The following is a 72,089-nucleotide window of genomic DNA, read 5'->3' as shown; positions in this document are numbered from 1 at the left end:
GATCCTCCACGTAGCTAACGGCGAGCGTTATATACACACCATTTAGCGCTGGACGGACTCAGAGACAGCAGGCGATAATAAGCGTTTCTTCAATACTAGCGAGGTGGCGCTAGGAGCCCGCGGGCGCATTTAAAAGTCATCGGCGAGCTCGCTCGCTTCTTCTTATATTTGCGCATGGGAGAAGCTTGCCCTTCCGCTGTCTGCTCGCGCGGTTTTCTCGTGGCGAGGGGTAGAGGAATGTTTCACGCTTTCACCGTGATGTCCGCGCTCATGTTACGGCGCGTACGAATGTCACTCGAGCTCAGGGACGCCGCTAAACGAACAAACAGAAGATGAGCGCGAACTATCAAGTGTCACAGCTCGACACTTGAAGCACGCTAGTTTCCTTCGCTGCTTCGGCCGCCTGCTGCAAGGCGGCCGCCTTCGGCCGCCTTGCAACAGAAGCGCTGTTCAAACTGAGAGTATCCATTGGCGAGCCTCACTTCGTATAGCATTAGTTCCTTGCTATCGCATTCATTGCATCGCCCTTGCGGCGAAACTGTGACTTTTTTGTTCATTTGCCTATATATTATCCGCCTTTCCAATAAAGAAATCAGTTGATGGTCAGCGCTGTGTCCTGTATGTTCTTCGTCCCGTTGTCTGCGCTGTTTTGCCACAATGTTCATGAACCAACTAGCCCACTTCAGAACCCTTGAACCATTTTATGTTTGTTTGGTTCATCTCGGCCCCGCCAGACGGCACTACCTCTCCAGCCGCTCGGGGGCTTTAGGCCTCTCACGTTTACGGCTTCGGTGTTCTAGGTCACTCTAGCATCGGTAATCCGGCTCAAACAACGTTGTTTGACTCGGCGGCTGGAGTCTCCGTAAATCGGACATGGCGAGTAGCCAAGAACGAAGGTGAATTCGCGAGATGTGGCCGCAAACGTAAAGCGTAGCGCACGAGTAGTTTACGCATTTACGTTCCGTGAAGGCAAGTCTGCGTTCCATGCGCGGATTCCATCCGGTATTCCCGGGGTGAGACGGCTGAAATCGATTTGGGAGCAGTTTTGGGAGCAGCAAAATTTCAATTAGGAGCAGGAGAACCTTGTTTGGGAGCAGTTAGCGGCATTTATTATGTCGTTTTTGGAGCTTGAAAAAACAAATTTGTAGTAACTTGTAGGAACAAGCACATATTTTAATCGGCTTAGAATACACATAACATTCAAAGAGCCTTTGTAGAAAGCTTTTTTTAACAGATTATTGCCAGGTATGAACTACACTACCTTTTTACAAACCACGCAATTTATATAACCCTGGTAACAACATATGAAATAGATAAAAAAAAGTTTTTCCAAGTAGGTTCACTTTACATTTGAAAATAAGAAAAGAAAAAACATCACACTTCTCAATAATAAAAAAAAAATCCCGCTGTAATGGCTTTCGAGATAGCGCGCGCGCGCGCGCCAGTGATCGCGACCGCGCAAAGTTCAAAGTTGCTCCTCGCGCGACACTCCACCCCCCCCCCCACCCCCCTCGCGTCTTCGTGTCTTTTAAGGCTTGTTAAAAACGGGTGATGTGGTGATGTTATCGCATGCAGCCTCCGAGCGACGGCAATGGGCCGGCTCGTTTGCTTCGGCCGCGTACGTCGCCTCTGCTCGCGTGCTTTTACCCGCTGTATAACATACAATTCGCGGGGGGATCTTATCAATTTGGACTTCATACCGGAAGGACATGAAGGCGACGGCAAGAACCCCTCGAGACTGTCCATATAATTGCTATCGCAATAAAAACTGATTGCACAAGAATTGTATAGTGCACATAGCAGTACGTCTTTGAACGGTCAATGAATGATTCCGACTAGCACGCGATTGCGGCGACGCCTTCGCGCGTAACATCAGGAAAGAACAAAAGCAGTATGGCCACCGACGAACGCGCCAGTATGACCACCCCCATAGGCGTGCGCACGAAGGGGGGGGGGGGGGGGCAAAGTCGATACCGCCCATACTTTGACTTAATCGGAAGAAGGGGCGCTGCGATTAATATTTGCCCTCCCTGAAGGGCGAACCTCAGGAAGCTTTCGAATAGCGTACGCAAAGCTTTGCGTTGGCTTTTCGCACAACTGCGCATGCGTCGTACGCTAACCGCTTTCGGGCTCCCGTTAAGTGACGGAAATAGCGGGCCGCAAACGCTAACACTAACTTAGCGTACGCTATTCGAAAACTGCCTAAATAAAGCGCCTTCAGCTATCTGCTCGGCTGCGCGGGTGGCGTAGCGTCAAGTGTACCGCACGCTTTTAATAGGGGATAATAAAAGCGCGCTGCGCCACCGTTTGCTGCCACCTCGTGAGGGACCGCCTTCAAAAATGCGTCGCGAGCGCCGAGAAACCTTACCCCTCGGACACTACGTCGTTACCGCTCGGACACTACACATATTTACAACCGCTCAGAGGCGATTATCACAGCACTATGGAAGCCTCTATTACAAAGGCGCGTAGAAGGACACGCTTGGGCGCGTTAACGTGTTCTGCGAACGTATCCCTGGCGCTGCTTCTAAAGTTACGTTTTCCCACGCTGAAAGTGACGCGGGCTTGAAAATTCTTGATTGTGGGGCCGTTTCGGCGCAGTTCGGCGCAATTTTTGCATTTTTTATGCTTTTGGAGCAGCTTGGCGCAGGAAAACGGAATCGTATCAAAAATGCGCAATATGCGCAGCTGTCTCACCCCTGTATTCCGGTAATACGTTAACGTGAAAAGTATACGGACAAGCTAAACCTCTAATAGGCAGTTTCAGAATAGCGTACGCAAAGATAGCGGTCGTTGCGGTCGCCCGCTATTTCCGTCACCTGACGGGGGCCCGCAAGAGGATATCGTACGAGGCATGCGCAGTGGCGACAAATGCCAGCGCAAAGCTTTGCGTACGCTATTCTAATCTCCCTAATAATTTTTATTGTAAAGAAGGCTTTCCTCAGGCGAGGGTCCGAACGTTAGCTCTAGAAACCATGTTTTCACATTTGTGGGCGTCTGTTTTCTGTTGGCGTAATTTTACCTGACCGCGTGAGATTTCGTCAGACGAGACTGAGAGAGAGGTACATGATCGAGCTTGAAACTTTTGGTTGTAAGCAACGAGGTACAAAAAATATAAAAATAGAATAAAACTCGACCGAGCCAACCTTTCTTTTCTTTTTTCTGCTTGTAGTTTAACGACATAGTTATGTTAGAAAAGAGACTATATATCGAACTCGGCTAAATCGAATTATGCTTTATATCGAACCATTTTCGAACACAACGATGCTTTAACGTCAGTGCATAGTATTGAACAAAAATAGTCGGAATACTTGACATGTCGAACATCGGGCACTGTAGAGTTACTGTATACATAACTTGCAACTACGTCACACCGCGGAACTCTGGGATACGATTTCGCGGCATGCGCCGCCATTACCGAGCACATGGCAGCAGACGACACCGACTCAAGCTGTGCGGCTCTCGCATTTCCCGTCAACGCTGCACATCGCAACGGCGATTTGTGCGATATTTGGCTGCTGCACGAGAAGTGTTAATCAATAATAATATAAAAAAATACCAGGCGCGGGGACATACTATTTGCCAAACGCGATCACAAACCCGTGCGACCGCACGAAAGAGCTGTCCGAGAAGCGGAGCACAGGGCTTATGCGCGCGTAAACAGGAGGGACCTCAGACGTTGCACAACATTTGTGTGTGCGAGTGTCACTTCATAACAGGCAAGTTATGCTTCCAAATCTCCTCACCTTTAACCGAGTGTATCACCACGAGTTATGCGCGTGGTCAATTTTTGTCGAAACGTGAAGCACCGAATTGAACCCAGCGATCGCGCCTTGGTTTTCGGGACGCCCTCTTAGCTCTTCGGTGAAACGAACCCCGACTGGGCGCCAAATATGTTATTGGGTCATGGTTTTGTGCAGCAATCAGCGACGAAATCTGTGCAGTTTGAGCGCCGCAAAATGCAGGCGGAGAAGAGCGCCGTTGTAGATCGATGACTCGTGCGAAGCTGTTTCAACCATTACGTGCGACACCGCTGCAGGCTGCATAATGTCCTGAATGACTCTCGTTCGTCATACGCGCAAGGCAAACGATCAAAACACGCGCACTACGCCGAACGATCCGCGCACGAACGTATACACACAGCGCGGTCACTGAGACGTATGTGCTCGGTGATGGCGGACGGAAGACAGGAAGTGACGTCACTTGCAAGTTATGTATATGCTTAAAGGAGGACTCCGGTGCATTTTCGACCATATTGAGATAATGCCGTTTTCAAATAGTGTTAACAGTCATGTAACAGCAAGGGTGGTTCATTTTGCTGAGAGACAACCGAAACAGTGAGCTCAGCTACTCTACCACCGTGCTGGGTATGCGATGACGTCACGAAGTGCGCTACACGCTACCACGGCTGGCCAGGGTGTAAACATAGCACACGCGCTTCTTCAATCACGCGAAAAGCAAGCTGGCGATGTCATCCGACGCGGAATCAAGCTGTGCGAGCCCGTCTCAACTTACCAGTGACGAGTGCAGCGATGATTGCAGTTACTATAGGGAGTATGCACTGAAACTGAGCCGCAATGTGGCGCTGCGGTGTCCCGAGCTGGGCGCCATTTTTGCGGTTCTCGTGCAGCAGCCGACCCACGCTTGCTACTGTGTTTGCTGTGTGTACGCGCTAGGTGTTGTGTGGTGTTTCCTTGACTTCCGTGTACTCGCGTGTTTCATTAACGATAGTACGGCGTTGGAACTGTCCCCTACCACTGCGTGTTGCATGGACTTCTAAAAGTGCCCAAGCCGCAGGACGTTGTTGCGCGTCGAGCTGCGTCAATCGGCTATGGTGCGCTGTTGCTCCAACCGCACAAGAAACAGCCCCAACGACGAGAACTTTCAACGGGTAGGGTTCTATGTCGTGCCGAAAGTTATATCAGGACAGTGTGCGAAGACAACGGAGCTGTCGTCAAAGCGGAGAGCTCTATGCGGTGGCAGCCATGCATTCTGTCCATCCATGCATGATCGACCATCCCGGCGTGTCACTGCTGCCTCCAAGTAAAAGAGCACTGCTCCAACGTGTGAGCACGTCTCGCCAAGGCCAGCCATGCATGTGCAGTGCGCGCACAGAACTTCACCATCAGGCTTGATTAGTAGCCACGGCAGCAGCGGCTTTTCTTTAAACGCTTGTGAGTGGCGGGCCTGCGCAGATAGTAAGATAAATCAGTGTTCAGCGCGCGCGATTAGATTTTTAGAGCACTACTTCAAGCCAGGGGAGCCGCCGGGGGGGGGGGGGTGCTAGAGCTGCCCCTAAATTTCTGCCTGCCCCCTCGAGCAAACATGGTCAAAACACAACGCATATGTTCCCTGCCCCCCTGAAGGAACTCGCTTGTCTTCGGTGCCCCCCTCCATTAGCATCAAAATCCTGGCGCCGCCCCTGCTCCAAGCGCTAAAAACACGCGAAACACAGCGACAACTTGGCTGCCCATCTAGTGATAGCGGCAAGAAAGTGCGATGGGCTTGACGCCATATCAGCGACTGATAGCAAGCTTTACCACTTTAGCAACCGATCACTAACTTTACGGATACCTAGAACAAGCCGTTAAGTCGGGAACATGCGGTACAATAAGCCTACCTTTGAAACGACGACGATGTTGCCATCACGAAGGGTTTTCACCCTTGGTGGCTCCACGAGGCCACTTGTGACATAATTGCGAGCCTCCAAGGATTTGTAGCTCTTAAGCTGCTCCCGCGTCACGAAACTTGTCCCGTGAACAAGATAATCGTTGATATCCGCACGGTCTACGCTGGGATAGCAGCCAACATCGTTCGTGAACTGGTCATCGGAAAGCGCCAAGGGGTCGTCGCTACCGCATTTTGCGACTTTGATGTGGTATCTCCTGCGCTCGGGATCAGACAGCGACTTGGCGTAGTCGCTGAGCAGCATCTTTTCACTGCAGCAACACGGCGATCGCTTGCACAGCCAGGCAAATGACTAGATCCGTGCAACACGCAGTGGTAGGGGACAGTTCCAACGCCGTACTATCGTTAATGAAACACGCGAGTACACGGAAGTCAAGGAAACACCACACAACACCTAGCGCGTACACACAGCAAACACAGTAGCAAGCGTGGGTCGGCTGCTGCACGAGAACCGCAAAAATGGCGCTCAGGATGGATGGATGGATGCTATGAGCGTCCCCTTTATAACGGGGCGGTGACATGTCTGCCACCATGCTCGAAGAAAAAAGAAAAACTTCCTTGTTTCATGCTGGCCTAATACCTTGTCTACATTGATTAAATCTATCTTATTATACCAAAAATATTATAAATTCACGGTCTATCTCTCTGCCTCTTAAGGCAGAATGACCTTATTTCCCCCCCCCCCCCATTATTTATTTTTGTACTTTATCTCTACTCTTCTGCCACCAATACTCTAACCGTCTCTTACTTATTTCTATCGCGGACGTGTTCAGCTTTCCATTGTTGTCCCTAAAACCCAAGGCTTCCTGTAGACTCGTGCCCACAAGTATACCTGGGTGAATATAGCCACATTCAATCAGTACATGTTCCATCGTTTCCTTAGTTCCCCCGCAGCATGTACAGTGTTCGTCTTCGTTACTGAATCTCGCTTTATAACTTCGCGTTCTAAGGCAGCCCGACCTTGCTTCAAACAGTAAAGCGCTTCCTCTTGAATTATCATAAAACCTTTCCCTCCTTATTTCGTTTTTTCCCTTTCTGTAGTTACTCAGAGCCGGCTTCTTTTCCATCGCTGTCATCCAATAAGTCCTCTCCGCCTCCCTGACCTTCCGCTTAATGCTCCCTGTTGCCATATCGCCCGCACTGCTAGCCGTATATTTACTGGTGAGCCTCCTAGTTCTCTTTCTCCACTGCGTGTCAACGCTTTTTCTATACAAATACCTGAAAACCTTCTCTGCCCATCTACTCTTCTTCATTTTCCTCAGCCTCTCTTCGAATCTCATTTTGCTCTGAGCTTCCCTCACTTCAAAGCCTGTCCATCCCATATCACCCTTTACAGCCTCAATTGTCGTCTTCCCGTGAGCGCCCAACGCGAGGCGGCCCACCGTCCTTTGATTTACATCCAATCCTGATTGTACCTCTGACTTCATGCAGACCACTGAGTTCCCAAATGTAAGCCCCGGGACCATCACACCCTTCCACAGCCCTCGAAGCACCTCGTACCTATTGTATCCCCATAAAGCTCTGTGCTTCATAATTGCAGCATTCCTCTTTCCCTTTGCTACCGCTGCTTTCTCTTGTACCTCCATATATCTATCCCCCTCATTTACCCATACTCCGAGGTACTTGTACTCGCTTACCCTCGGTATTTTATCCTCGGTAGCTCGGGGCACCGCAGCGCCACATTGCGGCTCAGTTTCAGTGCATACTCCCTATATGAGCGTAGGGGCCTTTTGATTTCTACCCACCGGCGCGCGAAGTAGCTCAAGTGCCCCGCATCGATCTCCTCGTTGCTCAATATTGTGCGTGCTTACTGTAAGACTCGATGTCAATGACGACTAAGACGCTGTGCAGCTAGCAAAGCCGAACTTTGCTCGCGTCGCCGCCGCCTGCAACCGTCTGCTGGGAGAGGCGGGGTCGGAAAAAAAGAGTAGGCACATTACGTCACATACACAGGGTGGCCCGCGTTAACAGGCGTGATTCCGGAATTGGCAACCAATTTTAAAATTTGTTTTCTAAAAAAACTAAATGACTTACGGTTGTATAATTTGCCACATATCATCAGGGTACCGAAGAGAACATATGTTGAAAGTTTAATTGAAATCGGTGAATATCGAAAAATCCCCGGAGTTCCCCTTTAAAGGTAGCATGTACAGCAATTCTAGGACATTGCGGTACGCCCGAAAAAGTTGGCTTTTCCTCACAGAAGGGGATAATAATAATAATAATAATAATAATAATAATAATAATAATAATAATAATAATAATAATAATAATAATAATAATAATAATAATAAAATAGCCCTCGCGTGACGTGCGAGGCTATACAGAAAGGAAATTCCTTTGCGCGCGTGCGTCTGCTAGCCCGTCACCGGAGGGCAAAATTTTCCCGCATGCATTTAGGAGAGTGAGCGGTGTGATTACGAGGGCCGTCTCGATACCAATTTTCTCGCCCACAACCCGACCCCGCATATAACCCCCGCTGCAAGCAAAAAACCGCGCAAAAATTAAAAAAAAAAATCCGCGTTTCACTGTGTTGCCCTAAGCCGCCTTGCATTTTCGTGAAGCAGTACCGTGAAGCCAACTTGCGCACCAAAATTCGCATCAAAAATACGGAAAATTCTTTAAAAGTTTTACATTGAATTATACGATATATCGAACTAATTCCCGTTTTTTAGCGAGTTCGATATATGTGGGCTCGACTGCATTATCTTCAAGTGAAATGTTTGCTATCAAAAGGCATCAGTTTTAGCAACATTCTTGTACAAGAATTTCTTGGAAAGACATTCGACATGTCAAGGTTATCAGGCCGAAGAAATCATCAAGGCTTAAAAATTTATCTCTGTTGCCCCTCTTTCCCGTTTAACCACTACAACTAATCTGAAATGCCACTTAGATACCGCGACGGGCCATGCGTCGATTATCGCACGGTTGTGCTTTTCACGTGCCTGTAGTGTCACTGTAGCGCTCCATTCCTAACAAAATAATGCTCCCTTATTCAAGCCCACAGCTAAACTCATCAACGTCTTTACGCGGTTATCCGAAAGTGTCATTGTATTACGCGTTGACAGGAGGTAACAACGCAGTCATTTGGTTACCGTATTAACTATACGGGGACCAAATGCAATTCATGCCCTTCGGTTTCTGGCCCATTTCTCTGCCCCGTTATCCCAATTACCTACACGTTTCCTTCCCCACTCGTTTGTTGTTCACGTCCCGTAATAATGCGAGATTCGATTGAAATCCGGATTTGTGGTCTCCGCCTGACAACACAGGCCTTCATTTTAGGCGTGTGCGTGCTTCCCAGGCTGAGCCATAGGCGTGCGCAGGGTTCCCCTTCATGGGGGGCGAAGGATTGTCGCAGCGCCCCCCTCCCTATTATGTCAAAGTATGGCGCTGGCATTGCGCCGCCCCTCCTATTATGTAAATGTGTGGAGCTGACTGTGCCCCCCCCCCCTCTTAAGAGAATAGGGTGGGCGCCCCCCCCCCCCCCCCCCCGTGCGCACGCCTATATTCCCGGCATATCAGCTCGACACTTAGTTACAGGTTGTTTCCAAAGGCGAGTCGCCTTTCTTACCAACTCCCTTGTTAACCTTTCGCGCTTACAAGCAACTTCTTCGCGACTCACTCTCTTGCCCTTCAAATGCAGTTCAACAGTTTCACCTTGTGCGTGTGTGTGTGTGTCAGGCCCGTAGCCAGGAATTTTTTTTCGGAGGGGCCCCACTTGCTGAAAACCTTGACTATTTGAGAAAAACGCCTATTTTTATGATTTATTTTCGATAAAACACCATGTGTCATCAAAATTTCGGGGGGGGGGGGCCCTGGCCCCTCCCCCCTGGCTACGGGCTGAAACTTCAGAAATCGCGAAATTGGCGGAAAAGTGTTTTTTGCGGCCGAAATTTGTATATTTTTTTTTCAGGCGAACAAAATCTTTTTTCGCAAAACTAACTTCGAAACGATTGTTCTGGGTGTAATGTCTAGACCTACAGCAAGTTTCATCAAAATCGGGAATGGTGACCGGGACCTCGTGTTCGATCTTATATGGACACACCCTCCTTTTCTTTCCGCTGCTCCTCGCGAATCTTTTCTTGCTTTTCGAGAGCTTCTCGTATGCTCTTCGGTGGCTCGCCATGCTTGCGCCAATGTGTCTGGTGCATCAGCATGTCTAGGTACAACTTCGGTTTCCCATTCTCTGGCTCGAATACGGAGTTGACAACACGAGACAAGTGCCTCCGATGCCGATCACGACCAGACCTCTGATGCCAGTCGAACCACGAAATCTCGGGTACTCGGACGGGCTGCCGTCGACGGCTCAGCTGCCAACCGCACAATCTACGCAATCATAGGCGTGCGCACGGAGGGGGGGGGGCACCCCCACTATTCAGCATAAGAGGGGGGGGGGGCAATTAACATAAACGGAAGGGGGGGGGGCGCTGCGACTCGAGGGGGGGGGGGCACAATGTCATCGCCATACATTGCATAATTGGGAGGGGGGGCGCTGCGACGAACCTTTGCCACCCCCCCCCCCTCCTGAAGGAGACTAGTTGCGACGAAGCTGCACGAATTTACATGGGCTCACGAGAAATCAACTATAGACGTCAGACTCTGCCCAGGCGGCGCTGCGAAAAACACCGCCACCAGCGCCCTCATCTTAGCCCTGGCACTAACTGGGTAGTGCAAGGAGAGCCGCCCGCAAGCGAATCTGCATAGGCCGCAATATAACCCTCCTCTTTCGTTGGTGTCGAGGCGCTTTCCTGAAAATCAAGGACCTGGAAAGCTGCTTCCGCCAATCCACGCTTCAGAAACAAAGGAAGCTGATCAAAGCGAACTGCGAGTACAATGCAAAATAAGTTTTAGTTATTCCCGCGCGCTGCAACTCGCAAGTACAAGTGAGCATCACACGACACCGAGTTCGAGGCAAGCCCTCCGATATCCGTTCTCTAGAGCCTAAATGCGTTAAAATAGGGTATATACGTATGCCACAGCGATAAAGTACCTACATACACGATCAAGTTACTTAGCTATGCATCTTACGATCAGTGCTACAAAACTCGGTTCATCAGGGGCGAATGGCTCCGGGGATTTTCGCTTTTCAGTTGCATTCTCCCTTAATCTCTCGCTTCCTGTGCATTGGAGTGTTTTATTACGCATCCTCAAATGGTCTCTTGATGGTCGTCTTCCGTTTGTATGTACTACAAATGGGGATACGTGCGTGTCCACTTTCGCGGGGTACAACCAAAGGCAAAACCGTGGCCTCCGAGATAGCTACGGCAACCGCGGAGGACACGGGCGAAACAAACCTGAAGGGGGTTCACGACCAACATTCTGCGATTTACTTGTGTGACGCACGTGGTGTTAGCTAGTTAGAACCAGAACTCTGAGCCTTCAAAACGTACATACGTCCGCAATGCTGTGTTGTGACGAACAACTCGTCGCGGTGTGCGTATCACGCGTCTCCAGTCTGCCTCTAGCTGCTCACTTCGTGTTACACGACAAGCACCTCTGCTGACCTTCATAGTCAAGGTTACCACGGTTTTGCATCAGGGCTACGCAGAACAACAGCAGAGCCACACATTCATGCCACCGGCTGTGGAGAACGCGGACACTACGCTACCCAACACGCTCGCAACGGCCCGTATCCAGCGCTCTCGCCTTTCTTCTTTGTACGACAACTATGGAAATCGGTAAAACTGAACGTTGTTATTCAGTCTTTTACGTCCGTGGCAATTCACAACGCAACAGTGCGTCTTTTGCGGAGTTTCTTCGTAGCGTGCGGAGGGCTCTCGTCTGCTGCTGTTTCCGCCGTCGTTCAGGCGAGTGATCCAGCAAGCACTTCACGACAGTTCGGTGGCGCGTCCGACTAGCGGAGAGCAATTCACAGCTCTCGTTCTGAGTGCTAAATGCGCAAACACACGCGATATTAAGCTCAATCGTTGTTTCGCACTCGCTAGTTGCACCTGGTCCCATAGCAAACTGTGCGAGAGGGTCGGTCTATGCACTACTCAATACTTCTCCAACAGGTGGCGCCACACATATTGGAAACTCCAGAGTCTGACGTCTATACTACGGCAAGCCGTCGAGGCATGGATATGCATGCATGGGTCGGGTGTCTACAGCCGAACTGTATCGCGTTTCAACTGGCGCTGAAAAGCCTAAGCTACGAAAAACGAAATGCACATTACCATCACATGCCATCACACATGGAGTTTTTCCTTCCTCCATGCCATCACATCACAAAGTGCCATTGATCAGGACATGGATCACGAGCTCCATTTGGATTGGCTTAACTTCGATTAGCGATAAAAAGGTATGCAAAGAAATCTGGATTTAAAAGTCTAATGTGGGTGCTATTAAAAGAAACTGCCGCAGCAAAACTACGGTGCTCTTTTAGTTTAAAACGTCTCACACTGTCACACAACGGTCGCAATGAGACCATTTTAATGCCACATTGAAATTACCGAATATAAAGTGAAGTTGAGGCTAATGGTATATAAAAAAAGAATAAACCTTAGAAACATTATATTATTAATTTGTTGGTTATACGTAATCAGAAATCACTGAAAAATTCTGCTGTACAAAAAAAAAAATGTCGCGATGACATTAAAGTCAAACAACACTGTCCAGCAAATAAGCAGTAAATGTCAAAAACACTGAGTCGTAAATAAAATATTAAACGAAACGTAAATTTGAATATTTTGGAAACATTTTGTTTTGCAAATAACAAACAAAAGTAAGACGATCTTTCAGTAAAGAAAGTTAATAAAATTTTGTTAAAGGCATTGCAAGTCTGGCAACCGCAAACGTTATGAAAGTCAGGCAACCACAAACTCAGAAATTATAAGTGCTTTGAATTTTCTTTATCAGTTTTAGTCTTTAAATATAAAGCTAGTTAGTTTAAAATAGCTTTAACTTGGATACGCATGCTCTCTGGCATAACCGGCGCTTGTGGCGTTCTCGGCAGTTCTCGGCGCTCTCCGTGGCTCGCTGCCGTTTACGCGTATTTATCGGTGTTCGTGAGCTGTCCCAAGGCGAAGCTTGATCATCTCGCTTGTGTCCTTTCAAATCTACTTCGTAAACCAGACAAACCTTGGGTTGTGGATACGGACGCCACGTGTGACGCTTGTTTTTTCACATTTCTTTCGGACGAGTGCAGCATTGCATCAAGTATAAATAGGGGCATACGTTTTCGCCGCTTCCATGCGAGGCGCTGTGGTGCACGTTGGACTGTGGTGTTACAATCATCGATCACCGGCGATTTTGTAGTACACTTGGCACTGCGGGACGGCAGACAAGGCGCGACATTTGAACAGCGTTGTCAAGGGTGCACATGCTGCTTTAGAAGTTGGTGCATAGACCTGGCCAATTATGCCTTCAAACTTTTTTTTTTTAATTTAAATATTCGTACGTGAGGCTCCTGCAGCATGAGCTACATTTCTTGCAGCTACATTTCTCTACATTTTACACCCGCGCTTCGTCAGTTATCAAACTGACGAAGCGCCAGATGTATGCTCAAGTGCTTGGAAACACATGCATGGTGTGTCGTCTCAATAACGCCGCAAATGCCGTATGTTCGATCCCAGAGCAGGCCGGTACTTTCATTCTTGCGTCTTCACCGAGTCTCTCGATTGGATTGAGGGGCGCTGCCGGGACTTCATCCTTGGAGGTTGCAGCGATCTAGTTTTCCTACTTCCGCAACGTCCACGATTCCCGCCCACCCCGCCGTTATCAAGACGAATTTTTGTTTCGAGGCTGACGGAAATCTTTGAAAGTCCAACCATTGCTTTCTTGATACTAATACTGTATGTCGATGCGTCTCTTTTGTAGGGCGACCACCTCCATGTATTAATTGACGTCGTTGATTTCTGTTCACCGGTTGTCGTACTCTTTCTTCCGTTTAGAAAAGACTACCGCTTTCTTCCTTTAAAGGGATACTGAACAAAAATTTGAAAAAGCTACGAAAACACTTACATTCGACTCGGACGACACGACTGTTCCTGTACGCAGCGTTTATTTCACGTAATTTCGAGCAGTTGGCCGTATTTTTAGTGGATTGTGAGAGCGCGGCGGCTGCATGCCACTGCGCTTGTCGGCGGACGTGACGTCAAGTGCTCCAGCAAGAGGGGGGCAACCGGCACGCTCTCTCCTGCCCTGCCACTTCCCTTTCTCCACCTCTCCTCTCAAGAACCGAGGGTGGCTGGAGTGGCGCTGAGCAAGCGCTGAGCCTTGTCCTCTTTTCCCCACATAGGAAACAAAATAGCGCTTATTCCTCAAAACCGCTACAACTACCGAGCGTGTCGCGAGAGCGCAAAGATGCAAGGTGCGAGTGACAGTGGTTCCACGAGCGGTCATGGCGACTTCGAGTTCGACAGGCCTCCAAAACGGATGCGCCAAATACAACCATATGCGTGTGACCGTTCTGCTGTGTCAAGCGACAGCAAGGACGACGAGCCAGACGAGCCGCCGTAGCCAACGTGGGTCGGCAGCCGGGACCAGCAATTTACACAGTAACTCATAGTCACTATCCTCGAAGTGTTCGGAGCACAAAAAGTCACGCTTTGAAGGCACCCACGTTGGCTGCGATGGGCGCGCAGCGCGAATCCATATCCTTCGAAGCTTCGGCTCTGTTAGAAAGGTATGACAGGGGACACCCTAGCGCAGAACTGCGTTGAGGCATTCTGCGTTGTGTCAGGTGCTTCACCGTTCACATTACGTAGCAGCACACAACACAGACGGCAAATTCGTAGCGCAAGCTCCGCTTGAGAAAACAAATATACGGCCGAGAGCGCGGCAATGGCGTCGTTGGCTGCCGGTTGAGAACACGCACGGAGAACACCTTCCCGACCTTCCCGACCGTGAAAAACACGTTTTGAGAGAGACGCGCGGCAGCGGGTGGCGGCTTACGATGTCGATTGGTAAGCGATTTGCTGCGAGCACGGTTGGCGAGTCACTATCCGCGGAGTTTCGCGTCACTTCCTCTCTAGTTCGCGGCGCGGCCGCCAGACGCGCCAATTCGCGAAAAAATGCATTAAATTCATTATTTTCTGCTAGTCTCTGGCTCAAATGAAGGTTGTTTTCAACAAATTTCAGCACCCAATCTTTCAATTGAGTCATTTATCTCGGCGGCGAAAATTTTGTTCAGTATCCCTTTAATGCTTCCTGGTTGCAGTCATAGGCGTGCGCAGGGGGGGCGCAAAGTCAGCCCTATACATTGCAGGGGGGGGGGGCGAGAAGAGGGGCGCAAAGGCAGCCGCATACATTGACATAATAGGGAGGGGGGCGCTGCGACGAACCTTCGCTCCCCCTAAAGGGGAACCCTGCGCACGCTTATGGTTGCAGTGGTAGTGTCGTCTGTATGTCGTAAGTTCGCTTTCCCATTTTCCCTTCCTTCTGAGTACATATTCTGTCGTTAAGTTAAGAAAACTGACAGGGCCCCTAAACTCACGGCGCCCCTATGCGAAGGCCGTCCAGTGTGGCTGTTTTATACCGTGCACTTAATACCACGCGAACACCGCTTTTTATATTTTTGACTGTACTATAGTTTTAATAAAGTTTTGTTTCTCTCACGCCAACGCCGCAAAGAAGCGAAGGTGCAGCACGCGCGCGTCTGGTCATGTGAATTTTTGTACGACTACATTTTGGATGTGTATATATGCGTGGACACATGCAAGCACACACACGAACATACATAAATGGGGTACCAAACTCGGCACCAAAATGGGCTGTTGGTGTGAGCTCATAACAGCTTACGCTGTGAAAAATTTCTGGCTACGCTCCTTGGGTGTACACTGTGTAGCCCATCTTTCGCATATTAAATTTTTGCTTCTAAATATTAATCGAAGTAAGACAACGCTGCTGATTTCTTGTGTATGACTTGCATTAAAAACTCAGGAGCCCTTTTCTTATCGGGAAAATTGGGGCAAGCGAAGCTTGACGTGTGCGTACATGACCAACTTTCTTTTTCTTTCTTTCTTTCTTTCTCATTGCGCAATGCTTCCTCTTAACATTTTCCTTCCTCCATGCCTGGCGTAGTGCGGAAGCTTGGGCGTGTTGGTTAAACATTGGAAGGAACAACACGTAACAACATAGCTTATCCTTCCTGCCCTGGTCCCTGTTTTCTATTGCGCTGTGTTCCTTCCAATGTTCCATGCCTAGAATTGGGCCTTCACCCTGCTTCACCCACGTGCTTAGCAGCGAAACACTTCTGTTGCTACAGACAACAACGACGGTCATGCGTGAAACAGTGAAATGCAACAATAAAAGTCAACTGTGAAATGTGGCAATTACGTGAAATGAGAAATGACTTCGATAAAAGATCAGATTGCGCAATTAGAAACGGCTTATCGCTGTCAAGCCCACGATCGAGAGAGCACCAGCTATTGGCAAACGATGCATACAAACACGCATATGACCGGCACTCCTTCGAGGGTCGCATTTCTGGGCACCCGCCTTTCTGGCTGGGCACCCGCAGGCGCCGGCTTTTTCGCGTACGACGACGGCACCGCGGAAATCTGTATCTCATAGAACGTTTAAGAAGGCATAAATGTAAACAAGAAACAGAATAATATAATGTAATGTAGCAGCGCAGCAGACGACCGAGCGAGCGGCGAAACTTGCGTCTCCTACCCGAACATCTTCTGTGTCATGATGTCATAATACCGATGCCAGAAATGAAAGCGAAACTGACTGTTCACTCTGAGACTGGGCAATATTTTCTCTATAGTTCTCAGGTCGCAGGCCTTCATTTAAAAACATGTCAGCATTCCATTAACGCTCGAGCGCTTGTTCTTGCTAAAGCAGCCTATCGCTTTCATTGTCGCTCTTTTTTTTTTAACTGCTGAGCTGTTTAAGCTTGAGTTCCAGCAGTGGCCGGCGACCGCTCAAAACTCGGCGCAGCTGTGCAAAGCGAAGTGGAAGCATTGTATAGCCATGTAAAAAAAAGGAACGTGAGGGTGAGGAGGAGGAAAATGAGGAGGGGAGAGGGTAAAGCATAGCATAGCCTTGTATAGTATTGCGTAGCAAAGGGGTGGGAAAGGGAAGTGAGGGTGAGGAGGGAAAGGTTACCAGCCCCGCTATTTCCTCAGTCTTCGCACCTCAGTCCCCATTTTTTTCAGTTGCTTACATTGAAAACTGTACGTATATTACAAAATCGTACATGCGTTTTTGGAGTTTACCGCTGCAAGTCTAAACAACTCCGAAGGTGGCATCATCGTCGCGCCATGAAAGAAGATTTTTCCTTTTTTTTTTTTTAAAGCGACAATAAAGGGGTGTAGACACCAATGACCTGTAAACTAACTACAGGATGAACATTGCGTGCCTGCAAGAAACGCTGTGACGAATGTTGACAGATGACAGAAGCCCTCAAGAACCTAGAAAAGGTAGCGCTAAGCGCGAGTGCATCCTGAAAAAGTACATTGAAACCTCGGTGATACGATCACGGCTCATACGAATTTCGGGGTGATACAATTTTTTTTTTTTTTTTTTGGTCCCGGCCAAGGTCCATTGGCCTGCATTGTAATGGAGTACGGTTGTTTCGAACAGATTTTCACCCCGCGACTCTACCGCGCAGGTACGAAAAGGTGCTGTCTGCACTGTCGCGGAAGGCGCGCCAAGCTCGTGCGGGCGCAGAAAGCAAGCGCGGGCATGCGCGCTGCTCCGCCAATTCGTCGGAATCACGGTGTAAGAAAAATACTTTTCTTACACAGTGATCAGAATAAACCTTCAGTGACGCGTCGTAGCCTCCAAGATTGTGTGCGGGAACCTTAGAAGCCCTGAAGTGCCTCCGTGTGTTTTCGCGTTTAGATTGAGTCTTGCCCTCCATGCAAGCGATGTCCTCGTGCATCCGACATCCTATGAAAGGCGGATGAGTACCGAAAGGAGGATCTCGCGAAAAACATCCGAAAACCTTTTGAGGATCTCTCGAAAAACATCCCCAACACCACCGCGATAAGAAAATAATAACACAGGACCGCAGTTCTGAAATTTTCTGGCCTTCATCCATCGCGTCAAAGCGCTCCTTAAGTCACTTTCGCCGCAGTACTCTTGTTTAGTGAAAACTTGAAAAGCACGAACGACGAAGACGAAACACATACAACAGGACTTGCACTTAACTTGTAACTGGCGTTTATTGGAAACGAACATCGTGATATACCCCCGCATCAAGCTCATGCATATGCACTCGTCATCCCACAAAAGGTAGCGTGGGTACCTATGTAAGAATAATGTATTATGAATAATTTTAAAATGATTCTAAAAATTCTATCAATTTTTTCCTTTTTTCTTTTTAAATTTTACTGCGTATCAAAAATTTCCCTATTTTATTTTTAAAAATGAAATCACGTTTCCTTTTACTCTGCATAGGCCTTAATTTTTCATTTACAATAACCGCCGGCTTCTTGGCCATTCCCCCGTAGTGGGTAAGAGCCAGTACAGAGGTACAAGCAAGCAAGCAAGCAAGCAAGCAAGCAAGCAAGCAAGCAAGCAAACCGCCACCACCACCATCATCATCGTCACAATGCGCCTTTGTCCGTAACCTTTGGCCAAGCCACGACAATGACTACCACATTGATGACGTGCAATTAGGGCTACGTGCTGACAGCTAGGCCTGTGGACGACACTTTTTGATCGCTCCATAGGCATTCGTTTGTTGAGGACGGATGTCTGCAAGACCCAAGACTCGCGCGCGTAAGCTTCAGAGGCCACGTCCTTCGGCCCGTTCAACAGAGCGTTCATCATTGGATCCAGACAAGTCCCGACCGTCCTTGTTCAATTCTGTCAAAGGCGTGTGTGCTCTGTGCGAGTCAGCAGAGCTGATCGGTCAGCTGGAAGCCCTGTGTGCATCTCTGGGCATTTCTCTCGCCAATGGAAGCTACGGCACTGCAGTGCGGTCGCGGATCGGCAATGTCTGCAGTCTTTTGAAGCTTCATGGCGCCACACTCGAAGCTCGCTATAAGGATAAACTTGACGTCTTGTTCGTAACCCTTCACAATGCCTCCCGGGACGACGCACTCGATGCTCTCGGTCGTTGGAGACTTCTGGAGGTTCTTAAACTGCGTATCATGGGCTGGCAGATCGACGAAGACATCGCAGCCTTCTTTTCTCGCAAGTATAAAGAGCTCGAAGCCGAATCCGCCGCGCTTGAGTATTCATCGGCAGTGCAACCGGCCTGCACTTGCAAACAGGGACAGCAACAGGAGACCAAGACTACTGGGAGTATCTTGAAGCTACCAAAAGGTGAGGGTACCTTGAAGAACAAGAATACGTGGCAAGAAAACCTTCGTATGCAGGAGACACAAATGTCGAAGATTTCAGAAAGACCAGACATCTCAGGCATGAAACAATATGCTTGTGCAGGTGCAGGCGGCCTGCAGACTGAAAGGGCCGGAAAAATGTCTGAAAAGGCAGTCGCCGAACAAATGAATCGGAACATTCAGCCTCGAATGCCGGATGGAAAGCGGACCAGTGGGACAGCCACTGATCTTGGTGGAAAACAGAAGGCTCCGCCGGCTATTCCTCATATCAAACCTGGCGAATCTCTGAGGACCGTCACCATTGGCTCGGAGGTCGTCTATGTCACGGGAGTGAACGAGGCTGTTGTGGATAGGATCGCATCGGTACTGCAGTCCTTATTTTCCAACATGCCGGTAGACAAGTTCAGGCCACCCAAGTGAGGCATACAACGAACCCGCAGTGCAGTGCATGTGCCCATTTTGTTGGACCGATTGTTTTTCAAAAGAACCAGGAGCGCCATACCAGGAGGGAACCTGATGCTTACACCGATAGACCGGGACTCGCGGGAGATTTTCTGCCTCGGCCATTGAGTGACACCTCGCACTCTGGCAATGCAACGGACAGTTTCTGCCTCTGCCGTTGAATGTCACCTCGCACTCTGGCAATGCAACGGACCAGACCTGGCAAAACCGGCGGACCTGAGCATAACGTAGGAAGTTCTGAAGAAAAAATGAAGGTTTGGGGAAGCTTTGAATAAATTCTCATCAAGCTGATGCTGCTGTGGTAATTTTTGATTAAATAAATGCATAATTCAGGGCTCCCGCTCGCAAGCTTGCGAAGGGAGCGTTACAATATGATACTAATGTAGCCTTATATACGCATGGCATTTTTTTAGACAATATATTTTTAATAAAAATGCTATGACATTCAGGCCCCTGTCGTATTCGCAAACGAACTCCACGCCGAGGTGGCGTAGAGTTTGTTTTCTTTGTCTGTGAAACAAAACTAATCAGCAGCCAGCCACTGTGGCGCGTCATCTTGCAGACATGCGAAATAGTTTTTCGCGCCTGTTTTTAGTTTATGAAGAAACATAAGCACCACAGATTGCACCCAAAGAATAAGCTGTCTACTTGTGTATTTCAGAATGACTTCCGACTTTCCTGAGAGACAATTAACGCATCCATTTCAAACGCACGGCTAAATCGGAGACCAACTGTTCTTCACGGATTGCTGACGCTAGGAATTAGTTTTTGTTTTATGATCAGAGCAAACAATTCCAAACTGTATCCGCGTCAGCATAACTTACTGCTACCACATCTCTCTTGCAGTATGGATTCCTCTGCACAGACCATGCTAGCCAGACTACGTCTGAACGTATTAGGCCAAGTCGTCGAAGTAGCAGCAGGCTGTGCTCTGTTTGTGTCCTTCTTTGTGGCTGTGTTGAAAGTGTTTTCGGTAATAACGTTGAACTCCTTCTCTCCCTGTTGCATCCTTTGGCATGTGTGACCACCAGCTCTCTGCAATGAGAAAGGCTATGAGTTGTATCAGCTGGGGATTCTGGCGTTACCGTTTCTGCAGATGCCCATTGGTCAATCAGAGATGAAAAAGTACAGAGGGTTCCATATCACTTGATGACACAGTCCCTGTGTTCGTGTTAAGGCGAATGAACAAAGTAAAGCCGATATAAGGTGTGAGTCAAAGCGTTTGTTACTCCTAGCGAAATCTGCATGACTAATTGCGCGCTAATTTCCGGAGTGCGGCGCCATATATCTTGTGCTCAAGATTATTTATTTATTTATTTATTTCCTTATTCATTTATTTAAATTTACAGATACTGCTATCTTGATAGACGATCGAGACATAACAGGAGTGGGTACATCTAGCTGAAATCATTGACTTCCTTGCGAAGCAACAAAGGTAATGGTATGGTGGGTCTGTGAACGAAATAATTTAGTAGGCGCGACGGATATTTAAACAATTAATACCACCCACTTTGTCACTGTGCGCCGCAGCGATGGAAAATATGTAGTGAAAATGTACGGTTCACCTCAGCTGTTGAATACATTGGAAATAAGCATTTAACAAAAATAATGACAGTCAAAACTGTTGCTGCCGATGGGAGCCGAACCCAGAGCCTCCGCACAGGACCTGTGTGGGGAAAAAAAATGATGCCAATAATCCTAATGTAACGTGCGAGTTGCTTTCCAAGAAATTTAAGCGAATGTGTTTAACAGGTAATTTAAATTACTCTTTCAATGATCTCTTTTAATGGATGATTTTTTTTTTTTATCCTTACAGATTGCAACGCCGGTCATCGAGCATGTGAGTCATGTTTACTTACTTGGGGTATATCTGTAGAAGGACATTTCCTGGAAATAACGGCGCAGCCTCTTGACGTGGTGCGAGCGAATGCGCGCCCTGATTCAAATTTCGTAACTTCCTTGTAACGTGTAGTTCCGGTCTTCGGTACCCGAAAGGCCACGTTTCCTTCGCGCCGGGCGCCGCCAGTCAGGTATCGCCCTTAAAAGTCGTTGATGAATATCTCGAATTACGTGCAACTTTCTAGAAAATGGGTGTGCAATTAATTAGCACGCACTACAACTTTCTGATATAAACGACCGTGCTCAAGTCAATAATTGAAAACTTAATTAACTACTTTTTTGCTAATTAGGCTCAGCAGTGACATTTATCTGTATTGTCTGTATCTGTGTTGTCTAAAAAAACACCCCCCCCCCCCCCCACACACGCACGCACGCACGCACGCCCGCCCGCCCGCCCGCCAGCGCGCGCGCACACACACACACACACACACACACGCACGCACGCACGCACGCACACGCACACACGCACGCACGCACACACACACACACGCACACACGCACACACGCACACACACACACACACACACACACACACACACACACACACACACACACACACACACACACACACACACACACACACACACACACACACACAGGGTGTCCCAGCTTATATCGCGCAGCAGGATTTAAAAAAAGAGGAACGGCGTTACGCGAAGCGAAGCTGCATATTGTTCCTAGTACACTGGAGTAGCCACTGCTGTTTTTCTTCGTTAATGAGGTTTAATTAATTAGTCATTACTATATTTGTAACTCGACAGGTACTCACCTAATTGTCAAAATGTCAATGAGGCGTATGTATAGGCATGTTCAAAGGACATCTAACTGCGCAATTTTTGACAACGTACTAATTACGCGCTCATTTTTTCGGGCTGATAAAGACAGCCCGCGAAATAGACAGCCCTGCGTCGTCTGCCATTCTAAAATCTGCTCCTGCCGCTACTGTCGCTCTTTCGTATGTTCTGAAAGTTCTGAAGTTCATAAGTGTGTTTCTTTGCCCGCGAACGTGCCGACGGTGTCCGAAAAACTCAGGAAAAAACACAATGCGTGCTCAGCGGTTGTGTAGTGCGAGACCACGGGGAGGAACAGCAATGCGAAATTTTTCCACTTCCCAGCGGACGACAGGTAAGCACACTTTTTCTTTACTCGTTACGAAGAAGCAAGCATTATCCTTATCAGAACTGTATATAGGATGGAACGAAATATCTTCTGCGCTTACTTTCTAGTGAATATCGTTTTTCGGTTTGGCGTGGAGCCTGTCTGAGTAGTCTTGTTGACAGCCGATTGAACACGCAGACGGAAACCGCTTCGATAAGGGTTATCGGTCGTTCATTTTTCCCACGAAAGCAAATGCACTTAAATGTTTGTCCACAAAGTGGCTTAGCTGGACAGCATTCTGCTGACCAGTTTTTGGTGTCAATTAGAGTACTTAATATTCATGAACAGGGCAGCAAAAAATATAAATAAAGAATTAGGTGCATTCACCGTTTGCTTTTTAAATTTCAACAAGTTCGCCCGCCGCGTTGGACTGGTTGTGGTGCTTGACTGCTGACCCTAAGGTCGCGGGATCGAATCCCGGTTGCGGCGGTCGCAGTTTCGACGGAGGCGAAAATGCTAGTGTACTCGATGTGCTGGCTCGTTGTAGAGATCTCTTACAAGGTGAAGTTACAAATATATCATGTTCTTTTTTCTTTCACACATAAATTACTGTAGCTTGGTGTGGGAGACCACGACAAAAACTAACATAATGAAACTTCAGATCTTACAGAAAAAAATTATTAGACATGTAGTTAATCAAGATTATTTGTCATCAGCACAACCCGTGCGTCGTGACTTAGGTGTTATTAATGTTGAATATATATATATATATATATATATATATATATATATATATATATATATATATATATATATATATATATATATATATATATATCTTTCGCATTCTGCGATCCTGCTATTTCTCTTCCGTTTCTTTTAAACAATTCATTAAAGATGCCGCATGTCTAACTGCAAAAGATGTTACGTTAATAAGCAGAAGTACTGATGATTGGCTTCTTCCGAGGTTTCGCAATAACTACAAATCTCAAACACTGCAATACAATCTACCAACGATTCTCAATAAATAGTCACATGAACAGCTTCTCATTAAAAGAACTGCGATCCTTCTTTGTAAATATAAGCTAACTTTTTGACTTGCGAAATGTGTTTTTTGTAAGATTTCATTTTCCTTTCAATGTGTGCTCATAATTTACCAGATAGATTATATGATGGCAAACATATAACAAGAATCTTAGTGTTTGTATAGCTTTGTTACTGACATCTTATGTATGTACAGTGTTGTCCACTCTTGGTACGAACGCGGCGCCGCGTGGCTGCGCTCCGCGGGGCGCCAGCGCTAGCGGTTGCGGCCGCGCATCGAAGCTAATCGGCACAGGCGCACAAGAGCTTGGAGGCGGGGCTTCGTTTCGATTGAAAAGCGCGAGGGCGCGCCCTGCGTGTTTTGCCGTGAAGCAAACTTAAAGCGCCCGAGAAACCACGAAGCGTTGCAGGAAAGCGTGCTTCGCTCAGCGCAACGTGTTGTGTAGTTACGGTATTTGAGAATTGAGTGGTCCCTCGTTTTTCAGTACCATAATAACATTTTAATGTATACATCGACGCACGGATGGACAGATGGACGCACGGACGGGCGGACAGACGGACGGACGGATGGATGGACAGACGGACAGATTCGCGGACGGTCGGACGGACAGATGGACGGACATAGTACGGTCTATTTTTAAACCATATGCGCGCTATGAACGCTCTATGTACGGTATATGTAACACCTGTGTTTCGGACGACGGGGACCTACGCCGACGACGGCGACAACGTGCATCGTTAGAGCCTACGGAGCTTCGCTCCTAAAAAGGGGGACCGTTCAATTCTCAAGTACAAAACACGTTGCGCTGAGCGAAGCGCGCTTTCCTGTAACGCTTCGTGGTTTCTCAGGCGCTTTAAGTTTGCTTCACGGCAAAACACGCACGGCGCGCTCCCGCGCTTTTCACTCGGAATGAAGCCCCGCCTCGAAGCTCTTGTGCGACTGTGCCGATCAGCTTCGATGCGCGGCCGCACCTTAGCGCTGGCGCCCCGCGGAGCGCAGCCACGCGGCGCCGCGTTCGTACCAAGAGTGGACGACACTGTACATTGTATGATGCAAGTCACACACAAGCAAAAAATCTGTATATGGCTTCCCTGCATGGGCGTCCGGAGGGGGGTGCAAGGGGGGGCAGCTGCCCCCCCCCCCCTTGGATTTTAGGATAATAATTTTCTATGCAGTAGCACTAAGCTACACTGCTTGATTAGCACACTCCAGTCCCGCATATCCGCGTGAAACATCATTCAGGATTACCAGCCAACTTTGCACGTTACATACTGCTATGGACTAATCTTGCCGGTCATGTCACGACAATGAAACAAAAGCTACCTATGCTGTATGCCCCCCTCCCCCACCCTCTGCTGATGCACCCTCCTGGAAAAAGTTCTGCGGACGCCCTTGCTTCCCTGATATTTTTTTTTCCAGTTATGATTCAATCGTATTTTTCCTTTTTTTCTCTTGCGTCCATGTAGCTTTTTTCTATGGTATTTTTGGCATCGGGATGTTTTGTAGTAATTTTTATGTATGCAGTTTTTTTACACTGTAATTTGGTATTACAGTGTTAGTTTATATATGTTATCATTATTTTATCATGTCTTAGACATCTTGTAGACAATGTCATTGTCCCATATGGGCCTTGTAAAGGGTTCACTGGCCTCGTCAAGCTGTCCATAAACAGCTTTTAGCCAGTGAACCTCTGCAGAACCTGTTTCTTTCTGGGAAATCAAAATGATTTGATTTGATTTGACTGTGTGCTTAGATTTAGGTGCGCTTTAAAGAACCCCAAGAGGTCGAAATTTCAGGAGCCCTCCAGTATGACGTCTTTGGTAATCATATCGTGGTTTTGGGACGCAAAACCCAACAATTATATTTAATTTCAACAAGTTCGAGCTACCTGGGTGACGATCGATGTGTGCCTCGAATGACAGGATTTTTTCGTTGCTTCTTCGTACTCTCACCTTTAGTTCCGCTTTTGCTTGTTATTTCTTCATGTTCCCTGTGGTACTTCACCCATTTTCCAGGTGTCATATAGTGGAACTCTAAACGAGGATACTTGCGAAGCGGACATGGGAACAAATGCTTCTGCTCACATCGTTTCACAAAAAGCCTTGCGCCGACCTGACGAAGACAGGGCTGTTGTGGCTGGTTTTTCCGACCGTTGGCAATTGAGTGGTCCCTGATTGTCGAAGATTAGAGGGACAAGTTATTTGTGGTTCGGACACACTGCGCTGCTGTAGATCATTATTTTCATACACCTTGTCGTCTCGTTTAATTCATGTGCCGTATTTAGTATATTAAACTTCATGAATTCAAAGCATGTCATTGACGTTGGTTATTGGGCCACCGTCTTAACACGCAAATGCTTATCTTTGCTATGTTCTTAAACGTGATCTAAATCTTGCCTATTTCAATTATTCTCGCAACAGATACCACTGCTGCTGCAGCTCACAACTGTACTCGGCCAAAAAAGCCCTATATTTGCCCTATGCTTCAAACAGAGTGCACGAAACTGAGGATAGGAAATAGAAAATTCATAACATACTGTCAGCATATTAGATCAGTCTTGAAAACCGCTCAGAAGAACATCGTTTCGAGCATCGCTGACCTGATGCATTGAATACAGTTGCCTTGAGTTTCTTTTAAAAATACTTGTCCAGGTCTTCAAACCACACATTCCTTGATAGCTTTGTACGTCACTCTCTCCTAGGTCAATCTCAAATGATGACAGATCATTAACTGACACCTCCTTCTCCAACGTTTAATGTTTTAAAAAAAAAAGACGAAAGAAATAATAAAACCATACGGTCTGCTATTTGTTGGATGCATTAGAAATGTGTCATTAGTGCCTAGATGATGACAGAACAAAATATCTACATTACAATTTTTTTAAAACTGCTTAAATATGCTACAGTGAAATTTCTTAATACCCTGTTAGCATTGTTACAGCCCTGAATGATGGTGTATATAGCGAAACAAAGCCAAGTATATGGAAGTCATTTTTAATATAAGTTGCTAAATATGTACCGGCACATTATCATAACATGATCTCTGCAGTAAATTTGCATGCTGTTTGCATGGAATAAAAATGCAGTTTTACTGATGTCAAATTGTAAATCTGCTGCTCTTCACAATCATTTTATTGATCACAAAATAAGCGTTGTAATAAGAAATTGCTTCAGTATGTTTGCAGTGTACACGGCAGATCAACATGGCTTTTGTACCAATTTTCTGTATATAGAAGAAACTAGAAAGTTGCATTATCTTTGTGAAGCCGCAATACAGAATGCATCCATTTGTACCAAATACGCGAGATAATCAACTGTACGTTATTGTGTCTTTGTAATGAATGTTATCTTTGCAATGCTTTGCGAATAAAAGCAGCAAATAAACCACATTTTTCTGACTACACATGTTTCTGCCAAAACAAAATTGCCACATGCTGTGAAATGCTGGATCGTGTTTATTGAGCACACAGTTTTCAAACAAATATTTTGTGCACCTGTTGTGAGAATGAGAGGATTACCAACCAGAAGCTGATGAAAACGTGTGCAAGTGCAATAGAATCTGAAAAAAAAATGCAAGTGGTGTTAGACAGTAGTGCGATCATGCAGCACATATAGCACCAGATGACAAGAGGAATGGCGTTTCCCCCTCGCACATTGACAAAAGCCTTTCCATGGCAGCATCACTGATTTTTTGTATTTTTTTCTTTTCGCTTGGAAATTTGGCCTTCCAAGTGCCAGGGGAGAACTTGGCACTAGTGACACAATCCCTGCTTACCTGGAGGGTATACCAGCAGACATCGGCGTGCCCCAACCACGCAGCACCTGCGGTCATTTGCTCGCCCTGTGTCAAGATGTTTCCGCAGGCATGGGCTCTGTGCAGCGCAGAAAAATATTGGCAAAAGTGCGTTGATTGAGAAATAGCCATATCTCTGCACTGTAGATCCAAGTGACGTGCTTGCATCAGATAGTCTGTAAAAAAGGTGAGGCTTTAACTTTGGCATGCAAGAACATTGATAAATACATCATGAAATTATACGCACATATTTCCTAGGGGACATCTGTATGTGGCGCCATTTCTTGCCGAAAGACCCGGCCATAACTAAAGTTAATGTCAAAAAAAAAGCTAGTAATTAAAATTGACCTCTGGTTCTTCTCAGCAGACACTCAATGCAACATTTCAAGAGATCTGTTTCTTGGGCTAGTTGTAATAGCATACTGGTTTTCGAATGCACTTTTGTGAAGGCAATAGGTCCATACGATTCACCTGCACCAAACGGAACCGGTTCACGGCAACGTTCGAGGAGTTCAGGGATTGTTCAGCAGGAGTTCAGTGTTGCAGGCACGGTGCTTCACTAGAAATGAAGAGGTGCCGACATGGTGCAGACCTTATTTTTGTTCACTTAATTTACGTCGTCCACGTAACGTTGACAGGTGGCGAACCGTACGTGGACAGTCTATGAGGCGCAAACACTTTGGCAAAACACGGCTCACGTTAATAGAGGTGGGTACAGCGCCTATGCCTGAATGCTGCATCGTCTGCTCAGCTGCTAGTGCGCACGCGCAAGACTGCACCAAGCCGGCGCTGTCAGCATAGAGGGTGCAGGAAAATCGTGAACCAGTGTTGCACCTGTCTTGCATCTTTTGAAATGAATGGTGTGCTTCAGAGGCCGCCATTGCTGCACTGCTGAAACGAATGGAAAGGTACAGCACCTCGTGAACTGGAGGAGTGGCAAAAGGCGGGCTAGTTGGTACATCACTTAAAACTTGAAAAACAGCGCAAAGACGGGACGAAGGAAAGTGACACATGGACGGGTGCTGTTTGCCAACTGAAATTTTTATTGACGAAACGAAGAATAAGTAGTTAGACGAAAGAGTGAAAAATACGATAAGGTTACAAGATTTTACAAAACCTTGTGAACTGGTTCAGGTGGTGCAGGCGAATCGAACGGACCTATTAAATCATGGAAGTGCAGCGCCATGAGCGCCTTAGATTAGATTTAAATCCACCAAATATACTTTCTTTGGGAGCTTTGGCCCTTGAATACAGCGACGGAAATGTTGCCGATGCCCTGTGGTTCTTTCTTTAAGGTTCAAAGAGATTTAGGCTACAGAATCAATCTTTACTCTTGGTTTCCTGCTTTTCGAAATTGCTTTATTTTTTGGTTCAAGTTCTCTGCTTCATTACTTATATCCATATTTTTCTATTTATCTATTCTTAATATATTCAATTTCTGTTTAGTTTTTATTTCTTTCATCTTTAATAGACATAATCTAACTGATAATTTAATTCAGAATTTTCTTTAAAACTACCCGGCTCTTGGCCAATCTCCCAGTGTGGGTGTGTGCCACAGATACGAGAGTCTACTCTAGTGTACTCTACTCTAAAAGCCCACTCTCCGAAGTGGCCTTCATGCCTCATGCGTCTGCTGCAGCACCTATTTTCACAGCTGTCGTTGGCCACGTGATTTGGCTTTAAATTTTTTGAGAAACCTCAACTGCTTCAAAAAGCTAAATTTTTACAACCATTGCTCCACGAACCATAAAACATCGTCAAATTTTAGCTACAATAACAGTGTCAATTTCAGAAGTCTGGCCACCCAACCAAATGCTCGAACGAATATTCACATGCCGCTAGCTTTAGTATTCGCTTCAGTAATTCTGGGCTGTTGCATGATGAGCGAATTGTATTGATGAAAATACTTACGAACTTGCCTAATCTCTAAGAAAAAATCAAGTATTTAGGGTATTTCTGCAGCACAATAATCGTCTTCTACCTCGCGTGATTTCCCTGCGTTATAGCTGTGTGACTCGCAGTTCCCGGCTGTGAACAGCCTGTGGCTATGCACCATCAGCGTGCCCACTGGAGCAACCAGGCCCCCCCCACCCCCCTGAAATCTTAAATATTTGCATGTGTGTGTATACACGTTCACATACAAACACATACTCGAACTTACATAAAGAGTGGTCGAACCCTCCCTAAAAAAAATAATTCCTGGCTGCACTTGTTCAGGATTTGTCAGTCTGGTAACATGCAGTTTTACAGCTGTTATGAGATTACAACAACAGATGATTTTTGTGGCATAGTTATATGCCGCCACCACCACCTCTGGTGTTCATAAGCAATGCAATAAGCAAATTGATTGCAACATGATTATTGGGGGAATTGTGGCACCTAAGCCAATGGCATTTTTATATTTTTACCTTTGTTTGTTATCACCTTGATATGTAATAAACAATATAAAGTACTAACAAAAGGAACTGAAAACAATGTGCTATGAATACACTACCTCTTTTTTATGCAGCAAATTCAGTTGGTCTGCATCACCCTCACAGCAAAATAATGCAATGGTGGGACTAAATTTTAAAAATTTTTCTCACCTAAAACAAAAACTATTTTGATTAAACTTTCTCTGGACGAAGTTGTTATGATTCTCAGCCGCATGCGTTTTTCCGTTTATTTTTTTCTTGGGTCATTTTAGGGTGCTACAGACGTCTCAACATAGGCCAGTGTAGCGTTTTTGCCAAATTTAGGATTTTATTTTAGAGCCTATGTGCCGTACACAGGCAAAACAAAATTTTAGGTGATAGTGACTTTCATGGAGAGTTTCATAAAAATAATTTCTGCATTTGATCCATAATTGTCTTTTGTAAAAGAATTCCTGAAAACACGACAATTTACTCAACTTTACCTATGTGCTAAAGGGTAAAAAATATATCTACTACAAGGAACTGTACGTCCTATAATGAAATCATGATGCTCGAAAAACGCAAAAAAAGCAAGTGTTGAAAGAATGCCTGGAATGGTCGATTTATAGCGAATTTTATTTTCGTACATGCTTTTCCAACATTTTGTGATGTTGAAATGGTGCTCACGTGCCCAAAAAATTTTTGCCGCTCAAATTATTTTGGGAAAATACTGTAGAATAATGTCTATATGTGTGTAATTTTCTCAGATTTTTTTAGAGAAACTGATTTTTGTCGAGCGCCCTGATTGGGACAGTTGGCATGGAATGACCAAAGGAAGTTAGCAGCAGTTGCAGAGCATTGGTTTTACAGCGGAGCTGTTAAGCCTTTCGTTATGCCGTGTGACGACAGTGGAAAACTATCATCATCATGAACTGGCACGCGTTCTCTTCGTCCTCATCTTCTGCTTCATTCCCAGAACACATGTGCTGATTTGTCTGGCGTGCGATGCAATAACTCTGGTGGGCGAGAGAACGAGTACAGAGAGAGAGAGAGAAAGAAAAAAAAAGGGAAGGAAGAGAGAAAAAGAAATAGAGAGATGAAGACCGAAAGAAAGGCACACAAAAAAAAAAAGAGATAGAAAAAAGAGAAAGCAAGCATAGCCTGTATAGCAAGGGATGGGAAAGGGAAGTGAGGGTAAGGAGGGAAGGGAGGAAGGTGACACGATCAACCCCGCTGCTTCCTCAGTCTATGCATCACTAGTGCATAGCTGCCCCAATCTTTTTTCTAGTTAAGTCTCAGAGAAACTCTTTGGCAACTAGAGCCTGTAAGTGATTGTGCTATCTTGTACATTACTATAAATCTGCCATGGATCACTGATCTTACACTATTGAGACATTTTTTCCATTCAAATCTACTTCATTGCTTCATGTAACAGCAAGTTGTTTTTTGTTATGGTTTATATATTGCATTTATTGCTCAGCACATGGTGCTATGCAAATTTTATGAACACCATTATTGTGCGTTTCTTATTCTTACTTTTGATGCTAACACTGTTCAATAAGCTTGTGTTATTGCTGACACTAGACGATCTATTTCATTATCAACACTGCACACCGACTGAAATGCAAAATCAAAAGTTCAACTATGACAACTGGTAGGCGCTATTGCTCGAGATAACCGAGTCATGTTGCTACGAATCCGGCTATTAAGGGTGATGTTGGCTCTGACGTAGTTTTACGACTGCCAGTGGTATGAACTGAAAGCAGTTCATTCAGAAGTGTGTGCATTGCATTACTTAGCTCTAAATTGGCGCGCTTCATTCCGCGAGCACTTGTTTCATCCATGCATATATCGAGCTTTCAGTATATACTTTATATTATTACTATTATTACATACCATTATTAACTGTTACTTGTATAGTACATGTCAATAAGAGGCAGCTGCTCCAAGTGTTGAAGATGTGTTTCTGTAAAGGCGTACATACATATTAACAGCTTTGTCAACTGGTGAGCCAAAATCCAGGGAGCATTTCACTGAAAGTATTAATGAAATCAGTACAATTATCATATCAAGAAGAATTCAGTGAAAACTGAATTGTTCTAATAGCCATGGCTAGTCAAGGGTACAGGCGCATGTTGTCCAGATGGCAGATGTGCGTTAGTAAAGAAGTTAGCAGCAGTTACAGAGCATTGGTTTTTCTAGTAGAACTTCAGAGACACTCTCTTTGGCTCAGCTAAAGCCTGCAAGTGGATTGTGCTATTTGAATGGCTATAATTTACAGCCTAGTTTATTTTACTGCTTTTATGTATTTCTGTACCACGCACATCTTCACCTGTCTGACATACAAGCCCTGAAGTGGCTTCAGCAAGCCTGAACGTATTGGAGCGAAAGGGTGTGGAATAAATATTACGTTATTTCCTGGGTTCTCCTATACTAAAGCTGAGGCACTGCGTTACATTCATGCTATGAATTCGCACCCCCTTTTTAAACACAACACATTTATGTCCCTCGCATGAAGCACATTCCTGCTTGTGACAGGTTTTGTGTCTGCAGTATTTGATAAGAATTAAAATGAATAGAATGATTACGCAAGCTTGCTATGAACATGAAAAAGGTATGCCTGCACAGTTTATAAACACAATCAACACATTCTGATCTACATGCCATGCTTGCACTTGTTGATTGCCCCGCCACGGTGGTCTAGTGGTTATGGCGCTCGACTGCTGACCCGAAGGTCGCGGGATCGAATCCCGGCCGCGGCAGCTGCATTTTCGATGGAGACGAAAATGTTTGAGGCCCGTGTACTTAGATTTGGGTGCACGTTAAAGAACTCCAGGTGGTCGAAATTTCTGGAGCCCTCCACTACGGCGTCTATCATAATCATATCGTGGTTTTGGGACGTTAAACGCCAGATATTATTATTATGCACTTGTTGATTTCAATATTATGGTGCGATCGAAGTAGGCCTCAATTTCTTGAAAATGGCAGAAATATTTTATTACAGCACCTTTTTGAATTACCTGGCCAAAACTCGCATGGCTTTGACATGAAAAAAGAACTTGCCATGTCGCCAAAAACAGAGGTGATTGTACATCGCATGCCTGTGAGTGGAACTAGCATAACTTGCCATGGGCATATGACCGTGCATCTGTAACACTGGCTGGCCAGTACGGAGGTAGGGTTAATGGCCCCCTCTCTAAATGAACTCCTGGCTACACCTTCGGCTATCAGTATATCTGGCGCCACAAGGGTGCCACATTAATTTTTGACGTGCTCTTTTTCAGGTAGAAAACAGTGGTGTGATGGCATTCATGTGGAAATGGCCAGGTAAAAGAAGCTAACATTTTCGGCACTCTTGGAGAAATGAGGCTCCAGAGCTCAATTTCTAGACTAACCGTGTTGTCAAACACCCCTATCAAAACAAGCCAAAAGTTTTCTATGAGAACTCTCCTGCAAGCATGCTCATGCTGTCGTCCAATGATGCTTTGCTCAGAAGAGGTCAGGAGGCTGCATTCGGGCACAGTATATATATATAGTTTACTTACATCTTTACATGAGCATGATCAAACAAGACACACGATTTTAAAAATCTCTGCTTTTAAAAGCAGAGATCTTCAAGGTTATCAGATGCTCACTCATAAGACACAAGATCCATGCACCAGAGAAACCTATGATGTCTGGTGCTTCCAGTTGGTGGCTCAGGTGTTGCCATTGACTATACTTTCATAGTGATCACAGTTAAGTTGCACACATACCATCGTTCTTGAACACAAAGTAGAAACAAGCACACATTGCTGAGGTTTACAGAGGAACAGATGATTATCACAACACCATCGCCAAGTCTCCAGTAACACACGTTTGCTCACTGAATGCGATGATTTGATGATGATGGCTGTGGTCATACTTTTTTTATTGGGTGTGCATACAAGACCCGGGCCAATATCCAACTAATCACATGATGACCAACATCGGTCCTCCCTTATGGTTGAGCTGTTTGTAGATTATCCAGGGGTGGAACAGCTGCACCATTTGCGCCATTGTGCACCAAACACGTTTCCCTGCGCCATCCTGTGCCGAACTACCCCTGTTGCACCAAACTCATTTATCAGCGCCGTAGTGTGCCGCAGCACCCGAATTTAGCTGCGAGGTGCGACAGCCATCAAGCCCCGTGCCCGAAAACGTGACTGAAACATCGCGTTTTCGGTTTCGGTTTCATCAAGGCTGTGATTGGCTATGGAGGTTGGCTCAACAGGCGCTACGTACCACGAAAGAAAAAGAAAGAAGAAAAGGATGGAGGTTTCACAGGTGTTGAGACCAAGCTCTGTCTTTTTTTTTGGGGTGTGTTTTTAAGCTCATTACACCAAAGTGTCTTGCATGAAAAACTAAACTTCAATTGTGAGGAATGGTCTTTTGTGTCCAATATTGCATAGCACCAAAATAACAAAACGCCAAAATTATTTTGCTGTTCTGAAGAAGTTTAACCTACAAGAAAATTTCCAGGATACAAGCATATTCCCCCAGACATTGTACTAGTACCTAGCATGACTGTGGCCATTGGGAGGCGACCTATATAAACAGAATGAAAAGGACAACACGAACGTGTGTACATAGCTAAATAAGGCTATTGCACAATTTAGCTTAATGTTTGCCAAATGTAGCATATTGGACAAATGCCGCTTCACAATTGCTGTGAAACGGGGCTACATTTGCTCTCAACGGTCTTCCTGACTGCTCCAAACTTGCTCGAAAAGGTCTTTTTGGCTGCTCCAGGCCTGCTCCAAAACGTCTTTCTGGATGCTCCAAGCCTGCTACAAAAGGCAGTTTTGCATGCTCCTAAGACTGCTCCCAAACGCATATACCCTGTTCCACCACTGATTATCCGACATGCATTTCTGTGAAATCTGCTGCCAAGTCAGGAGAATTGCGTCGTATGCTTCTGTGCTGCTAGTCTCTTAATAGAGGTTAATCATTTTTGCACTACAAGATACAGGTCTTTAGTTACGTACAGTTAGCAGAAATGATCTTGATCCTCATGCAATGTACACGCACCCTTCTGGAGGAATGTCCTGCCAGTGTTTTGTGTGCTTTTTGTTGGCTAGGTGCTTTTGTGCCATGCCGTTTTGTCAGATTGAAAGTGACAACAAAAATGTGCTTCGCTGTAGTCATAACTGCCTTGACAAAGCTTATCTGGCACCATAGCTAATGTGCCTTCTTATATGACACATTGTGAGGAGAACATTGCAAATGAAATTCCACATTTTGAGAATTCAGAGTTGAGAGTGCCATGCTTGATGATGCTTCGGCAGTGAAAATGACCTGTACGTTCCTGTGAGGCAGCAACGGGGGTACAATTCACAACTGAAACATATAAACCAGACAACAAAGTCAAAAGGACTTCTGACAGAGTTCAGAGCCTTCCAAAACATCCAAAATTGATAGATATTTTGTGAACAAAAAGACGATAGTTTCTCATATGGAGACTCTCTAAAGGGCGAGGTTACATTTTAAAATTGGGACATTTGAAAGGATCACAAGTGTGCTCAACAATATACAAGTCCTTATGAACTTACATAATGCAGTCACTTGATCAGTTTCGCCTAAAGTGTTTAAAGAACCCCTGACAGCGATTTTTTTGTTTGTGACATTTTTTACTGAAATTTGTAGCCTTGTGTCTCGTAATGCCGAAATTGGATGAAAAATGCTCTCACGTATTGTATAATGATGCTAGCAATGTTAATTGCGACCAATTTTATTGTTACTTCGAAAAACCTGCCTAAAATCGTAAGAAACGAGCGTCCCACGGCGGGGGAACAACGTGCACTCAATTTTTGGTGACACTGACAGCGCAGTTTTCAAATCGGGGGCCCCGCACGCGGTAAAGAATGAAACTATGTGGATGCTTCGGTATGATTTAAGCCTGTTAAGAGCTTGTCCCCTCAGGAAAAAGAAGAGCATTCTTGGTGTAAGCAGCCAGAACTACCTTGAGAGCAGTCTAACAAGAGAAAGAGAGCGAGAGGTGCGAGGAAGAATAGCCCTCATCTGGTGCCAGTCGTGGTTTTGTGTGCGCCCCGCGAATCTTCTGTGACGTCTACAATACTTGCTTTTATTGTGGAATGTCACAAGGGGCCTTCACCTACATCACATAAGTGGCGATGTCGCGAGGTGCTGCCAACTCAGATGAGCACTCACGCTTTCTTTAAAACCAAATTAAAATGTCTAAGAGGCAACATTTGCCACTAATAATCGGCCAGAGGTACCCACATATACAGGACAATCAAACAACACAAGCATCTTGAGGTTTCGGTTTTGGTGTCAGGGGTCCTTTAAGCTTAGCACATTCATGTCAACAGCACTGATTCTGCCAAAAATCAGTTTACTGTGCTGAAGCAGTTTGTGAAACGGTTTATTGTTGCATACTGGTTTGCAAACAATTATATATTTTGATATCCTGCTGGTTCATTTCGTAACTAGAAATGAACCTGAGAAATATGAAGCGCATTGAACCTGAGCCAAACGCACATTTATTTTCAGTTTGACGCTCTGCCTCTCATGATGAATAGAGTTTTGCACCAGGATTTTTCTGTTGATTCTTAATGAACTTAATGGAGTAAAGAGGGTGGGGGAGGAGGTAGATGCAAATCTGAAGGTGTGGCTGTCTCCCTTTGCCCCTCCCTGAAGAGGGGCCCCTGGCAGAAAGGAAAGGCCGATAGTACAATCACCAACAATTTTGGTGCACGTATGGAGACTTCTTCAGTCATGGCTAATTGCGCTGCAAGTATATTGCCACTGTAGCATTCAATCTTGTTGCAGAGCAAGCCATTATTACGAATATATGTCGATATCTAATGTTTTATTTCCTTCTTGGAAACACAAGGACTTGAATGCACACTGGGCCAGGAGACCAATTCAACACATCCCAGTGAACCACAAATATTGCATAGACATCTATGGTACGTTTCTCATGGACACTGTGAACTTATCTTAGATATCCATAGAAATCCAAATTACGAATACCTGATGTACCCGGAAGTATAAAAAGCTCCGCCGTGTTAGGTTGCAGGTACGTTGCACATGGACATCGTGTGGACATATAATAGTCGTACATAGGCATTGTCATTTAGTAAATGAAAACTTTTTTCCGTGCACTTTACAGACTTGCTGCATTTAGTTGCTATGTTAGACCTACGGTCCCACTGCACTCTTGCTCATTTCCGCTGTGCTATACTTTATAGAAAGCATCAAAGGTGTGAGACTGGCCTGATTGCTGTCATCACTCTGTTATGACTACAGCAATCAGGCCAGCCCCACGCCTTTGATGCTTTCTATAAAGTATAGCACAGTGGCAATGAGCAAGACTGCAGCGGGACCGCAGGTCTGTATCTAACGCACTAACTACATGCAGCTAGTCTGAAAAATGCATGGGAAAAAGTTGTAATTCACAAAATTTTAGCAATGTTTGGAATGGGAGCCCTAAACAGCCTGGCATTACCATCAAGCACAAGCTGCCATCCAACCTGTATGCTTATGCAGAGTTCTTAAGACCTGCAAGATTGATTGTAGAAGATAGCACATTCATTTCAAACACATTTATTGAACATAAAATTCAATCAGTCTTTGAATGTTAGGGTAACGTAACTGAATGGAAATTACTGAACAGAAGTCTTCAATGAAGTTGCCAGCTAAGCTTGAAGGCTTCAACCTGCAGTATGGCTACACGGCCACTTGCCCCTTAGAATACTACAACAAAAACAAGGGTGTCAGTATAAGCTATACAGAAACAGCCAAAAGAAACGCTAGTAAGACTACCCGATTATGAATGTACTAGTTTACTATGCGAAAAAAAAATGCTTAGCTTGGGTTATAATACTCCACTCCTCAACATAGAAGAAGAAATCGAGAAAGATGATGATGCATACTTCAGAAACACAGCAAATGCAGATGACTAATGCATGCTTGAGCAATAACAAAGTTACTAATTTCAGCATACCTAATTATGACTATTCCCACAAGCTAAAAAGCACTGTGGAAAGCGAATCAGATCAAATATAAAAGCAGGAATGTTTATTCGCATGTCTAAAAGAAGAAAATGCATTTATAATGTTTCGGCATACTGAGTAAGCAAAGAAACATTTAGCCAGGGGTCAATAAAGAATTTTACTCGTACTATTAGTAATTTGCTCTGTCATGCCCTTGGGCCTTGAGAGTATCAATAAATAAATAGATAAACTATTCATCAATTTGTGCTTTGCTGTAAATTTTAGTTTCGGAAAATAACACTACAAAAAGTGATGATTTCATGCTTGAAAGTGCAGCAGACAAATGGGCTCAACCAGCTGCACTGGACAAACATATGTTTTCAGTCTATGCCTAATTGTCTGCCACATTGTGTCCTAAAGTTATGGGATACCAATTAATTTGCTGAGCATTGCTCAGAGGTGACTTAACGTTCAAGTATCATCCCAGTCAAAAAAAACCATTGACTCCAATTGGAATATTTCCAATTGGAACCAATTGGAAAATTTCCAATCGTAAATTAGTACACAGTTGGACCAATTGGACCTATTGGAACGCGACCAATTGGTTTTTGTAGGACTGGCCAATTGGGTACCCAATGGGTACCAATTGGCTGGAGTGACCTATTGCACCAATAGGTGTGAATTGGTTGGAGTGACCAATTGCACCAATTGGCAAAAGTAATTGGCAACAAAACACAAAATTTAAGATACACAAAAAAGGACTTTATTAAGACTGATTAATGCTGTAAGTTCTCCGGGAAGTTCTGCAAACATCACGGCAGCTCCTTGGTTGCTCTGATAGAAGAGTGAAGGGATAAAAGGCAAAATGAGTGCATGCACAGTAATTTGTAGAACATAGCAAAAGCTCTAAAATGACAAAAGTGCAGACAATTTCATAACAGCTGGTCTATAAAATACTGGAAAGGTAATTGCAGACAATTTCTGTGGGCTGTTGCACATGAGTAATGTAGGGCATGCACTGGAAACTGCACGCACAGGCAAAATGATTAGAATTTCTCTGCAAATTTATCTCTCCAGCCTGAAATGTTAGAATGCAATTAGCTAGCTAGCAAACCTTTTGGTCATTCTTTCAATATCGCTCAGCTTTTCCACCATGAATCTATTCATTTGCTTTAATGCCCCTGGCATCATCTCGGGCACCAGCCCCTTCTTTTCCAATCGCTGCTTGTAGCATTCTGTCAAACAAAAGCAAAAATATACACACAATAAGCAGATAACTTAATGTTTCATAGGCAAAACCCAGTAAATAAGTATTAGACATAATGAATAATCTTCACTCACCACGTATCGCTGACACTTTCCAGGGCGACAGTGGTTCCTTCCTTGGACGGTCAGGGAAGCGTGGACAATGCTTCCCTACAATGCGGACAATAAAGAAAGAATGCAAAGGTGCTTAGAGACCAGATTAAAACAAGCCATAAAAGATTTCTTAACTGGCAGTTACCTTGCAGAGACCGTCCAAGTAACTCGGTGGGGCTCCACACTGCCGTCATGAGGTCTTTTACAAATAGAGAGTCTTTTGGATTGGTTTGAATACGCTGCCATGCTGATGTTGTGATCCTCAATCCGTTCCCAATGTCAGCCTGTAAAAGAATGCAAATCACAAACTTCAATACAACCAACCATGCTTATGCCAGCTTATGGGTTCAACGGAAACTCATGCAGCGCAAGTTGCATACTGTGTCGGGGACCTCCAGCTTTTGCGGCAATGGTTCAGCGATATGTGGCGGTGACAACGCTGCTGGCAAGGCAGGTGGCAGTGCCTGTGATGAATTGGCTGCACCCAAGAGAAATATAAAACACATCAGAACACTGGTGATCTTTTATTAATTGTATATAATTCTAACAAAAACCTAATCGCTGCTATTTCTACTGTGTTCTTTATGCTCATAAAAGATTGCTTACCTTGCCTGGAATCCAATGAGTCTATAAGCTTTCGTTGCAGATCCCTATTGAGAGCTCTCAGCTCTTTCAGCTCCACTTCCTGCTGCCTCACTGTAGCGCTGAGGCGGGCCACTTCTTCCTGGGCTGCAGTCAGTTGGCTATTTTGCTGCTCATGCCCTTTTTGCATGAGCTTCCTTTTTTTGGATGCCAGTAAGTCCAGCAGCGCGTTGTTGGGCTCTTCCCGCTTTTTCTTTTTTTTTTTTTGGTGTCTGTATGAGAAGGAAATGTCATCAAATACATATCACGTCACTTGCCATTAAGAAGTGCAAAAGAGACATCACTGCTATAAGAAAACTATGTTTACCTGAACGCTTTCGTCGCTGTCCTCACTGTTGCTTCCGTCAACGATTTTTGGAATTCGCACTCGCCCTTGCCTCATTTTTATTTCGAGGTCATCTTCAGACTCTGAAAAATACAAAAAAAGTTATGCTGATACTGTGCCAGCAGCCTGCTGTGGTACACAGAACATGGAGCATTATTTCACTATGAGTTCTAGATTCAAATCCCATTTTTGGCTTTTCAGCACAAAATTAGACAAGCATTGTATTACGGCCGAATAAAATTTCGTAATGGGAAAGATATCCATAGCTCAACCGCACAAAGTACAGCTAACGAGATGCCATGCAAATGCAATACCCCAACAATTAAAGGAATCCTTGTTTTGTTAACAAAACAAGGATGCACCAACATGCACCATTATTTATTCTCGGCGACTATGTAGGCGCCATCGTTTTTTTTTTTTCACTGATAGCGTGCGATATAGAATTGCGAAATATTAAGCAAGACAGCGTTTCGAGTTTCTTTGAAACGCTGACTATCTGCGACCGATCACCGAACAAGGAACATGTAGGCATGACGACCGCCGGGGTGCAGTCTATCGCACACGTGCTCTATAATATCCCTCACTCACGCACACACAAACGTACACACACACAAACACACACACATAAATAAAAGGTTGCGGCTAATTTGAAGCAAGCTTACTTCCGACGAGAAGAATCCTGGCGCGATAGAAGTGAGCTTCGCCATGTTTGTCCGTCCATTTGACGCTGTAGAAGGTTGTCTTGAAGTCGTCGTCAGGCTTGAAGCCTTTAACATCCCCAATGTTCACAACAGCACATCTTCTGTCATCTTCATAACGCACATAAGCATGCGTAATCATCATGTGCTTCACGCGGTACCACAAGACAAAAAAAACGAAGCAGAGTGAGTGACACTGACTACCGCGTGACAGCCTCGTGGACTTCGGCCACAAACCGGCTTTGGCTACGGCACTCACTCCGACTAAACGCGAAACACGGTTGCCAAAAAAATTATTTTTTATGCTTTTGCTTGACAATAACAAAAGTTAGGCGACGTTAGGCGACAGCTACGATTAAAAAAATAAATAACAATAAAAAGCGTTTATTACTACTTTGTTTTATTAGCATATTTGGGCTCGCTGCGTTTTTGAGATGCTTTGAGCTGATGACGTCAGCTCACAATGTGAAGGAAAAATAGCGGCGTAGCCGAGGCCGAGGGTATCCGAGGGTTACGTGTTACGCCTCGTGGAGTGGAGTGGTGCTCCCTACGACGCAGCTGGTGATAGAAGCGTGGTACGACCTGCCATACAGTCATGGAACCGCTGAAAAAACGCAAGAAGCGCGGACGTTACAAGGAATACTTACATCCTGGAGCAACGTTTTCCGTACCCAGGTCTACAGATGCATCCGCGCGGCTTCGAACGGCATCTGCAGCAGCGGTAATTCAATTTTTTTCTGGTTACTACTGTGTCGTGCGAATCAAGTGCGGAAAAGTAACCAATTATGGCTCGCTGTTTCCAGACATCCCAGCCGGTCAGCGCTTCCTGCGATATTAACCAGGATGACAGCGTAGCGATGGGCCAAGAATGCAGCGCCGAGGCATCTGCTACGCCAGTCGGGGCACATGGCATGGAATCGCAGGATCTCACAGATGATGAATTCAACAGTACCGATGTGCGCGAATGTGACCTTAACGGAAATGTTGACTTGGTAAGCATACGCGATGTACCCACTCAATTCTTTCTACAATTGGTCAAATAGGGGTGTTATTTATTTTTTTTTTTGCGATAGCAATTACACGGACACTTTCAGCTGATTTTTGCCGTTGCCTTCATGTCCCGAATATGTATAGAGGGCTTGCACAGATGTTACTGAAACTGCCATGTTGGAACACCAGCATGCGGAGACGCAATTTTCGCGATGTCACATTAATGTTATCAAAACATCACTTAGGTTCTTTCAATGTTTACGCACAGAGACGTTCCTGCCATGTCGTATGTACACATTAACGCAACTTGTTTGTCATCAAAGTCGCCATCGTGGAGTACCAGTTCATTCACAAGCTGCACCCATGATGTCGCGTGCAAGCTATCTGTATGTATATGTACAAATAAATAAAAGCCATAAAGAAAATAAATAAATCGAAAGAAAGGGTTTCTGAAGCGTGCTACCAGGATTCAAATCTGTGACAGCCAAACAACTCACTTGTGAGATTGCTAGAAGACTGCGCAATTTAAAGCAACGCTCCTAGATTTTCCTTCAAACTGTCCTTGAGACGCACACTAAAGAGTGGCCCACTCCTGTACCCACTTGCGATGTGGCATGCTGGGTTAACATGGAGCTCCTCTACCCTTACACACGAAGCTCCTCTACTTTAGGTAAACAATGCGTCGAATGCCACCGCTCAGCAGTAGACGCGGAGGAGTCGCTCAAGGCGCCGCAGTTTTCTAGAGGGAAAAAGTATCTGGGAGCGCTGTTTTGCATAGTTGACGCTTGCAGTGCGCTGGTGAAATGCGAAGTAACAACTGTGACAGTTTTAATTTGCACTCTTCCTGTGTGTGCTCTTTTCGTGTGCACTTTGCGCTTGAGTGGCCCGCTGCGTGCATTCGTTGCTTCGCCCATGTAATGAAACTGTGACTTTTTTCCATTTCATGCATTTGTTACTAATTTGACTGTATTGCTTGCCGTTAAGTGAATGGACTACCAGTTCTGCATTTGACATTTTCTCTAGGGCACTGACAAAATTAAATTCTAATACCTCTCAAATAGGCTCAAGAATAATTTGATATTTGCGCATGTTCACAAACAATAATATACTTGCAGGAAGGTCATAACCAGGATGCACAAGAGCAAGAAGAGGGCTCGAGTGAGCCAGAAGCACAACATAGATATTCTGGACAAGGAGAGGACTTCAGCCAACTAGACGCTCAAGACAAAGAATCCGAACAAGAGGAGGACTTGAGCCAGCCATGTGCACTAGAGGAAGTCTCTGAGCTAGAAGCTTCTTGTTTTTCAGATTCTGCCTGCATTGAGCCACCACTACTAAGTGAACTATTTGGTGAAATTGTTAAAGAAAAAGTTGCAGTTTCAAAAGGTGACATTCTGCTCATGGTGTTAAAATATGCAGTCCAACACAGCTTGACATTTTCGGCACTGACAGATTTGGTTCAAATGATTAACTTGTTTTTTGAAAGACCAGTTCTTCCCCATTCTAAGCACATGCTTAAGAAAGTAATTGAAAAAGCTGGCACAACAATGAATTTCCACTTCTTTTGTCCAGAATGTTCCTCGTACATAGGTGACATTGATCCAAGTTCACCCTTTCAGTGCTTGAAATGCAACCATAGCACATGTTTTTCAACGGTCAATAATGCATCATTTTTTGTGCTTTTTGACATACCTTCACAACTCCAAAAAGTACTCAAGGGATGTGACATTTTAGACCTGACAGAGCCACTTGAACCAAAAGACAGCTTTTCAGATATTTGTGATGGAGAACTTTACCGTGCCTTTGTATCCTCAACAGCAAATGCTGGGCATAGAATTAGTTTTGTGCTAAATGCAGATGGCACTCCCATTTTTAAATCGAGTGGTACTGCAATCTGGCCAATTCAGTTGCTTGTCAATGAACTGCCTGCCACACAGAGAATGCAAAAAGTGATTTTAGCTGCTTTGTGGTTTGGCAAGAAAAAGCCTGACATGGTGCCTTTTCAGGATGCATTCGTTGGAGCTGTAAATGACCTTTCTGAAAAAGGATTCGATCTCGAGCACCGTGGCCGTACAACAACTTTCAAGGCCTTCTGCATTTGTTGCGCTGTAGATTCAGTTGCAAGGGCACCTATGCAGGGTGTAATGCAGTTTAATGCGTATCATGGATGCAATTGGTGCCTTCAAAAGGGTGAAAGAGTTTTAAATGCCACTAAGTATCCTGTACAACAAACAGTACAAGAACGAACAGAGCTTCAAATGATACAGGATATGCAAGAAGCTGTTGCTAGTGGTAGGCCTGTAAATGGCGTGAGAACAGTTTCGTCATTGATAAAGTTAGAGAATTTTAATATAGTGTGGGGGTTTGTCCCCGACTATATGCATTGCATATTACTTGGAGTTGCAAGACAGTTCATGGAACTGTGGTTGGATGACACGAACTGCAAGTTTTATATGGGAGTGCAGCAACGTGTCATTGATGCAAGAGTAATGGAGATCACTCCTCCTGCAGCCGTGAAAAGGATGCCAAGGCCAACAAGGGAGCGGAAGTTCTGGAAAGCCAAGGAATGGGAGAATTGGCTCCTATATTACAGTTTGCCAGTTTTGGAGGGAATAGCTCACAGCTCATGTGTGCAGCATTGGGCATGTTTGGTGGAGGCACTGCACATAATGCTGCAAAAAGAAATTTCATCAGCACAGCTTGCTGTATGTGAAGACCTTCTATTAGAATTTCATGTTCGAGCTGAGCTGCTCTATGGAAAGAGTTGCATGAGCTTTAACATGCACCAACTGACTCATATAGCAAAGAGTGTGCGCCAGTGGGGCCCTCTGTGGGCACACTCAGCATTTCCGTTCGAGGCAGGTAATGGTTGCCTCAAAAAGGCAGTAAAAGCTGCAAATGGAATCCCGCACCAAATCTGCCGCATGATGCAAATCGAACAAACAGTTGACGTTCTCTTGGCTACAGCTGCTGAGCCAACAGTTCTTGACTACTGCAACTCGCTGAACTCCAAGGAAACGCAGAAAACTCTTAAAGTGAATGGAGATGTTCGTTTGTTTGGAAGAGGTGTTCCCATCTCTGTACCAGGGTGGCCTGACGACACAAGTGTGCAGTATGCCCGAATGGTTAAGGGAGGTGTTATTTTCACTGATAGGGACTATGCCTTGAGAAAGAGAACAAATAATTCTGCAGTGCAACTGGTGGACAACACGTGTGCAGTTATAGAAAATATAATTTGCAGAAACCAGTCGGAAGTTTTTGTTGTTGTTAAGCCTTTGAAGTGCAGGCCCTTGAAGTACAGCCTTGTAACAATGCAGCACATGTTTAAAGCTGTTGAAGAACCTTCAGGGAAAATAGTAATTCCAGCTGCAAATATCATGACTGCTTGCGTGCTATTAAGGACTCAAGGAAATATCTACATATCGCCTGTGCCAAGTTCATTCACATTGTAGCTAATGTGATTAAGAGTAGCATATATATTGCCACACATGCTTTATTTTCATTTGATTGGTCTATTACACATGTAACTACCGCTCGGCACAAACTGTGCCTAAATGTGAGACTTCTTTTCTGGTAAGGTTGTGCGTGCATTTTGAGTAAGGTGGACTCGCAGTAAAGGAAATCTCTTAAATGGAACTGCTGCTTAAATGGAACAACTTCCTTTAGTATGATTGGTTTCGTACCTGAATGTTTCAACCCAATTCGTCTCTCAGTAAGCGGAACTCCTGTTAAATGGATTCATGGAACATATGTTCCTGGTCCTTCCAGGTTCTATTTAATGTGAGTCTACTGTACTTGAGCTTATTGTATGACTAGCGCAGGCACCAATGGTAATGCTGGAATCTTCTATTTTGCATGTACGAAAACCTGATGCTTTTCACTATCATATACGATGACTAGCTGTGCTCGCTGTTGTCGCTGTACAGTGCGTTTTACTTGATTTTCTGGATACAAGTATGCCAAAGAGTTTTGTCTCTGTTAGTCTGACTGCCGCATTCTTCACTGACACAACCAGGTGATAACATGCCTCGCTATGTCACTTATTATCCATGTTAGTTTTCAGTCCAGTTTCAGCTGCTTTTTTTCCATGCTTCAGGTTGCACTGAGGTTCCCGTAACCGTGTAAAAGTTGTGCACCTTATGGAGAATGTAATCAGTTCAGAGGGCAATATTGGAGCACCGCGCCGCATACCGCAATGTTTGTGCGCGTAAACTCTTCACGTTCTCGTGCGGGTTCTTGCTACGGTTTAGCCGAGCCAAATTTTTGTAACGCACTTAAGAAAAACGTTATTGTGCCTCGTTGCCTCGTGCTCGCCGTTGACGGTTGTGCCGATTTGTGGACTGTGAACTGTTTCTGCGCAGCCCATATCTCTGCCTGCAGGACTTAGATTGGCAAGCTTTCACAAGCAAACTACTCTTACCATCCGGTCACTTGAACTGTCGGCGGCCGTAAAGAAACCCCACGCCAACTCTTACCCGGACTACTCTGCCAACATTGAACGCATGATCAACAAGTCCCTTCCTTCAACTGAACGGTCTTTGCTGCAGGAGGTGCTCGCACGCTACGCTTCAGTCTTTGACTTTGCCCACGACGAGACGTCTACCGCTACGCCACCACCTTCACGTACGCACACACCGCATCTATACGGGCCAAGCACCACCAATACGCCAGAAGCCCTATCGCGTATCGCCTTCCGAGAGGAAAGTCATCGCCGAGCAAGTTGAAGACATGCTAAAGAAGGGCGTCATACAAGAATCGTGTAGTCCGTGGGCGGCTCCTGTCATTCTCGTCAGGAAGAAGGACAATTCATGGAGATTCTGCGTAGACTATCGCCGCCTAAACGCCATTACAAAAAAAGACGTCTACCCTTTGCCACGTATAGATGACGCCGTGGACTGTCTGCATTCTGCCTCCTATTTTTCTTCTGTTGACTTTCGTTCTGGGTATTGGCAAATTCCTATGCATCCCTCAGACAAGGAGAAGACGGCCTTCGTAACACCTGACGGTCTTTTTGAGTTTAACGTTATGCCCTTCGGTTTGTGCAATGCTCCAGCGACATTCGAGAGATTTATGGATACAGTACTCCGTGGACTAAAATGGGAAATTTGCATGTGCTATTTAGATGACGTGATTATCTACGGAAAGACTTTTCAAGAGCACAACCACCGCTTGTCACTTGTGCTTGAATGCTTACGCGAAGCTGGCCTTGTTTTAAACTCTAAGAAGTGTCATTTTGGAGAACGTCAAGCCCTCGTATTAGGCTTTCTCGTGGACAGAGAAGGCGTACGACCAGACCCACAGAAAACCGCAGTGGTTCGTAACTTTGAGCAACCACGAACAGTGAAGGACCTGCGAAGTTTTCTGGGTCTGTGCTCATATTTTCGCCGATTTATTAAGAACTTTGCGCAACTTGCCTCCCCACTGACGTCCCTTCTCCATAAAGACACACCGTACTTGTGGGATGATAAATGTGAGGCGGCATTTCAACAGCTGAAATTTTTGCTGACTTCAGGACCCATCCTGAGGCATTTTGATCCTGACGCTTTCACTGAACTGCATACTGATGCTAGTGGACTAGGTGTTGGTGCTGTCCTGGTCCAAATCTGCAACGGCCGCCAGCACGTCGTAGCATACGCCAGTCGGACACTGACCAGGGCAGAGAAGAACTACACCGTCACCGAGCTCGAGTGCTTAGCAGTCGTCTTCGCCATTCAGAAGTTCCGACCGTATCTACACGGCCGCGAGTTCACAATAGTGACCGACCATCACTCACTGTGCTGGCTTGTGGGACTTCGCGACTCGTCTGGCCGGCTGGCTCGTTGGGCGTTGCGCCTCCAAGAGTACAGCTTTTCTGTGACCTATAAGAGCGGACGATGTCACACGGATGCCGACTGCTTATCCCGCCTTCCTTCAGTACACACCAATGCTGATGACGCTGACATTGATGACTATTTAGTTTCTGTCTCGTCCGACTTTCCAGATATCAGCAGCTTCAAACGTGAGCAACAACGCGACCCTACCCTGCAACCCTTGCTGGAAGCTGCGCATAACTTCCCTGACAAGGATTTTACCATTTCAAATGGCTTGCTGTACAAGAGGAACTACTCAGCCGACGGCCTCCCGTTGCTTCTAGTGGTGCCGGAAAGCTTGCACCCGGTCGTCCTTCGTTCTATGCACGATGACATAACATCCGGTCATCTCGGTTTCACACGTACGCTACACCGACTACGTGAGAGGTTCTACTGGCCGAAAATCTGGAAGACCACGAAACAGTACGTCGCCAGCTGCGCTATATGTCAGCGCCACAAGCAATCCACGACTGCCCCGGCAGGTTATTTGCAGCCCATTTCACCACCGACATCTCCTTTTGAAAAAGTCGGCATCGACTTCCTCGGACCACTTCCTAAGACCCCATCCGGCCACCGATATGTTATAGTGTGCGTGGATTATTTAACTCATTATACGGAAACGGACGCACTGACATCCGCCACTGTTTCCTCTTTTATGTTACAACGGGTCATACTGCGTCACGGTGCTCCACGGGTTGTCATCAGTGACCGTGGACGGCAATTTATCGCCGACTTGGTTGAAGAAATTTTGCGTCTCTGTGGCTCTTCTTATTGCCACTCCACCCCTTACAATCCGCAAACTAACGGTCTGACCGAGAGAACGAATCGCACTCTTACGAATATGCTATCGATGTACGTTGATGCTGACCACAGGAACTGGGACGACGTCTTACCGTTTGTCACTTACGCATATAACACCGCCAAGCACGAAGTTACTGGACATTCGCCCTTTTTCCTGCTTTACGCACGAAACCCTCGGAGTTTTCTGGACACTATTACCTTTCTCACATCAGGAAAATCTTTCCATCGCGCAGACGTTGTGTCGTGCTGAAGAAGCACGTCAGCTGGCGCGCCTTCGAACATTGTCCTCTCAAGAACAAAGCAAGAGTCGCTACGATGCCAAGCATATCCCCGTAGGTTTTTCTCCTGGCGACTACGTTTGGCTGTGGACTCCTGTTCGTAGAAAAGGATTGTACCGGAAGTTTCTAGCAAACTATTCCGGCCCATTCGTGATAGTCGCTCGTCTCAGTGACGTGAATTACGTTGTCGCCAGAGTGACAGCCAATATCCGGCGTTCGCGTGTTACGCAAGTTGTTCACGTAGCCCGCCTCAAACAGTACCATCATAGGCATATTTAACTCGCTCGGCGAGCTTCGTCTGCCCCCGGGGAAAATGCAACGGAGATGCGCGAGTGTACGGGACGCAGAAGAAGAAGAGTAGTGGAGCCGGCGCTTGGACTGTGTGGTTGGGTGAACCGGCGAGCCTGCCTCGCAAGTACGCTGCTCTTTCCCCACGCCATTTGATCTCATCTGTAAATAAACCCATTCACTTGTAACAATATTTTTTTTGCCTGTAGCACATAAGGGTTACACTTTCTTTTTCCAACTTCTTGGTGGCTCTTTTGTTTTCAAACCACATTTCAGAGTTGGCGTTCTGTAGATTCCCACTGATGTTTCACCAATTTGCATTTTGTTATGGTTTTTCAAATACATGCAAATGTTGTCATGTCATTATTTTGTGTTTTATCATGTATTTGTATTTTAACCTTAATGCCTCACAGTGGCGCTTAGGTATTGTAAATAGGTAATGAATGTGTTCATGAGCATCAGTTGTAGATAATTACATTTGCAGCTTCCTTGTATAGCCTTCATATTCTCCTAGTTTAGCATTATGTCAAAGTATTCTGTATCACATTGTATGCATTTTGTTTTTAGTACTGATGAAACTGTTTGTGTTTAGCCATCATGTTCACTTTGTGAACTTAGTGCTTTTATCGGATTTTGTGTTTGCTGAATAAATCCGGATGTCATTTCTTATATTTACTTCATTAATTAGGAGCACTGTCAATGGATGTTGCCCAATATTAGGTGCTTATTGCATGCATGGTTTCTATCACAGCCTAAGTTATATTTCAGGACATGGACATATATCCCACAAAGACTGTAATAAGATTCAAAAACAGGTTTGCTACCACCCTAGTACTGCGTACAGCTATAATTCATTCCATTTTCTTTGAGTGGTTACATAAACTGGAAGTGTGATTTCCCATTTGGTTAAGTTTACCATAGTTTGTTCCTGGTAGTAGTCTAAATTAGACTTTTGTATGTAATTTGGGCCTGGTTGGTTCAGACTGGCTAGCCCAATTGGACTCGATTTTAACTGATTGGAGTTATTAATTTTCCAATAGGCCCAGTTGATTCAAACTAGCAAGTTTGATTGGAATCAATTGGTTTCACTTTGTCTCAATCAAAACCAATTGGAACTAAAAATTTTTCAAGTAGGTCCACTTCATTCCAATTGGTAACTCCAATTGGTTTCACTTGACTCAGTTGAAACCAATTGGATGTAAAAATTTTCCAATTGCTTCCAATTGGGTTCACTTCATTCCAATTGGCAACTCCAATTGGTTTCACTTGACTCAACTGAAACCAATTGGGACTAAAAGTTTTCCAATTGGGCCCACTTCATTCCAATTGGCAACTCCAATTGGTTTCTCCTGTGTCCAATTGTAACCAATTGGAAATAATGAGTTCCCAATTGGTTCCTATTGGTTCCATTTGATTCCAGTTGAAAAATCCAATTGGAGTCAATAGTTTTTTTTGACTGGGTAGTTACCTTTTTCAGTAACTTGTAACTGTAACTAGTTACTTTTACGTTAGAGGAACTGGTAACAGTAACACTGTTACTTTTTTACAGAGTAACTGTAACTGGAAATAGCGTTACAGTTACTTTCCCATTTCCTCTCCACCTTTCACCTACAGCACCGCTCCCCTCGGAATTTTGGAAGGGGAGGTCGCTAAGACTAAGTTCACGTCCGTCTTTTTTTTTTTTTTTTCGACATATATATCCTTTTCGTCACTTCACCTGCTAGCTCTGCTCTTTGTGTACCGGTGAATCGTTAGGATGCCATGTTTAAAGTCTCCTTCATTTGAGGCTCCGAACTAAATTGTATTTGACAGGCGGCTAGAAAGCAGCAGAGCGCAAAATGGTCGAGAGCCAGAAATACCGTGAACTAGCGAATAATTTTTTTTTAAAACCTCTTTGGAACTCGCAGTTTTGTCTCGCCTCCGTACTTCGTTCGAGAGCCAGCGTCATCGAATTGTTTAGGCCAAAGCTATGTCCAGTTACCCAGCAGTGTTCAACAAGCTCCGTCTTAAAACGCGTTGCATGAGTTGCTTTAGCAATGTCCCGTTTGTCGATCCTTTCCTGCCCGTTTCGCCGATGTTAAGTCACGTCGAAATCCCCGCATCGTGCTTGTAGATTTTCACGAACACATGTTCCAAGGAGAGCTTTGCGCCCAGCGGACGCAGAGCCCTCCAAACAGGGTCTGATACACCTTGAAACATAGGAAATAGACACAATGGTCGTTGTCTTCACTCGTGAAGCACTCCCCGTTCCTCTTCGCATGCACTTCTGGGTATATCGCTAATAAACGTCGTAGGATAACGCTGTCGTTCCAGTGCGTCAACTACGTTTCCACTTCTAGTGTCCAAGGATGTTTATTATTATTATTTGCAAATAAAGTCCATTTTCACCAACAGTCCATGAACAAATAAACTGCTGCAGCAAAATGAGGCGTACACAAAGAAGGCTGGTGTTAGGCCATCATTTAGGTTTTCTTCCTCTAGGGCTTTACCACGTGCAATTTTGACTACTCGCGCATACCTTCTTATGTTTTCATTAAATAAATCCTATCATTTGGTTTGTGGTCTATTACATAATTTGTACAGTAACGAAAAAGTAACGACGTTACTTTTTTGGAGTAACTGTAACTGTAACAGGGTTACTTTTTTGGCTTAGGTAACTGTAACTGTCACACTGTTACTTTTTACTGGTAACGTGCCCATGACTGCTTACGTTTACGTAGGCTTCTCCTGACGTGCTATCATACCGTGGAGAAGCCTGATTTACGTACATTTTTAGAGGCCTCTGTCCTAGTCAGTGGCGAAGGCAGAAATCTTTTACAGCGAAAGCTGTTATGAGATCATTTCACCGGCCGTTTTTGGTGCCGTAGTTGTCCGCCGCCGCCGCCGGTGTCCGTAACCAGTATCGCTCGAAATAAGAAAAAAAACTAAATAAGAAAAAAATTCCAGGATGCAACGAGGTTCGAACCTGGGCCCTCTGCGTGGGAGCCCAGTATTCATCCTCTGAGCCATGCCGGTGCTTGAAACTGCTTTGCAAAAAGGTCCTACACAGGCTTCATGCCAAGCGTCGCACAGCGCGGATTCTGTAACCAGGCGTCACACAATGCGAATTGCGCAACGAGTAGGTTGTTGAATGCTTCCAACCCATTACAAAGAGCTCTGCCATAATTCTTCATCGTCATCACGCACAGAATTAACAAAGTGCGCATAATGCCTTACATGCGTTTAGCAGGTACCACGGCTGTCTGTAGAATGACGAAAAATGGCACAGTGCCTACTGCCCTACTTCTCAAAAATTACAATGATTTATAGCGTAGTGGGTTCCTCGCAAGTGCACTTCTGTTGGTTGCCAAGGAAGCCCATAAAGCTCCCATGATCCATTTCCTCAGGGTCTCAATAAAGTCAATTCTCTCTCTCTCTCGCTCTACGTTTCTCCAGTTAAAGTGTGTTATAAAGCGTGGTGGGACAGTTAAATAACGACCGGGCGTCACACAATATGCATTACGTAACTAGTGGGTCGTTTAAAGCTTCCAACCCATTACAAAGGGCGCAACCATAATTATTCATCGTCATCAACCGCTGCATCTACAAACTGCACATATTCGCTTACATATGGTACCTCGCTTCTCCGCAGAACAACGAATAATGTCGTGCTGGGTGCTTCCCAACTTCCCAAAAAGTACGCTTTGTGGCGTAGTGGGTACGTTGCTAATGTACCTGTATTAGTAGCCACAGGAGAGTTTATAACGGGCTCTAGAAATGCCGCTCTTCCAGCTTTCGCTGTGACTGTGCTGCGCTTTCCGCGCAGGCCTGGCGTTTCTTTCGGGGGTGGGGGAGGGCACGCCCTTGATCCGACGTGGGATCCGGGTAGGTGAGTGAGGTCGAGTGTCATATTGTGCTCTGTATATATGGCAGAAAAATATTTTCAGGAGGGGGGGGGGGCACGGGCCCGGTGTGCCCCCCCAATGGCTATGCCACTTGTCCTAGTCAAAACAGAGAAATCTCTGTTTCGCATTTTCTTCTTTTAGACATAAGAGTTAACATTGCTGCTTTTGTATTTTATCATATGATTCCTGTGGTGTCGCGCACCACAACAATTCCCTTTCGACAGTGCTTTAGTTTCTGATAATAGACAAACCTAGGTATAATTAAATTAGTAATATTTTTATTGCTGATGTATGCATTAGTCATCTGCATTTGCTGTTTCTGAAGTATATGTAAACAGGAGGTGGCTTAGGACAAAACTTAGGACCCCAGCAGGAATCAAACTCAAGCATTCTGCGTGACAGTCAGGTATTCTACCACAGAGCCACGCCAGGTCTATAAGCTGGTTTGGAAAAAGCCTATGCAGGCGTAATGTCAGTGCAACGTCAACTGGGGTTGTGGTGCTGCGTATCTAATTTTACAAGAAAGCAATAAACACTACATATGTACTGCTACAATACAGGCGTCATGTCAGGTTAGTGTCTGTGGTTCCAGTGTTGGCTCCACTTTTATAGCAGTTTATAATAAACATTGCATTTTATTCCTATGATTCAGCAAGCTATATTGAAGCATTGCTCACCTCGGATGAATAAATTATCAAAAGTTACATATGATATTCACGTGATTGCACTATAAGCAAAACTTCGTTTCGATAATACTGACGTATTATCTAACGTGAGGGCTGACGTTACGTCGCACCATAACTTAACTTTTAAATGCCAGTGTTGTCGACGTGCCTGGTAAGCCCACTATGTGCACACAGCTACTACACTTGCAAAAACACATCGATCCACCTCGTAACGCTTGGCTCAAAGCCATAAAATGCAGCATAGAAGTACTCGTTCACTGCTTCGCATGAAATCAATTCCCACAACGCGTGGGATCTCCCAAATTCTTTTGCATTGTGGGTTTACACATATTTAATAGGTGTTCCCACATCATCAACCTCCCTTACCTCCAGTGCATGCATTGAGAGAGTGTTCAGTTTAGCAGCTGACCTTTTAACAAGAAAACATGGAAGAATCAGCGATGACAACTTTGAAGAACAACTCGTGCTGAAAGTTAACATGTAGCACCATATCACAGAAGCCACGGTAAGCCTCCCTGCCTTTGCGCCTTTAGACAAGCCTCCAGCCTTCTACCATGCAAGCCACAGTAGTCGTAGTTTGAGTAAACTTGTGCTATTGTGTTATGGCAATAAAATTTTGAAAGAAACGCAAAAGGAATCTATTACATTTCTGTAATTGCTCAGTTACTTTTCTGGGGCTGTAATTGACCAATTACATTGTAATTGGTTACTTCTTTTCTGTAATGTGTACAAGTCTAGCCTAGTGATACAGTGTGCATGCACATTCGACTAAAAAAACGTCTGTCAAAATTATAGGGAAATCGCCGCTTCTTTAAAAAATTTCATCAGATCAGATCAGGCGATCAAGTTATGCCATAATTCTCGTTGGTATACTACTACAACAACGAAGCTAGTGGGTATTTGCCGAGATTGAAAATTTCGTCAGATCAGGAACTTCGTAAAATAAGGTTCCGTTAGATCGAGCTTCAACCGTATGTTTTTGCTTGAAAATTAGGAAGGGGCGAATATTCGAGCGCTTTGAATATTTAAACAAATATAACAATATTTGAACTCTCTTCGGCATGAAATTAAATAATTTGAAATGAACAAATACTTACATTTGACCGCAACCCCATGTAAAGGCGGTTTCACTGCAGCGTACCGACGCTATTTCGTGAAACCACCTATCCAAGAAAAATCCGCACTGCCCCGAAGCTACACTCTACGGTTAAATGTACGTATTACAGTCACCTCGATTATATATGTTTCTTTTTTTAAAGTCTAAAAGCTTGTAATATGGGCCTATATGTGCGAATTATAATAAATTTTAAAACTTCACATATTTTACCGCTTAAAACTTGCGCTCTACTACTATTCAAATCTTGCTACTATTCAAAGTTGCTTCCACTTTAAACCAAAAAAGTGACATTCAAGCATGCCCAGTTCATTCTTAAAAACATTGCCCAGGTTAGTTTGGTCATGACAAAAATGCTGTTTTCTTTACAATAGGTGATATTTACTATTGAAATTATTTGATACGAAAATATTCTACCAATGCACTATTCGCTTTGAACATCTGCTTTACTATTCACCCATACCTAGTTTGAATTTCTCCCACAATAATAATATCTGGGGTTCAACGTCCCAAAAACCACAATATGATTATGAGAGACACCGCAGTGGAGGGCTCCAGAAATTTCGACCACCTGAGGTTCTTTAACGTGCACCTAAATCCAAGTACACGGGTCTCAAAATTTTCGACTCCATCGAAAATGTAGCAGCCACGGCCGGGATTCAATCCCGCGACCTTCGGGTCAGCAGCAGAGGGCCATAACCGTGGCAGGGTAGAATTATGGCCCTCTGCTGTCAGCAGCAGAGGGCCATAGCCGTGGCAGGGCGACAATCGAAGTTGTGCAACCAATGGCGTTTTGAGAATGGATGATGAAAAATGCTAGGACAGATCATTACGTCGTGCAGCAAGTGAACATTCCGTGCAGTTTTGTGAATATTAAGCCAGAGGTGCCTATCCAAAACAAGTGATCTATATTTGTGCACAAAACGCATGCTGTGGCATTCGTATCACATATCAAGCTACAAAATATGCCAAAATACTGCTTCCTAATACGTCGCATCGCCTTTATTAGCCTTCCAATGCCTTGGTGGCCTTGTCGCAATGATGCACGAACAACCCAGTGCTTTTATGAATTTGTTATTCATTTCCAAGCTGAAGATGTGCAGGGAAAAACTACCGCTAAGAAAAGAAGGAACTGCAATGGACTCCGTAAAGGTCTTCCGGCTGATGTATAGAGGTGTTGTTTAATTATATTATTCTATTTTTGTTTAGTTTGGTCTAATCATCCAAAAGACTGATGCACAAACATGGCATCGAATGTGAAAAATGTGAAAGTTGGCAAGCATACAAAAGAGACACAAAAATGAAAATAAAAAAAAGAAATTAAAGCCAGTTCTACATCTGTACAATCTGAACAGCGGAGTTGGCAAGCAAGCACCACCACCTGGCGAGCGCAGATAGTTTTCTTTCGTCTTTCTTCATCTTCTTTCTTTTATGCTTCATTATCTTTTCTCTGCATCTTTCTCTCCTCACCTCTTTCTACATTATCCTCTGTTCCCTCCTCCCAACCCTCACTTCTCTTTCCCACCCCTTGCTATGCTATACTGTACATGATTATGCTATGGTTTACCCTCTCACCTCCCCCTTTCTCTCCACCTCACCCTAACATCAGTCTTCTTTCTTTCATCTTTCTCTCCTTATCTCTTCCTCTATTGACCTCCCTCCTTCTATCCCTTCTACTCATCCTCACATCCCTCTTTCTCGCCCTCAGTTCCCTTTCCCACCCCCTTGCTATGCTACGCTATGCTAGGAGCTGCTTGGCACATACTCGCTTTCTGCGGCTGGTCTCGCAAAACAGCTGAACGAAAAGCTTAAACAGCGCTACTGTTAAAACAGCAATGCAAGACAAAGAGTGGTCAAATGCACTGCCACAAGAGCAGTGGACACTTCTATAAAAACCCAAGGAAGTTTTGTGCAATGAGGGAATCTACCCTAACGCGAGTCTAATTGCACCTTAACAGCTGAAGGCCGTGACCAGAGCAAGAACATCGCACATAACGTCAGTTAGAAGTGTCAGTCCTGTCAATATCTGAACAGTGTCATTGGTTGGCCATTGTCACAGTGGGGCAAGTAATGCCATGCCCAGAGTTGGGTAAGTTTTTATAGGGGGGGTTGTCTCCTGCTTATATGTAGCTCGTGTGTGTTTGTATGCGTGCATGTATACATACACATGCAAAATGTAATCATTCAAGTAAGTTTGAGGGGGGGGGGGGGGGGGGGGTTAACACCAAGTACACTTCCCATGGCGACGCCACTGGCCATGCCCATTCCCAGTTCTAACTACCTTAAAAGCAAGGGTAGACCGCTACATGACGCTGACACCAACGCAACTGTAACGTTGGTGTCAGCACATATTGTCAATATGGCGATCAGTTAATTATTAAAAGAATATCCTTTAGCACTGCTTTAGCGAAGAAAGGATCACGCAGATATTAAAATTCGCTTCAAACCGCATCCAAACTTTTAACACTATAATTGTGAGCCCTACTCCGCACCCACACTTTTGTTGTGCTGCGACATGTCCACGACCAAAACAATCAGACATTTGCAATAAATTTCATTCTAGGATTCATTTTTTAATTTTGCAACAGACATTTTGGAGTAAGCATTGCGGACTCGTGCTGCTTGATTATTGTATGCACCCTAATTGCACGCAATATTGCCATTCCTTGTGTTCCTTGTGTTGCGTTTTGTTTATGCTGTTTTTTACCCGTCAATTACACAACTGTCTCTGTTTTCCTTATTAATTACATGTGTAATGTGTAACTTCAAGAAGGTTAAAACCACGAACACATTTTAGTCAATGCGCATTTAAGACAAATCAAACTTTTGTCATCAAGTCTATTAGATCACCCAAAAGCACTTAATAGAGTATGATTAACAATGACATATTTCTCTCTAAGCAGTAACAAACTCAATTGCTGAGGCACTACAAATCTGTTTCATACACTTTGGATATTACATTCAAACACAAATATTTCATTCATCAATGTTCCTTTGCGTCTGTAACAATGAATGCTCCTGCACTTTAGGGATGCTTCTTTGCATGACGACGGTACATGTGCCTCATGAGGATGCCTTTCCGTGAAAAGGACGCATGGCAGTGGTCACAAGAAAAGGGTCGCTCTCCTGTATGGGTGCGCATGTGTTCCACGAGGGTCTTTTTCCATGAGAATGATGCACTGCAGTGGTCACAGGAAAAGGGACGCTCTCCAGTGTGGGTGCGCTTGTGTTCCACGAGGTGCTGCTTCTGTGAAAAAGATGCACTGCATTGGTCACAGGAGAAAGGACGCTCTCCTGTGTGCGTGCGAACGTGAACTGTAAGATTATATTTCCAAGAGAATGCAGCTGGACATAGGTGGCACTGGAAGGGACGCTCGCCCGTATGTTTGCAAAGGTGTCTTTTCATGTCTTTCTTGTCCTTGGTCACATAGCTGCACTGACGACAGGAATGCAGTCCACCTTTTGTAGACACCAGTAAATGGTACTGCTCATGGGATGCCGAAGACACGGAACCTGCAAAGCCACAGGGAGAACAGAAAGGCAATGAAAACCAGGTGACACACATTGTCTGCAACTGCACTACAGCACCAGGCAATGAAGAAAAGTTGCTGCACTTGTAAATGAAGTACACAACCATCTCGTGTTTAAGCATTGTTAATGGCTTGTTGTTGGTTATTTCTGTTTACTGACGTGGTGCTTTGGTGGTCAAGCTTTGTTTTTGGTTTTTTTTGCGTTGTCCTTCTATAATTGTTTTTTTACTTACACGGCTTCTTGGTTAGTGTGTCATTTGTGTTTCGTTCAGTGCCCTTACAGATGTTGCAGCCCAATTTTCTTGGCTGGTGGGTTTGTTTGTTTTCTATGTCAGTAGGCTGCTTTCTTTGATGGCTTGTTTGGCCTTGGTGCTGCGTGCTTCTTTTTGGGGTTATCGATGTTTCGACTACAGTGAATTTGGGTCTGTGTCACTCCAAGCACATTTATTTGAAGAGTCGGGTGGTGCGATAATCCCGAAAGATTTCTATCGCTTTGGGTGCCAGGCAGCTGAGTCTCATTAATGCGTGGCCATGACGTGGTGTTTATGGTGATGTCTTGACACTTGTTATTGTGTGGATGCATCACAAGTGTTATAGTCCTTGCTGATTGCCGTAACATATTATTGTTTTCCAATAAACCTCAGTTGAAAGTTGAGTGCCTGTCCTGTGTGCCTCCCGTTTCATGTGACCGTTTCTTAGCGCTAGTTTGTTTCGCATCACATAAAACATGTTTGCTGAATAAAATGACTGCATCATACCTCAATATCACAACATAAAAGAATGCAATATCATTGTTTGCTGACATGCCAGTGGAACTGGTGAGCATAATTGCAATGTTAAACTGCATTGTGAAGCAGCAGCACATTACACTATATCTAAAACGATAAAATACCACGGGGTATCCTTTTTGATAGCAACCCCAAATACCCACTACTTAAAGCAACTCAAGGGAGGCTAATCAACAATGGAAACAGTGTCCATCTTAAAGACTATTATAAGTGGAAAGTGTATATAGTATTTCAATATTTTTTGCACATTCTGCTCAGCACTCATGAGAACAAAATGAATGCTAGTGCATCGATGACTCGGGAATAATTCTGTTCCATTGAGGCAACTGTGAAGTTATGCCTTAACGAGAGAGAACAATCATAAAAACTCTGAACTAAGCAAAGTGAAAGTGTATTTTAATAGAAGCTCATTATGCCAAACCACAAGCTAGAAGATTATGCAGAGCACAGTGTGTGCCACGTGTGGTTGCATTAGGAGTGACGACACAAACAAGGTACACAGATACTTTAACATACACAGCCTAATAAAATTGTTGAGTGATGAAGGAAGTGAGCAGAACATGTGTGTGAATGTGTGGCAAATAATAAACAAGCAACAAGTGACGTTAATAAATATATAGGTAAATAAATAGACGCTAAATGGAATGAATGCTAGAAAAGTGAAATATGTAAAATGTCAGTTCAAGGAATGAAGCTAACAAATGTGAAGTAATATCCAATACAGAGAGACACTGTATTTGAAGCTTGATAAAAAAAAAAAATGTTTCTTTTTGGATGCAGAAAAATTTTATCTTTGCAAAGTACCTACAGCCCCATAGAGTACAGTAGACTTTCGATGATTCAAACCTGAGGAGACTTCAGGATTTGATTTGAATTATCAGAAGTTCTCATAAATATGACTCAGGGCAACACACCAACTGATACTGCGATGTTTATTGTTTCTCAGTGCCACAGCAACATCATAGACTGCTCTGCATGATTGCCAGTAAAACTTCTAGACATCAGCGATGATACTGGTACTTGTTATTATACAAGACACGCAGGGGTGTGTAATTAAGGGACGAAATGTGTTGCATCCCACGACAGTTGCTAGCTCCTTCTAATTCTTAGGACACTTCCTTGCATGGCATACTGCAGAGGAAGTGACTTTAAGAAACGTTTGGCATGCGATAGATCAAGACCAGACCGTACAGTTTTTTTGCCCTCGGTCAGCACGAGATTATTGGTGCGCGAGGTTCGGCTAGTTTGGCCATTTTGTAGGCAGGCAATCAGCTTTATTTGCGCCTGTTAGTAACAGAAAAACGTGAATGTTCAGCTAGAAGCAACAAAGGCAGCAAATACATGGACGAGCAAAAAGTTTGAATTAACCGAATTTGTGCTGTGAGGCAGTATGAATTAAGCAGCTTTAAATTACATTGAAAACAGTAGCAAACCAAAATTTTAAGATTTGTTTGAATTAACCGAAAGTTTGAATTACCAGAGTTTGAGTTATCGAGAGGCTACTGTAATTGCAACACCTTTGGACAACATAACATAAAAAAACGCGATTTCACACTTTGCTCACACGCCAGTGGAATTGGCATGCATAGATGGAATGTTGAATGACATTGAGAAACAGAAGTACACTTGACCACATCCAGCATGTTAAAACAACACAAGTTCTCTTTTTTCAAAGCAACCTTAAATATCACATTCTAAGCCCAACTCAAGGAAAGCTAATAAAGAAACAACACTGTATCCTATGACAAGTATTCAAAGTGGAAAAGGTGCGCATATAAAAATACTTCTTGCACATTGATTTTCTGAACAAATAGAGTGTCAGTGTGGTGGTGACAATTTGGCCAGATACCCATTTGTTCCACACATCACTGATAACAGCAACAATGATGAGAGATGGCATGAACCAGGAAAAAGGAAAGTGCAGTTTAAAAGAAGCTCATTATGTCAAATGATGAGCTCGAAGACTCTGCAGGGCACTGTGTTTGTGATGTATGGTTGCATCAGGAATGAAGGCACAATTAGAGTTTTAGGTAATGCTCTAGTCTTGGAAACAACTGATATGCATCGCAGGCACAAACAAGGCATACTGATAGATCAGAGCATAGTCCAGTAAAACTGATGAGCGAAGAAGCAAATGTAAAGAATAGATGTGGGAATCAATAAACAAGCAAGCAGGGAAATAAATACAGTATGGAATACAGAAAGTTTTTTATATGCCTGTTAAGTTCCACATGGCTTCATACACAACAAACAGCAAACTTGCCCAACTTCCCAAGCTGACTAGATTTACCCGAATCTTGGCAGAGATACACCGATTTAAAGTTGTCCCTATACGGCGCTTGCATGAGAGAGTTTTCGTAATGCAGTTGAAAGAGAAAATATTGTACACTCCCTCGAACTACCCGTCGATATGCTCTCTATGACAACACAAAATTAGGTGCTGCAATGTTGCCAACACTGGAAGAAGGGATCGTGAAAATGAACATGGCCTCAACAGTGGCCACTGCTTGTTGGTACACTGTGGTAGGAATGCACATGGCAGCATACTTTCCCAGCAGGATGTGCCATGCAGGCTTTAGAAAGTCTGGATACGGCTTGCACTTTAATCTTGACTGCAGCTTTTACTGAAACTGAGCAGGCAGAGTGTGGACGGTCTGTGGGAATGCACAGGCGAAGGTTGAAGCTGCCATACTGTCTGAATGGGGTTGAAGGAGCTGGAAAAGCACCCGCTGCACCTGTGTGAAAAAGTCCAGTTAGGCTTTATGCGTGCCAAAAACTGTTGCACTGGTATTAAATGAAAGTGTCTAAAAATGCACAACTATTTCAACAGCTGCCCAACATTCTATCTCTGCTAACATTTGCTAATGGAAATGAAGCAAAATCATTCCCTTCAAATAATAGTGTACAGCTATTCGAAAATTCAGAGAGACATTGCATACATTGCGCCATTAAATACATTCCATTGCTGGGCTACTCGGTGCATGAATAAATTAAATATATGTAGGAAATATGATATTGTATATCCGATTTTGGAGCTTGTTTTCTTATACTATGATGCCTCAATATTTTTTCGAAGAAATTACAAAACTGTTAGCCAATGAAAACTACACTTCTGGGTTAGCAAGTGAAATAGGGATTCGCAGTAGCTCTCCCAAACTCCGCATAATTAGTTAGACGATTTCATAATAATAATATCTGGGGTTTAACGTCCCAAAACCACGACAAGATCATGAGGGAAGCCGTAGTGGAGGGCTCCAGAAATTTCGACCACCTGGGTGCACCTAAATCTAAGTACACGGGCCTCAAACATTTTTGCCTCCATCGAAAATGCAGCGACCACGGCCACGATTTGGTCCAGCGATCTTCGGGTCAGCAGTCGAGTGCCATCACCACTAGACCACTGTGGTGGGGTGAGAAGGCCATTCCAGGTTTGTGCCATGTTCAGGACGAAAAATAAATCTACCTAGGTTTTACAAAATACTTTTATTAGGACGTGTAAACTTTTCACATTTATTGTTTTTACAATTTTAACATTTATCGTTTGTCCTTGCTGCAAGAATCCAAAATGAGTATGGGCAGTATGCCGTAAATATATAAAGAATACATAAATATACTTGTCTACGGGTTCATTCAAGCTATGTGATATTTGAATGGTTCGCAAGACGAATGTGCGAGTGGGCGCATGAATAAAATGCCTCAGTATTCATTAAGTTTAGTTTTTAATTGATGTGCATCATCATGACATAAAGACAATCAAATTAAGGTGGCCAAACAACAAAAGTACTGCTGCCATAGCTCAATATGTAGATTATCGGGCACATAAAAAATCCTGGTTTCGAACGCTACTGGCAGGGAGCTCTCTTTTTCTACCCACTTTGGGAAGCCCAGCACTTGATTTCCAGTGAATATGGCCGCTCACCAGCTTTTCTGATGGAGTAACTGTTAGCCCAAAGTGGCACACGGTTGTGTAGATATTCATATCGCAAGAAGGTGGCCTCTCCTTTGCACTCTCTTCCACCACTCTCCTTTCCTCCAACGAATTCATGCCATTACCACTTATGAGTTGCCAAACTAAGTTACTTTCGTAACCTCAATCTACTCTTCCACTGTCACCTCTAATCAACAAGCTGTCCCTTCACTGGCACACCTCCTTCCAAGGGCGTCCGCAGAACTTTTTGCAGGGGGGTGCATATGCACGGGGGGGGGGGGGGATTCAGCACTGGCAGCCTTTCTTTAACTGCCGTGACATGACAGGCAAGATTAGTCAGTAGTTTGTAACGCGCGAAATTGAATGGCAAACCTGAAGGCAAGGACCTGACTGTGCTAATCAAGCTGTGTAGCTTATCGCAACTGCATAGCAAAATATTATTCGAAATTCCAAGGGGGGGCAGCTGCCCCCCCTTGCACCCCCCTCCGGACGCCCATGCCTCCTTCTCTTTAAAGAAAGCCTGTAGACAACTCTCTTTTCATGGCTTCTTTTTTGCATGACGAGAGGGCACGTGGTACAAGAGGTGGTGTTTCCGTGAACAGGACGCATTGCAGTGGCCACAGCAAAAGGGATGTTCTCCTGTGTGGGTGACAATGTGCCGTGTAAGATGAGCTTTCCGAGAGAATGCAGCTGGACACAGGCGGCATTGGAAGGGACACTCGCCCGTGTGTTTGCGAAGGTGTCTTTGCATGTGTGACTTCTCATTGGTCACATAGGTGCACTGACAACAGGAACGCAGTCCACCTTGTGTAGACACGAGTGAATGGTACTGCTCATGGGATGCCAAAGACAAGGAACCTGCAAAGCCACAGGAAGAACAGAAAGGCAATGAAAACCAAGTAACATGCATTGTCTGCAAATGGACTAAAGCACCAGGCAATGAAGAAAGGTTACTGCACTTGTAAATGAAGTACACGATTACCTTTCCCTAAGCAAACCACATGTTACTGTAGAAGTAACCACATAATATCAAAACACATTTTACACAAGTTCCCATCTCTCTGTACGTAAATACTCCGCCTAATACATGCAAAAATCTCTAGTGAATGTAATTCTGGTACTATACCTAAATGGGCAAATTTCTTCCTAATAATATAATAGATTTGCAGCAACCCGGTGAAGTATTTGTTATTTCATTTTTCCCATAGAAGCATCAATAAAATGCCACACAGCAACTGAACCACCTCATAATTTAACAAATGAAGCATATGAAATAATATATTAGCAAATGAAGTTAATATGAAACAAGCTGGAAGATATAAAAAAAGGAACATAAAACATTTACAAGGGATAGAATGGCATCCGAGTTTTTGGTGCTCAGAAACAGGCACATTTACGTGGATTGCACAAAAAATTATTTCTCTATGCGTACTAGCACAGTTTACACATTTCCCATTAATGTCTCTATCCTGCATGAATGAAAGCATAATGATACCATAGAATACAAAGTAATCTATTCACCATATAATGTTTCAGACACTCACACAACCACACACACGAGTAGATATTCCACTTAATCACAATATCACAATGTCTAACTAATTATACTGAATGAAGACTACCACAATACAATGATCCACACTTATAAAGCCGTCTTGACATGCGAGAATGATCAAAGCACATTGGATATATTATAAAACAATGGACTCAACTCAATGCACTAATTGCATTTTAAGCATCCCCTAAGAGGAAAGGTAAAGGAAGAAACGAATTTTCGAAGAGTGGTGCAACATTTGATGATAGAAGAGAATACAGAAAGATCTAAGCGAACTCAGTAAATGGCACTGCGAAAAAATAAATGATGTTCGTTCATCCATATTATTTAGATTTTGTTGAGCACTACACAGACACATACAGAGATGTTTTTGAGGGCAAAATGCGTAATGAAGTAACACCAGAGTGCCGTTGTACCCTTATATTACGATCCTTATAAACATATTGCAGTGTAAAATTAAATTGCCACTACCAAGTGTTGCGGTAACTTATACTGAAAACAGCATAATCCCTCATCGCGTACAGATGTGTAAAGATGTGTGTTAATAAATACCTCTCCTGAACCAGTGCTTTGTACGACAGGCAAAATTTCTTTACAGTGATCATTGAAACATATACATAGCAATGAAATACAGTACAGTCTTAGTAATTTGAAATGACTAACAGTGCTGAAACTGAGTAGTCAACTTGATTTGTTTTAATATAATTCAATCCTTAGCAGCATTCCACAGACATGGTCACATCACCATCACATTGTCATGTTCACAGCACATTAAACTGTAACATAAGCATAAAATGGTGAACAAGTTCTAAGAGGCTGGTGTAATGCATTTCTGGCAATATCCAAAGCATTTATCATCGCTCCTCCATAGAAGGCATGGTCACATCTGCAACAGAAGACGAACCGCTGTTAAAGCCAGCCCAAAGAACACAGTACACCGATAGTTTTACCCTTGGCATCAACTGGACTTCAAAGTTCCTTAAGGAATGAATTATATTTTTTAGTACCGTTATAAAGTGACTACTTTTACAGCGAAAGCTGTGATGAGGTCATTTCACCGGCCGTTTTTGGTGCCGTAGTTGTCCGCCACCGCCGCCGGTGTCCGTAACCAGTATTGCTCGAAATAAGAAAAAAAAACTAAATAAGAAAAAAATCCCCGGATGGAACGAGGTTCGAACCTGGGCCCTCTGCGTGGGAGCCCAGTATTCAACCTCTGAGCTATGCCGTTGCTTGAAACTGCTTTGCAAAAAGGTCCTATACAGGCTTCATTTCGGGAAGGAACCACATTAGCATATGCAATATGGCGTGGTAGAAAAGTAAAATAAAAACCAAGCGTCGCACAACGCTAATTCTGTAACCAGGCGTCACACAATGCGAATCGCGCAACGAGTAGGTTGTTGAGTGCTTCCAACCCATTACAAAGGGATCTGCCGTAATTCTTCATCGTCATCAGGCACAGCATCAACAAAGTGCGCATAATGCCTTACATGTGTTTAGCAGGTACCAATGCTCTCTGTAGAATGACAAAAAATGGCACAGTGCCTGCTGCCCTACTTCTAAAAAATTACAATACTTTATAGCGGAGTGGGTTCCTCGCAAGTGCACTTGTATTGGTTGCCAAGGAAGCCCATAAGTGCATGATCCATTTCCTCGGGGTCTCAGTAAAATTACTATGATTTATAGCGTAGTGGGTTCCTCGCAAGTGCACTTGTATTGGTTCCCAAGGAAACCCATAAGCGCATGATCAATTTACTAGGGGTCTCAGTAAAGTTCTTCGCCCCCCCCCCCCCCCCCCGTCTCTCTCCCACGTCAACATACGTTATACACCATGACGGGAGAGGGAAATAGCGACCGGGCGTCACCCAATGCAGATTACATAACTGGTGGGCCGTTTAAAGCTTCCAACCCCTTACAAAGGGCTGAGCCATAATTCTTCATCGTCATCAGTCGTCGCGTCAACAAAGTGCACATAATGCCTTACAGACGTGTAGCTGGTGCATCGCTTCTCCGCAGAATGACGAATAATGGCTTAGTAGGTGCTTCCCAACTTCACAAAAATTGTGATTTATGGCTTAGTGGGTACCTTCCTAGTGTACTTGTATTGTAGCCCGAAGAGAGCTTACAATGGGCTCTAGAAACGCCGCTCTTCCAGCTTTCGCTGTGACTGTGCTGCGGTCTCAGCGCAGGCCTGGCGTTTTTTTCAGGAACTATTTTGATATTAACTATTTTTTTAAGTCTATACATAGGGAAATACAAATGTGAAGAATTGAATTTGGAGGAACATATGGAATTGAACTTTTGCAACGGCGCAATGCAGCAGCATATGGGATACCGAAGAGAAGGGTTCCAGAACGCTACAACGCGAGCACAAGAAGAAGAGAGATGAATATAGGATTCGAATGGTCAGTAAACCTAATCAATGCGCTGAGTATCTGTGTCCTCATTTTAGCATACCATATAGGGGTTGACTATAATAATTGAAGCTGCTGTGGCTATATAAAAATGGATGGATTAACCACAGGTGCCAGGAAATTGTATGTGTAGACAGTTTCTTATACGTTTTGCAGCACATTTAGCAGGTGTCTTCCTCAAGTATTAGGAAGAACGAAGTGCTGCATTTCGAAGAGAACGCACATGCGAGACTTCAGCAAGTAAGTAAATACAATCTTGTGCACTACATTCTCGTACAACGCCATCCTGCTTTCCCATGCAAAGCAAGCAATGTCTAGGCTTGCACACGTTGAGATTGAGGCCTGCTTGATGCGCTGTAGGTGGCGCTAGTCATCAGCTAAAGAAATAGCGATGTTAGAGTGCATCAAAGAAGCGTCCTATATGTAGGACAGTGGGCATATATGGATTAATAAGTATGTTCATGAGCTACATAGACGTGACTCATCTCAAGCATTTCTTTCGTAAGGCACCCAAAGCGGTCACCATGTGTTAAAATATAACCGTGGAAGAAAAGCTCTATTTTAGTATTAACGTCCTGATTTCAGTTATTCATGCCCCATAAAAAAAATGTCATGCTGCTGTTCTTTAAGGCTCCTTTGCAAGACAATGGACCAAGTACGAAAGAAGGGGAATTGTCTGAGCTGCTCGTTTTTTCTGTATTATATGTTTCATTAATTGCGTATAATACAGAAAAACCGGCCAAGTGGCTTTTCAGGCTTCTTTTCTGCGAAAATAATGCATCGCAGTGTTTACAGAAAAAGAATTACGCTCTCCTGTGTGACTGCACATGTGCCGAATGAGGAGTTCCTTTTCCGAAAACGACGCAGTGCAGTGGACAGAGGAAAATGCACGCTCCCCTGTGCGAGTGCACATGTCTGTACATAAACACCACACTTAATACTGCATGCAAACATCTACTGCGTATACAAAGAGGTCTGATTTAGATTCAATTTTGATGCTATACCAAAGCAGCTAAATTTCTTTGCAATATGCTATATTCGGTTACGACCTCAGAAGAAATGGCAGCTCTGCCCGCAGAACTGCAATGCGCCTGCCCTTAAATTGTAAGAGACAGTCCTGCTAGCTGGTTTTTGCTTGAGCTGTAAGAACTTTTCCTTGGCTAATATCAATAATATGCATATTAAGCTTTACAGGTTCATCGTTCCTACCTAAAAATTTATGTTTGGCAGAGAACCAATATCACAATCCTTGACAAAATTTACCAGGATGTTCAAGTTTCTGCCCTACAACCAGCTCAAAAACATTGGTCTGTATAGGAAAGTCAGCGGCCTGAAACACTCGAGAAGCGCTTGACATCACAAAAATGAGTAAGCGCTATTGGACGGAGCACTTATGGAAATTTTCTGCGGGAGGGACAGTGATGGCTGTGCGCAGAGCTGAGATCTTTTTCTCAGGTTGTAACAGAGTATATAACATTTCAAGCACCACCTCATTGCAGTATTTATTGTACCTCCTTTTTTTTTTTACACCAGAACCATCTATAAACTACAGTGCAGCAAAAACAGAATTCGATATTTGAATGCATCAACCATATGACATAAAATGTAAGTGAAAGAATACGAAACACAGTGGAAAATACTAAAAACTGAAAAGCATTTACGATGGTAAGGATAGCATCACAGCTCCTGGTGGTGAAAAATACAGCATGCATAACACAAAGAATTCTTTCTCTATATGTAGTAGCACAGTTTACACACTTGCCACCAATGTTTGTATATTGCATCAATGAAAGCATAATATTACAATGGAATACTAAAAGCGACTTATTAAATGCGAAGCATTTCTTAGCGAACTTCTGCGACTGAGCGTACCTATCTATCTATCTATCTAGCCGCCTACGACTTTGTGCTCTCCTGCTTGTTTCGTCAATCGAATGTACAGTGAAAGCTCGGTGATACGAATCTCATGGGACCACCAAAAATATTCGTATCATCCGAAATTGGTATCACCAGGAAGCACGAAAAATTAGCATGCGACAAAAGAAAGCTGGTGTACATTTTCATTTATTATTTTTCAGGGCCACAGCAACGTCAGGGAGAACCCTGAATGATTGTCAGTTAAGTTTTTAGATGTCGGCAATCATGCCGGCACTCGTAAATATACGGCCCATACGCGCGTATTTAATTAATGAACCAGGTGAGTTGTGACCCGCAGCAGCAGTAGCCGCTTCCAAAGTTTAGTACGCTTTTTTGCATGACACCAGAGTACTGCAGCGAAAGTAATGAAGGACGCTCTTTCACGCGATGGATCAAGGTCATGAAAATACAGAACGACGGTCCTATGTTATGACTTTGTTATCGCGGAGGTGTTGCGGATGTTTTTCGGGAGATTTACGGCCGTGCCGCACAAATGCGAACTAAACGGTCGCGCATGTTGACGTTGTGAGGCCTGACTCCTTCGCCAAGACCATCCTCGCCTTCTTTCGGTCCTCGCCCACCTTTCACAGGATGTCTGATGCACGAGGCAGGCACATGTAAACACAGTACAACGACAGCAGCCCGCGTCGACGCGTTAGAAAAAAAAAGCATGGCGCTAATGTCCTCTGTAAGCTAAACGCGAAGGCACAAGGAGGCGCATAAGAGCCTCAAAGATTCGCGCACACAATCAATCTCGGAGGCCGTGACGCGTCTCTGAAGGTTTATTCTGACCGTAAGAAAAGTGTTTTTCTTACACCGTGATTCTGACGATTTGGCGGTGCGGCGCGCTTGTCCACGCTTGCGTTCCCGCGCTCGCACGTGCTTGGCGCGTCTTCAGCAACAGCGCAAACAGCACCTCTTCGTACCTGGGCGGTAGCGTACGTTCGTATCAAATGTCGCTGGGTGCAAATCGGTTCGCAACAACCGTACTCCGTTACACTGCAGGCCAATGGGCCATGGCCGGGACCTACGAAAAATTCGTATCACCCCGAAATTCGTATGAGCTGTGATCGTATCACCGAGGTTTCACTGTACACCAAAATTGGTATGGCATCACATGACTGTATGACGAACATGAATGACGAGTCATAACATGAAAATCATGACATGCATGTCATGAACGACATGATATACATGCCACAGTCTTGGTGCTCTTACGGCCGTTTCGTTAACTTGATATATACCAAAATTGATACGGGGTGACAAGAGTGTATGATGAACATAACTGACAGGTCCTAACGTGCAAATCATGACACGCATGTCATGTACAGCATGATATACATGCCACGCTCATGGTGCGCTCGCGGCCGTTTCACTAGCTTGATATATACAAACACTGGTACTGCGCTATGTGACTGTGTAACGAACATAAATAACATGAGTTAACATGAAAATCAGGACACGCATGTCATGTACAACATGACTTACGTGCCACACTCATGGTGCGCTGGCGGCCGTTTCGCTAGCTTGATATATACCAAAATTGGTATCTTGCGACATAACTGTATGACGAACATAAATAGCACGAGTTAACATGAAACCATGACACGCATGTCATGTACAGCATGACTTATTTGCCACGCTCATGGTGCGCTGGCAGCCGTTTTGCTTGCTTGATCTACCCCGAAACTGGTATTGCGTGACGTTACTGTGTAATGAACATAAATAACAAGAGTTAACATGAAAATCATGACACACATGTCATGTACAACATGACTTATGTGCCACTTTTAACTTATGTGCCAAGTTTAATGACGAAAGAGAATGTGGCACATTTCGGAGCACTTACGAAGCAATTGTTCCATGGTTAGTGTCAGAATATAAAAAAAATAAATGGAGTCAGTTGGTCAATGATACTTCTGACATGCTGCTGATGTGAGAGCATGACACAAAAACTAAAAGACGAAGGTTGACAAGGCCAAATGGAAAAACTACAAAGTTATGGTAAATCACCTAACAATTATTTTTTTGCTAAGCTAAACTTGCATGAACAGCTGCACTATTGAATAGACTTGCAAAGTCAAGAGTATGCATTACCAATTACCTGGCATGAACCAATGCTTTGTAAAGACACGCATAATTCCTTTAGGCTGATAACAAATTTATACACTGCCAAAAAGTCCATTCTTTTCTTTACATTTTCAGTGGACTAACATGCCCAAAACTCTATACCCGATTTCACTTGCTTCATACAACCAATCTTTAGCCCTTTCTCGCATTTAACCCCTTACCTTTCCATCCCCCCTTTCCTTTCCTCAGTGCAGGGTAGCAAACCAGATAATATTTTTCTGGTCAACCACCCTGTCTTTCACTCAACCTTTCTTTCTCTCGACATTGCTACAATTCATCACCTAAGTGCATCTGTAGGTGTGCTGTCACACTGAAGCAGATGTTCACAGAAGAATTGTACATCCTGACAAAGCGTGTTTTCCTCAGGATGGCAGAGATTGGTATGGGCATCCGTTTTCTTGTTGTTCGAAGAATTATACACTGAGTGTCAACAACATGAAATGCTATGCAACTTCTTCACCATGACCGGCATTGCAAAATGCACATTGGACAGTGTCAGTTTGTGCTTACCCTTTGCCGCACATGTCCTTTGCATACTGTTCTTGCAGGAAAGACAAGAAGTAAACATTGAAGACAGTGAAGGAATGTCTCTGTACATGGGCCAGCTGTCTTCATGGCCCCTAACTTCAGTCCGTGTTGACATGCGAGAAACAAAGAAAAATGCATCAAGGAGTCCCTGGTATAATTCCTTTTTAAGTTATATATGTAAGTGGTTTGACTAAAACTAGTGCAAATTATTCGAACAATTAAGGAAAGCACCATTATATGAAGGCAACTATTCACAATTAAAGGGTACCTTCTTCCAAAGCAATGCGTTTTTTGTTTTCAACTTCCTGACTGAGTGGTCATGACTAACCTGCATCTTCCATGATCCTCAGCCAACACTCCACAGACTGTGGAAGGCATGCTCCGCCATTTTCTCGATCTCGGCGGGCCTCCACATACCCGGACACTAAATGAAGAAAACCAGACCAGTCGCAGATGTGATGTCTCGAATGCCACATCCATGGAGGGGAAAAAAAAGAAATTTTCCAAAACCTGGGCGGCTGAAAACTTTCTTCAGTGGTACAGTGCGATCTGTTGCAATGCACATGTTTGAAGCCTTATAACAATTTACACGTTACACAGGGCACTTAATCTGTTATTGATCTGCACGACTCGCACGAATGCCGAAATGCATTTGTAAAGAATTGTCAAAACCGTTTCAGGGTTAAAATGAGCTGTATAAGTGGAAATAGCCTAGCAGGTAACAAAAAATACATCTGCGAAGGTGCAAACATGTTTTTGTATTAACTGCTCACTTGACATGATTATTTTCC

General features: G+C 44.5%; 2 protein-coding genes across 3 annotated transcripts; one reads left to right on the top strand and one right to left on the bottom strand.

Moving 5' to 3' along the window:
- Positions 1-38,337: 38,337 nt before the first annotated feature.
- Positions 38,338-39,807, bottom strand: LOC119378393 (BEN domain-containing protein 5). The gene is made up of 6 exons (XM_037647554.2): positions 39,563-39,807; positions 39,337-39,434; positions 39,102-39,240; positions 38,939-39,013; positions 38,712-38,832; positions 38,338-38,431 (listed from the first exon to the last, which is right to left on the bottom strand). The coding sequence occupies exons 1-6, from the start codon at positions 39,726-39,728 to the stop codon at positions 38,410-38,412; spliced, it is 621 nt and encodes a 206-aa protein (XP_037503482.1). The 5' UTR covers positions 39,729-39,807; the 3' UTR covers positions 38,338-38,409.
- A 1,193-nt stretch (positions 39,808-41,000) lies between these two features.
- On the top strand, positions 41,001-49,496 carry LOC119378392 (retrovirus-related Pol polyprotein from transposon 412). 2 transcript variants are annotated; one of them, XM_049411757.1, is made up of 3 exons: positions 41,001-41,342; positions 41,425-41,613; positions 42,727-49,496. In XM_049411757.1, the coding sequence occupies exons 1-3, from the start codon at positions 41,217-41,219 to the stop codon at positions 45,061-45,063; spliced, it is 2,652 nt and encodes an 883-aa protein (XP_049267714.1). In that variant the 5' UTR covers positions 41,001-41,216; the 3' UTR covers positions 45,064-49,496. The 2 variants fall into 2 exon arrangements, with proteins under 2 accessions (XP_049267714.1, XP_037503481.2); XM_037647553.2 differs by having other exon boundaries at positions 41,084-41,342.
- The last annotated feature ends 22,593 nt before the right edge of the window (positions 49,497-72,089 follow it).

This window comes from Rhipicephalus sanguineus, unplaced genomic scaffold (genome assembly GCF_013339695.2).
Source record: "Rhipicephalus sanguineus isolate Rsan-2018 unplaced genomic scaffold, BIME_Rsan_1.4 Seq82, whole genome shotgun sequence".
NCBI lineage: Eukaryota > Metazoa > Arthropoda > Arachnida > Ixodida > Ixodidae > Rhipicephalus > Rhipicephalus sanguineus.
The sequence above is the reverse complement of the archived record's forward strand: the minus strand, read 5'-3'. Positions and strand labels throughout refer to the sequence as shown.

Coding starts and splice junctions, on each gene's coding strand:
- LOC119378392 (XM_049411757.1), top strand. CDS start 41,217: ATGGAACCGCTGAAAAAACGCAAGAAGCGCGGACGTTACAAGGAATAC. Junction 41,343..41,424: donor GAACGGCATCTGCAGCAGCG/GTAATTCAATTT, acceptor CGCTGTTTCCAG/ACATCCCAGCCGGTCAGCGC. Junction 41,614..42,726: donor TTAACGGAAATGTTGACTTG/GTAAGCATACGC, acceptor ATATACTTGCAG/GAAGGTCATAACCAGGATGC.
- LOC119378393 (XM_037647554.2), bottom strand. CDS start 39,728: ATGCAAAAAGGGCATGAGCAGCAAAATAGCCAACTGACTGCAGCCCAG. Junction 39,435..39,562: donor CTCATTGGATTCCAGGCAAG/GTAAGCAATCTT, acceptor TCTTGGGTGCAG/CCAATTCATCACAGGCACTG. Junction 39,241..39,336: donor AGCTGGAGGTCCCCGACACA/GTATGCAACTTG, acceptor ATTCTTTTACAG/GCTGACATTGGGAACGGATT.